The sequence below is a fragment of the Pteronotus mesoamericanus genome, unplaced genomic scaffold (genome assembly GCF_021234165.1).
Source record: "Pteronotus mesoamericanus isolate MK-2021 breed Mesoamerican mustached bat unplaced genomic scaffold, CSHL_Meso_final contig_220, whole genome shotgun sequence".
NCBI lineage: Eukaryota > Metazoa > Chordata > Mammalia > Chiroptera > Mormoopidae > Pteronotus > Pteronotus mesoamericanus.
In genome coordinates this window covers 488,391-558,369 of record NW_026555091.1, presented here as the reverse complement: position 1 = coordinate 558,369, position 69,979 = coordinate 488,391, and the positions used below count along the sequence as shown (strand labels likewise).

The following is a 69,979-nucleotide window of genomic DNA, read 5'->3' as shown; positions in this document are numbered from 1 at the left end:
TTCTCTCTTTTGATTTCTTCTTTGACCCATAGGTTATTTAGAACAATATGGTTGAATTTCCACAAATTTATGAGTTTCCTGATTTTTTCCTGCTATTGATTTCTAATTTTATTCCATTGTGACTAGAGAGCATATTTTGTATTTTACTATCTTTTTAAATTTATTGAGCTTCATGCTACGGCCTAGCACATGGCCTAGCCTAGAGGCTGATCCATGTGCACTGGAGAAGAATGTATATTCTGTTTTTGGGTGGGTGGACTGTTTTATAGATGCTATTAGATCTAGTCTGGTTTATAGTGTTGTCTAAGTCTTCTATTTCCTTACTGATCTTCTGTTCTAATTGTTCTAGTCATTATTGAAAGTGGGATATTGAAACCTCCAGCTAAGATTGCTGAATTACCTGTTTCTGCCTGTATTCCTGTCAGTTTTGCTTCATGTACCAAATTCAGCGTTCTATTATTAGGTACCTATGTGTTCATAATTGTTCTATATGTGTATTCCTGATTGATTGACCCTTTATTGTTACACAGTTGCTATGCCTGCTTTGTCTGATACCAGAACAGCCATGTTAGCTTTCCAGGGTGAAGCCGCATGGGCCAGGCACGGGAAGGCGAATAAGGCACACCCCTGCCGGGACAGCTTACCTGCCACCACAGGAAGTTCCAGCTCTGAAAGCTAGAGGCCCATTAGATCGAGGGATGGTGTGCTTCCAGGACATTGGAGAACGAAGCTAAAACTGCCAGAGGAGGAAAACCTGGGATCCTAGAGAGGTCCGTTTGCCCTTGTCCCCAGGGCCACCTCTCAGGTGGCCACAGGCATTCACTGCCAACAGTGGTAGGGACATGCATTCCCTAGGGCACAGCCTCCTTGGTCCTCTAGAGGGACCCCCGCGTGCATCCAGAGATGGCATGAAATCCTCCACTGCTTTCAAGGTTATTTGGAAGGCCTTGGGGTGTTCTGAGATTTCACAGATGGGCTTTGGAAGTGTTTAAAAACTGTTTGGGGGTCAAGCCATGGTTTAAGATGACCATCCATGACAAAAGCTCAATGGGAGTGACACTTTTAGAAGTCTGAATCTTTAGATGTAAAGAACTAGAGCTGTGGAGAGAAAGGTTGAACTGACCGCCTGTCCCCAGGGGTCTGTTTCTGGAGAATTGTAGGAAAGAAAACCAGTGACGTTACCTGAACTCATCTAGTTTTCAATTACTCATTCTCTTTGTCTTTGCCTCTTTACTAGAATGTAAGTGTCAGTGACAACAGGACTTTGTCATTTGCTGCTGTGCACCCAAGGCCTGCAAGGGAGTCTGGCCACAGAAGGCGCTGGCCAATCTGCATCTGTGGAATGAATGAATATCTCTAATGTGCTCAAATCTAACCAATCTTCAGGGCACGATTTTGCTGAATCTGCAACTACACATCATCTTTCCTGGGCCTCTTCAATAGCATGTGTTTTTGTCTGGATTCCCTAGAAACAGAGCCGAAGAAGAAGATTCTGGAGCAAGTAACTTACCGAGGGAGAGCCCTGGGGAGAAACTGGAGAGGGAGCGAGGGGAAGATGCCCTTCCAGCAGAATCGGCCTTCTGACCCGACCTGGACTCTGGCTTGTACCTTGCACCACAGAAATTGTCCCCTCCGGAGGCAAGGGCACTGGCCAGTCAGTCAGTTACTGACCCCAGGCCACGCCAGGTGGGAAATGTGGAGGGACAATTGTGGAGACAAGGGGGCAGGTGTATTCCATCAGCAACCCACACCCGCAGCAGCTGGCCTGTGAAGGAGCCCTGGGCGGCACCAGCAGCATCTGCTAGGACACAGCTCCCGGTTTGCCTTCTTTTAGCTGCTTCTTATCTTCCCTACAATCAACACCCTCCTTGAGATCCAGATCCTCATCTCTTTCACCTTTGTGTCTCCTGGGGAGGAGAGGGAGGTCAGAGCGGACAGGTGCATGAAATCCTGAGGAATGAATGAACGGGTGGGGGAGTACACTCCTGTTACAAAGAAGTGTGAAAATTCTCAGAGACACATTCACTGCTTGAATGCCACCGAACACGTTTCTTACATTTCCATGGACTTCAGAAAAAAATTTAGATCAGCGTGGATGAAAGATGAGGGGTGTATAAGTTTAGTGACTGAAAGTAACCTCACAGGGTAGTGGGGGATCGCCCCAACCGTTTCCTGGAGCTGATCATAAATGCCTAAGGGGCAGGTCTTGGGGGGCAGTCACGCCTCAGGCCTACAACTTTTAGGTAAAAGGCCTTTAAGCCAGCCCTGTCCATTGCTCTTGTGCATCTAGAACAACACACCTTGGAAACAGCAGAAGGAATTCTCTCTCTTCCAGACCCCTCCAGATGTAACCACCCTCTGGGAAGCACGTAATCTTGTCAACTGTCCTGGAATCCAATCCCCACTGTGGTTTCTCCCACTTTTGTGTCATCTTCCTTAGTCCCTCCTTAATTCCAAATGTAGAAAAAAAACACTGCAAAACTGCCGTTCTCGGGAGCACTTCACTTGCTCCAGGGTGTGTTGTCAGTTTAGCTCAAATAAAATCTTACAAAAAATGTCTACAGATTTGGATGCTTTTACCTCGAAATCGGGGTGGCGGCAAGGAAGCGAGGACGTGAGGGTGCTTTTCATCTACGGGAAATGCAAAGGGTTAAATCCACTGTGAGACTCTCTCTAGGCTACATTCTATCCACAAACGATTTAAGAGATAAGTTCTTCCTCATGGCGATAATTATAGTAAATATTTTAACTTGGTCTTGCGCATCCTTATCTCCTGCATGAGGCCACGGGTGGAAACCGAGAGCTCCCGTGCTTTCTGGAAAGAAGCTCTGTGCGGCCCTTGCTGGTAACCAAGTGACCAGCGGAGGGCAGTGCAGACCTGTGCACTGACTTTCCTTCCTAAGAAGTCAAGACTGGGAATTTGCCTACACATTTTGACTGGGGAGAGAATGTGCTCTCAACTCCTGAGGCTTTTTATAGTTTCTGCTACCTCACCAGCTTGCCATTCAGGTGAAAAGTCTGCTCGTGTCATGACCTGTTTGGAGTATTTTTCTGTGGTGCACAGGAATGAGGAGGCGGGGCCACGGGCCAGGCCACTGGCAGAGCCCAGGTGGCCTGTCTTCCTTGCAGGTGGCCTGCCCTGTGGCCCTGGTGCCACTGGGAGGCTTGGGCAGCCTGGGTCTCACACAGACCCACGGAGGGCTCCGACCTCCCCTCGGAATCCAGTGTGCGTGGTTCCGTTAGGGTGTGGAGCTCCAGCCAGCCTGGGACTCCAGCCGGCCAGGACTCCGGTCAAAGCCGAGGACGCAGATGTCCTGGGCCAGGCCTGCCTCTGACATTCTGCTGGCCTGAGTGAGTCACACAAGATGCAGTCCCCTTAAACTTGCCTAAAGATATAATTCATTCCATCCTCAGCCTCACCCCTTCTACCATACTGCTTTCACTCCAGTGAAGGGACTTCTTTGCAGGAAAAAAAAGAAAATCTTATCCTTAACTCATGGTTTTAGTCCCAGGCATCCAACCACATAGAACTTACTAGATGTGCCATGAACATTTCTCATATGAGTGCACAAAACACAGTGTGGCCTCAGGACAGAACTTTATAAGAAAACATCAGAGACTCATGGAAAGCTTCTCAGAAGAAAGGGAAGAAGTCTTTGCCAATGCTACTTTCTCTATTTCTAATGTCGTTCCTCTTCCCTTTTCTTATCCTTTTTGCTCACTAATACCCAGGCTCAAGAGCGAATTCCCTTGGAAAAGTTTACTTACCAGGCCCCCCACTAGCTGTAGCAGATGCCACTCGCAGTCAGGATACTATGTGTCACAGGAGGCCGAAAGCTTAATGCCACCTCACAAGACAGGTGGTGTTGAAACTGACCATGAGCGTTTTGGGGATGCAGCTGAAGGGGAGATTACATTAGAGATGCTCTCAGTTTGGGTTACAGATAAGTTCGTACTGCTGCTTTGTTGTATACTTAGATTATTACTCTCTGTCCAGGAATACTCCTCTGTGACTTAGCATGACACGGAAAGGCAGAGAGCCAGAGATCACATTGTAAAATGAAAATGTCAAACGGTGCCAGCGTCGTGGTGGAGAAGTGAAGTTTGACATGTATGGAGCCAGGCAAAAATTGTCCGAGAGTAATTAATACACATATGATGTTATTTTTCTGGATTTTATAATACGTACAATGGTTGTCATTCTGAACAGAAACCTCATTAGTATACCAATTCCGAATTTAAATGTTTGCATTTTTATTAAAGAGGACCCCTCCAAATTATATGAGTTTCGAGACCCCCAAAACCTAGATCTGCTTTAGTTTGCACCGGATGCAGGGGCCACACCAAGATCCCGGGCTCCAGCCCACGCAGAGTCTCGGAGCTGTCTGTGGTGCTGGCAACCGAGTTCACCTGCCTCTCTCCATGGTACTTACTGCATAAGCACGTCCAGGCCAATTGATTGGGGCCGGAGATGAAGACTTAGGATTATCAACTGAGGTCCTAGGAATGGATGCTTTGCCCCTTGCAGTGACTGTCTAATGAGAAGAGAGGTGAAGAGGAAACCATAGATGACTCCCAAGTGTCAGGGCGCCCAGAGAGTATCAGCTCAAGAAAAGCATTGACCACCAAGCCATGCTGTAGTATAGACCGAGGGCAGAGAGGAAGGAGTGGGCAAGGAGGGGGAAGGGAAAGAGAGAATGACTGGGGGGTGGGCCAAGAGGGAGCCCTGGGGACCAGAACGAAGCCCCTTCACACTGCGTCGGTGGAGGATGGAGTGCAGTCCACATCCCCATGGACGTGAGTCAGAATTGATGTAAATGATGGTTTTATACCAGTCTCCTGGCACCCATGAGGATGTGCGGCTGACTGTTGGGATCTCATTTTAGTTTGCTTGTTTCTGCTTTGGGATGGGCGCTCAGATTCTTTGGAAGCTGGGGTTGTTTGGACTGCGAGAGAAGGTCAGTGTCCCGCCCCTGCAAATGAGTTTCTTCCAGGTTCACCAGTGGAGGCTGGGCCCCTGACAGCTGTGGGGGCTGCTGTGGGGGTTGCGATCTAGCAAGAAGTGGAATCTAAGGAGTCAGTTCCTATGAGAAACATGAGAGATGCAAGGGCCACACCAGGGCCAGGGAGGGTCAGGGCTGATATGTGCATTTCACTGAAACACAGTGGCGGTGCTGAGAGGCGACCATGGGTGACAGGAGGCTGTCATCCTCTTTTGCACCACAAATCCATCACCAACCCCACCTCTTACGAATGATCTAAGTCAAAGCAGTATGTCAGCTCAGCCAGTGAACCTTCAAACTTAATTGCCCTTTGTCATGCATTGGAATGTTTCTGTACCCCCAAAGACACACCTAGATCCTACCGTATTTTGCTGTGTATAATGCATACCCATGTTTTGTGTGCATTATGTAACAGGAATATTACACCCACAGTATGTAATCATTAGACCCATGTATAATATGTATCCTTATTTTTCTTTCAAAAATGTGGGCAAAGCAAGTATGCATTATACAGGGCAAAATATGGTAACTCCAGGTACATGTCGATGTGATCTCATTTGGAAATAAGCTCTTTGTAGATCCAATTAATTAATATGAGGTCATAGTGGGTTAGGGTGGGTCCTAAATCCAATATGAGTGGTGTCCTCATAAGAAGAGTAGAAAACAGAGGGGCACAGGCAGACGTAGTGGGAGAACATCACATGGTGACTGAGGAGAAGACTGGAGCGGTGCACCTACAAGCCAAGGAATGCCAAGAATTGCCAGCAACACTAGAAGCCAAGAGAAGGGCACGAAACAGGTCCCCCCTCCCTACGACCCAAAGGCCTCTGGAGAGCATTGCCCCGCTGATGCCTTCCTTTTCCACCTTCGGCCTCCAGAGCTGGGAGAGAAGGGATTTCTGCAGCGCTAACCCATCCAGCTGATGGCAATGTGTCATGGCAGCTGTAGCGAAGTGGCCTGCCCTGCCTTGAACACATTCATTTATCTCATACCACAATGAATTTATTCTCGCTGGGACCTCTGCGTGGAATGCTCTTCCTTGAGGCATTTGCAGGCATCCCCAGAGGATGGGCCAGTGAGGCTTGGGGGTGTGGAACCTTCAGATGCTTAAATGCCTGCATCTGGGATGGAGCTTCCCTGGCTGCCCTGTCCCAACTAACCCACCCCACTCCCGGTACTCTATTCATCAACTGCTTTATGTCCTTCACAGCGCTCCCCTCTGCCTGAAACCACCTCAGTCCTTCCCTCCTTTCCTTAGAATGTGAGCTCTGAGGGCAGGGCCCTTATCTCTGACGCTTGCCTGTGGCAGCAACTCCCAGCACAGGGCGGGCCCTCAGGAAGCAGTTCATAAACAGGTGCTCAGCAAGTATCTGTTGAATAAATAAATGGAAAGCACATGCCTTCTTGCTGCCATTCTCCTCCTGATAAGATTGACACCCCTAAGCCTCTCCTTTATAGACATTTAGTTAACTATTTCAGAGACCAAGAAAAAAAATTATCTTCACATTAGCCTTTACAAAACTCGTCCTGAGAGTTAGAAGGTCCAGCTGCTGCAGGTGTCTGCTGCTGATGGCAGACACCTGCCCCCTTGTCCCTCCACACGTCGAATCACAACCTCTGCCTCCAGGACAGCGGGGTAGTGGGGTGTGGTGGGGGCCAAGGTTAGCCAGCTCCGTGTTCAGACCAGAAGAACGCTGCAACAGGCACCCACCAGGGGGCAGTCTAACAAAGTTGGAAGACGAGCATCTAAATTGAGTTCACTTGAGGGCAACTGACAGTAATTACAAGACCAAAAAAAATAAATAAATAAAATGTGAATTACATCATTACTCTGATAATCCTCCAAATTAAAAAGATATTAAATAATGTAGAAGCCATGAGGGAGCAGAGACACTGGGGAGATGCACTCATGAGAAAGCAGGGACAGAAGAAACCGGAAGGGATGCGAACACACCCCCGCACACAACCCCAGGGTGGCTCCCCAGGGGTGGGATAAGCGGTCCCCTCGGCTCTGACTGAGGACTCTCCAGGGTGATGCTATGGTTCAAGTTGGAGTCTGCGGCCCCTGGTTTGTTCCCGATGTGGTGGCATGGCACAGCCCAGGGGTCACGCAGCCTCTGGTTCTTCACAGGTGTGACAAGCCCAGGGACCACCAGCTAAACCCCTAAAGGTCTGGGGGTTTGAGGCTATGGCACAAGCACTGCTTGCCGGCCAGAATCCATTCTCCCCTTTCACTGCTATCAGCGCGGCTGCGACGTGTGGCCACCTGATTACCTGTTGGCCAATGAGCACATGTGAGGCTTCTTGAAAAAGAAAACAACTGGACTTGAAAGAGGTTTTTTTTCTTTTTGTTTGTTTGTTTGTTTTTTTGTTTTTGCCTTCTCTCACTTTCCCCTGAGCCCGTGCATGGAGCAGAACCAGCCGGCCTCACCGCGGGGAGCACCCCCACGAGACACGAGGGCGCGTTTGGTTGCAGGGCTGCTGTGCCATCTTCCCACGGGCTTAACTGCTGCAGAGCAGCCCACCCGGTCACCGGAGGGAGCTTGCTCTGTACTTGCTCAGGCCTACCATGCTGGACATCTATTACTCCAGTGCAGTGCAACACAATTGCTAAGTGGAGAGCATTTCCAGACATGGGAGCCCCGCCTCCCCAAGGCAGAATCCAGCGTAGTCAAACACCCAGCGGCCCTTGCAAGAGCGCACAGCCCCCAGCGGACTCACGTGAGACTTCGATTCAGAAGGGAGTAACTTGAAAGAGGCTTGTGTGGGGAGTCTGACTGGCTGGTGAGAATGGCGCAAAGCTACCTGCTTTCCGAAATGTCAGTCTGGGTCCCGGGCACACAAGAAACATCGCTGGGCCATCCGTAGTCAACAGCCTCGTCGTCAGCTCCGTGGCAGGACGTGGCTTCTGACACCTCTCCGGCCTTCTCTGGACTCACCAGAGTTCTCTGAGCTGCCCCGTATCTCTTCCCTACACTCCTTGTCTGATTTATCAGTGACAAATTCTCTTCTGTGTCTAGTGACTGAAAGTTTAGACTGACAGGAAGACAGGCATGGGAATTGTGACAATCAATAGAGCCTCAAGAAAATGGCGGTTACCTGGAACTGGTTATCTAGTCTGGCAGGGGCCGACGGCTCTGGATACCCAAGCGCTAGGGGATGGGGCCGTGGCAGCCGGCGATGCGCCTGTGGCAACCTGCAACAAAGGCTCGCTGTAGGCACACTCTGGGGATGTCTGGGGGCCGCTCTCATTAAACGATACAGAGCCCGTGAGACAACAAAGACTATGAGTGAGCTGCTTCCATTTCTAGGAACCACAAATATTCAAGTGACCTTGACCCCACTCACATTGCATGATCCTCAGAGATCCCTTAGAGGCCAGGACTTTCCTTTTCCAAGTTCACTCTCAGCTCATTCAGGCCTATTCCCAGACGTCTCCTTTGGAATCTAAAGGGCCACAGGGCCCCGGACATCAGATTTCTGCCCCTTCCACCTCCTCTCCTCCCTGCCCTCCACTTCTGCCAAGTGACAGCCACCAGGAAAAATGATAAGACATTTATTGGGTCATCTACAGCAGTTTGACATCCTTAAAGTCCCGGATAAGGTTGTGCACACAGCATTAACGGCGGCAGCGGGGGGAGGGGGTTTGTGCGGCTGGCCTTGACTGTGGGAGAGGAAACCCCAGCTGACCCGGCTCCCACGAGGGACCCCGGGGCCGCGGCTGGAATGCCAGGGCTGGTCCCACTCCAGCTCTCACAGAAGCAGGGCTACGGAAGACGGACACAAGACTGGACACACATGGCTAAGCACAGACACATCCCAGGACTCAAGTTCAAGGAAAGGAGGAATGGGCCCTTGGCCCACTCAAGGGATGTCCCAAATCTTTAAAGGGTTTCCATGGAGATGGCAGGGGGATGCTGGCATTACCCACACAGAAGCCTCCTCCTCCTCCTCCTAACCGCAAGAATGAGCTGAGTCAGTGGACGGAGACAGACCTGGAATTCTGCGTCCTTCAGAGGCCTGGCCTCCCCCTGACCCCCAGTGCTGGTGGTGTTTGTGCATGGGACAAAGCCTACCTCAGGAGGGCTCCAGGCAGCTGACAAACGGCACAGGGTACCCTGCCGGGGTCTCCTCCCCAGTGACCAGCCCACACCTGTGTGGTTGCCAAAGCCTGTTCACACACAGGTCATCTCACTTCAACCCCATCCCTGTCCCCTGGGACAGAACGCAAGCCATGTCCTCCCGTGAGCCAGATCAGGGAGCAGAGGCACAGAGAGGCTCCGCCCTGGCGCACAGGGCGAGCGCTGAAGCCCAGGGCAGCAGGCAGGTCTCCCCGTATCACGGTGACTCTGTCGCCCCTCCTGTTCTCTGGAGCGCTAACAACTTCTGTACCCAAAGCCCCTCTCCTGTGCGAGGCTGAGCGTGTTCTGAACAGAAGCTCTCGCGCGTGTGCAGGGCTGGGCACATGCCAGTGGGCCCACTTCCTCACTCACGTCTGTCAAGCGAACTGCGTCCCGGCATGGGAGCAGGCACCGGGCTGGGCCCACCAGTCCCCCCTTCACTGGCCCAGTGGGGCTGTTTGACCTGCAGATCTCCAAGGCTCTAGTACTTTGAGTCTCCCCAAAGACACATGGGGAACGAGTCAAGGCCAAACAGCAGGCCCGTCACAGAACTGGGAGAAACCCAGGTCCTCCGGTCCCTGCTCAGGGGCCCCCCGGGGGTTTCCACGGTCACGAGGCTCAAGTAGGAATTTGTGGTGACAAAGCACTCATTGCTTTCACTTTGGAGTGGCCTTGAGGGGCTCAAGGGTACTCCCAGAATAACAAAGAAAGCCTCTCCTGGCTTTCCTTCCGGGAAGGGAAAGAGTTAGAAGAAGCAGGGTCAACGCTGTTGGTGGGCGATGCTGGACGCAGGTGTAGGCCAAGCCTGGGGCCTGGCTCCAGAGCCCTGGTCTTCGCCCCCAGAGAGGCCAGCGTGGGGAGAGGAGGGGCTGGAGCAGGAATTGCTGCAGGCCCCCGGATGGGTCAAGGAGGGTCACAGAGAGTGTGGCCTGGCCCCAGGCACGGGGACAGCCATGAAGCCCGCAGTACAGGGGACCACCAGAGCCACGGAACCGCCCAAGCCTCACCCTCTGGCCCCTCCCGGGATCCCTGGCAGCCTCAGCCTCCCTGACTTGGAGTTCCATCTCCCCCAGGGCTGGGGACTTTCTTGACACTGCCATGCTGGGGCGCTCATGGCAGAGGATGAAAGACTTCCCTGCCCCAAAGAGAATTCAGCCTCCCCTGGGTGCACTCGGCCCTGGAGGGGTGCAGGAAAGGAGTGCAACCCCCTTTCTGGTCATGACCTTCCAGAGACGTGTGGTCAGGGCCTCTACTCCTCGCAGCTACCCACGCCCCGGCCCTCAGCCTCTGCTCACTCCATGTGATTTCTGATCCTTTCATGACCAGGCAAAGGCCACATCTTGCCCAGGGCCCGTTCCCAGCAGATGACTGGCGTTTAGATGGAGAACCCCGAGGGGCACCGGGCTGCGCAAGTCATCCGTCTCACTGCCCATTTTACAGATTTGAGAGCAAAGGATCAGAGTGGGAAGGGTTTCCCCCAGACTTCGTGCTGTCCTCCCGCTGCCGGTGACTCCGAAGGCCTAACCTCCTGCGACATTCGGAATACAGCGGTACACCTTCTCACAAGACTGGCAAGAGCTGGTTCTCAGAGAAAAACAAGCTGGCAAACCAACAGGAACCCGGAACCTCTGCGAGGACCCAGGCCTGGGGCTCAGGCGGCAGCACATGGAGTTCAGTGGTTTTTGTTTCTGCTGCTTGTGATGGTCTCTGTTTAAAGTCAAAGCCGCTTCTTCCACAGGGCAGCCGAGCTGCTGATGGAGGCGAGGATGAGGAAATGAGGCCCATGCTCGGGGACTGCTCCCGGGGCCTGGCAGTGACCACCTAGTCACGGCACCCTGCCCTGGCCAGGAGGGTCTGCACATCATGCGCGAGGCACCTGTCCAGTTTGTCCCTGGCCTGACCTTTCCCACCGGCCCACCGGCTCCTGCTGTGCTGTCCAAATGAAAGAGACAGATGTTCCATTTCTAAGAATAAACAGCACCCCCCCATATACACACACAAACATACACATCAAAACCTTGGGTGCTGCACCTAATAACGCACACCCTTTTCCCTGCCTTAGATTTGAACTGGAGACTTGCTGAAGCGCAGAGCCTGCAGAAGCATTCGAAGTCCTCTCGTCTCACAAATGGGGAAACCAAGGCCCAGACAGGGAGTGCTCTGTCTGCAGTCTAATGGTCGGAGCCTGACGGGCAGATCCTACATCTCTGAATCCAGCCTGTGGCCCCTGCCAAGCAGCCCAGGCCCCATAGCAGGGCCTAAAGCACAAGGTGACCGACCAGTGGACACCCACTCGAGTAAACGCACTGGTGTCACGAGGTCTGGAGCCCAGTGGAAGGGCAGCAGCCCTGGCCAGCCTCGGTCGCAGGCAGCCCCACAGCAGGCAGCCCGCTTCCTCCTCTGGCCTTGCCACAGGCGCCGGGTCCACGGCTCTGCAGACCACGCGGCGAAGCCCTCTTGCAGCTGCCCCGGGGACCTCTCTGGAAACGGGCAGCCCCGCCAGCCCCCCTGCCCGCTCTCTCTTCCTAAAACCAGGCAAGGCAACATTTGCTCCCTCAACATGATCACGGAACAAGCGCACAGACACACTTGAACAGGAACACCAAAGGCTGACAGGGCACGAAGCGGGCCCTGCCCGTGGGGCATGGCACTCCAGCACTTTTCTCCGCCTCCTGGAACCGTGGCGATTCCAAGAGTGCACAGAGCGCGGCCTTTGCAGAGGTCCCAGGCAGGCTTCAGCAGCTGGGTTCAAGCCCAAGGAGCTGGCGGCTGGGGCTCCTCATCGTCCATGGATGGGGGGTGGGGGTAGGGATGGGGTGGGGAGGAGCCCTGGGCCCTGGACTTGGCCCATGGAGGTGTAAGGTGCTTCAGGATTCACTGACATTGCTGGAAGGTGTCTTGTTCATCCCAGTCATGGCTTTGACTTAAGGGGAAGTGGAGGTGGGGAGGCTCAGGGATTCTGTGGGGTCGGTGTGGCTGGGGAGCAGCTTCTCTGAGATCCACCTCTCACCTACAGCGGATGCCTAGGAGGCGGGGCAGGAGGGGCAAGAGTGGCTACCAGATGAACCCTGTCCCCTGCCATGAGCTGAGGGGACAACAGTGGAGATGGTGAAGGTCTTCCATAGCGCCTGCTAAACTGCATGTCCTTCCCGATCATATCCACATTTCCAGCCCTCAGCAATGTCCTTGGGCCGAATGAAAAGCACCAGAACTTTCCCTGACCTTTAACCCCACACCCAAACTGCAGCCTCAGCCTGGAAGGGCCCTGAGGCTGCCCCACTGCCCCGATGCCCAGGAGCCGGGCACCCGGGCACCTCGGTGCTGGCTGAGCGGGAGAGGCCTTCGCGGCTGGCCTGCCCTGGAGGACCACCCACACTGCCTCTGGCTGGCCTCGGGAGCTGGGCCAGGCCCGGGAAAGGCCCCGGAGTGGCAGACAGACTCAAGGAGTCCACATGGAGAGTCAGACACTTCGAGAGGCTGTCGGGCAGGCACCACCCATATCCCCAGAGCAAGGTCTGCAGCCTCCCAACAGGGTCAGGTGAACTCTGAGGCTGGTAGAGACGGGGCAGGTGGAGCCGGGACCTGCTGGAGGTGAGAAGGGGCACTGGACAAAGGAATCAGGATGGGACAACTTTTCCAGATTTAAGGAGTATTTACATGGTTGGGGTCAGGGCCCAGGCGTCCGTGGTGGGTGGGGCCAGCGCCCAAACGGGAATGGGGGAGTACCCATCTGCGTCTGCATCCTTCTCCCCCCTCGGGGAGCCCAGCTTCCAGCCCAGGGCCTGCCCGAAGGGAGAAAAGAGGCACAACATGCGTGGTCGGCGCCCACCTGCAGCCCCAGCCTGTGTGTGGAGGCGAGAAGGGCGGAGGGGGCTCAGGTGGCCAGGTTGTCGGCCGGGAGGCCGGACATGCGGATCTGGGAGCTGCTCTTGCTCAGGATAGAGAGCTGGGTGCCCCCGTTCACCCCGCTGCTGGCCAGGGACGGATGCCGGTGCTTGAAGTCCACGGCGAAGTAGCGGTTCACCTTCCAGCTCCGCCACTTCCGCTTGATCTCCGCCTGCACCTGCAGGGAGCAATACGGGCGGTCACCTCCAGGGGCGGGGGCATGCTGTCCGACCCCACCCACCTGTCTCCCGCCCTGGGCTCGTCAGAGTGGCACTGCCACCTCCAGTGGTGCCCCGGGTCCCCACTGGGAAGGAAACACCTCTGAGGAGCTGACCGCAGCGCCTTGCCCACAACGCCGTCTGAGCCAGGCCCGCGGATGGCTTCCCGGGGCCCATGGGCCTCGGAGCCTGGTCTCTCGTGTCCACAGTCGGGGACTGGCCCATAGGGGGCTCCAGGGAAGGTTTTAAGAGCTGGCCCCGGGGGCAGACAAGGAGCGCGGCCCTTGCTGACCATCAGGGGGCACTGCACATGAGACTCTCCTGGAGAGCTTTGAAAAGGCTGAGGCTCAGACCAGCTCCGCCAGAGGCACGTCAGGAGCCCTGGGGCAGGCCCGTATGTGTTTTAAGGCTTCCCAGGGATTCCAGCACGTAGTCGAGATTGAGAGCCACTAAATAATGCGCCCCTCTGGCGGACACCGCACCCCCCCCCGCCCAGCTCTTAACCGCTGTGTGCAGGGCACACCCCGTCTCAGCCTCCGCTTACCCCTCAGTCCTGCACCTGCGTGCGGTGCACGGCCTGAACAACCGGAAATGGGTGCAGCACGCGCCTCTCTGGTTCCAGCTCCCACATGCCCAGCAGGCCCTGGTCAAGCCCCCTATTCCCACTGCCTGATTCCACCTGCCTCTCCTTATCCAGCCTTATGGGACCCTTCTGTAAGGTATTTTAGCGATCCCTGAGCCCAACCTTCTTATTTCTTAGACGTGACAGTGCCAAGGTCCCAAAGCCACGACCCCAGCTCCAGTGCCACAACTCCTTCCTGTCTGTGGCCCAAAGCCCTCCCACCCACCCAGCCCCCTCAGCACCTTGGTTCTGAGCTCTGCTCAAATGCAGCTCCCTAACAGGTTAGATCGAGAGCACACCAGTGGAAATGGAGCATTACTAGGAGGTTCCAGGCCTCTCTTCCCGGGTCCCCCCCAAGCCCCACCTTGGTCCCCTCTCTATAGGGGACAGGTTTTGCAGGCAGGCTGCCTGCTAAGAGCAGCACTGAACTTTGGGCGGTGCCCCGCTCAGCGGCTCTGCTGTCACAGCCTGCTGAGCCACAGGCCCCGTTTCCCAGGCCTTCCTCTGCCTCTCTTTTATGTCTTCGTTACTAAGGCTCCTCCACAGGGGGAGCCCTCCCAGGTGGGTCTGTGCTCCACAGCTGATGCCTTTGTCAGGGCAGGGGAGGGCACAGTGAGGAAGGCTCTGCTCCAGAGGCTGGACATTGGCGAAGAGCAGACACAGTGAGAGCGGTTCTGGCACAGGGCGGAAGCTGTCAGGAGACCCTGGCACTGTGTGACCCCCTGCCTGCCGGGCCTGGGAGTCTGGCAGAGCTCTGGCCTGGATTATAAACCCCGTGTGGCCAGCAGGCCGCACCCCTATCTGCTCCCCAGGACCCCCGCTCCACTGCATAGAAGCCACAGGGCCAGGGGCTTACCTCCCCGTTCAGAAAGCAGTAGAGAACGGCCACCACAAAGCCCTGGGGAGAGAGAGCAAAAACACCTGAGCGTGCGGGCAGGGCGCCTTGCACACAGCGTGTGGGGGAGGTGGCAGAAGTGAAGAGTGAGGAAGCATAAAAACACAATCGCTTGGGTCGGGGGGCACTGGCTGCCCAGGAACCTGGGGCGAGATGGGACATGTGCTGTGCCACCAAGATGGCCACAGCCATGGAGCCAAGGGGCTCATGAGGGTCCCCTCCCGCTGACATGCCTGGCTTGGGAGCGCACATTTTCTTGGCCAAACCCTTCCCATTCCCAGAGGCCAGCACTATCCCTCTTCCTACAAGAGGCCTCCCTGAATGCCCTAGAATGTTCTCTGGGCTCCCCAACCTGCCCACGGGCCTCCTGAGGGCACACCCCTCCAGGACCACCCACACCCATGTTGTCCCCACCCTCCCCAAGGCCAGGCACTCTTGTGCACACAGTACACCCCACACCAGGTGAGTAAGTGCGTGACACAGGGTAGGCATTCAGCTACCCTACTACGATCTTCACGCATGTTCTTTGCACTCAGATTTCTTGTGCTGAGCAGGAACCCAGGCTCTGAGTCCCAGGCTGGGGCTTTGCCTTTATGACTCGCAGCCTGGCCAGGCTAAGAATTAAAACTGGGGGAGGGAAGAGACTCAAGTGATACAGAGAGGAACTTCCTGATCATCAAGGTCAAGCACATGCTTAAATGGCTGGGCCGGGGACAGCTGCTGTCTCCTGGGGGCACCCCGGGGGTCCAGCCCTGCCTGCACGGCCCACTCATGCTCCCATTTGCTTGTTTTCTCACTATGGATTGTTACACCAACTCTCCTTCGCTCCCTTGTTTACAGCCCATCTACACTCAGTCAGAGTCCTGCGTCCACCTTTCTCCCTCTGTGGGTCATTTATTTATATGTCCGCATGCCCGCCCACCAGTTGCGATCACTCAGGACTCTGTGGCCAGCTCCTGGGCAGGGGGCCCTGGTGTGGGCAAAACAGACCTCCAGCACTCATGGGGGACACAATCTACATCCAGGTCCAGGACACGGGCACAGAGGCCCCTAGAGGGCATTCTGCCCTCACCCAGAGCTGCTGGTGAGGGATGGGGGCCACCATCTAGATCCCCAAGAGAGGCCTGGCTCAGGACACCCCGACACAGTGACAGGAAGGCAGCAGTGTGTCTGCTCATGGAAGCCTGGCATGTAGGTGGCAGAAAGGGCTCTTCCAGCTCCCCTCTGGTTGAGTACTCTCGGAAACACGGAGGCCCAGCTTAGGTTAAAGAAGTTTCTAGAACCACCAGCAGATTAGGGCCATGGCCTTGGATCTCTCTGGGTCCTGCCCCCACCACGTACCTGGAAGGAGCCCAGCCCCAGCTCAAACACCAGTCTCTCCCTCTTGCTGACATTCTCCGGGGAGAAGGCGAACACTGTGTAGTGGATCCCAAACAGCGGGATGAGCAGCAGCGTGGACCGGGCCAGCCGTCTGTCAGGAGAGAGCAAGATATCTGCTCCGGGGGCCACCTGCGCTTGGGCCGGAGCCATGGAAGCCAAAGAACCCCAGTCCCAGCCCTTTCCTCTCCCCCAGAGCTGGAGCCCCATCCTCAGGGTTCTCCCCATGTACAGGGAGGTGCAGGGGAGATGGTGGCTGATACAGTCAGGCTCCAGAGCTCCCCAGGAGGTTCCTGGGGGACATCCCCCCGTCTACAGGGCCCCTGCCCCTCTAGGCCATGTCAACATCCTGTAGACCCGCTAGGCATGCACATTAAGTGTGTGATTGACAGACACCCCCCCGCCTGCCGTGGAAAAGTAAGGTCGTGGCAAACTGCAAGCAGGGGAGTCAGAAGGCTCGAGAGACAACGTGATAGGTCCTGAGCAAGGCCAACACTCTCCTGCTCCCAAGGCGCTCCGCGGGCCTGGGACGGGTCGCCCTGAGGAGCCACACAGATACAGCCACGTTTCTGAGTCCGAGGCCGGCCAGGGACACTCCTGGAGAGCGACAGGGCGATGCTGACAGCAGGTAGGTGGGGTGGGGGCACGGTGAGTGGACCGCAGGGGAAGAGACTCGGGCGGGGTCCCAGGAGGGACTTAGTGGCTGTGGGCATGAACGATTCCCATCCCAGCAGGCGGAACCTGCCACCCAGGAAATGGAGACAAAGAGAAAGAAAGCCATCTGCACAGGGCTGGGGTGCGCAGGAAAGAAAGGGCCGAAGGGGCCTCCTGCCCTCGAAGCCAGCTCTCCTGCGGGTCCCCAGCCTGCCCCCGGCTCCTTGGCCCAGAGGGAGGGGCTCTGTTCCGATGGGAGGGGCCCAGGAGTCACAGAAGACATCAGGCGTATGTAGCACATGCACTTGTGGGTCCTGCTCTGTGAAGAGGGGGCTCCCCAGGCATGGGGCCCCATCTCTACCCACCCCAGTGTATTGACTGCCTCTGAACCTCCTCCAAGAGGAGGCCTGCCTGGGCGGTGCAGTCTGCCCCCTACACCTCCAGAGTCGCAGGAGGGGTGGGGGGAGGTTCAGCCTCCCCATCTTCCTGCAGCCCTCAGTCCACTGGGTGGACAGCTGGCCACTTGATCTGGGGTGGTTATACCCTGTGCCCCTCCCTCATCCCCATCCCAGCTTTTCTGTTGGAGCCCAATCTCAGAAGCAAATCCATGGAGCCAGAGTGAGGCCCTCAGCCTCCCAGAAGGAAGGAAGAAGGGAGGGGGGAGGGGAAGAGAGAGAAGGAGGGTAGGAGACAAGAAGAAGAGGGAGGAGTCACCTGGGAAGACCTTCCTGTGGGCCAGGGCGCCTCCCTGGGAGGAGGAAGCCCACCCACTCTCCTGCTGCTCACAGGCAGCCTGCCCTACGAGACCCAGCCCAGGGCTGGTGCTGACAGGATCTGAGTGGGGGCTGGGGGGGCCTGTCCTTTCTGTTGTCTGCTCCCCCTCAGACCGCGGCTCCTTGGAGGCTGGCCTGGCACCTCGCTTATCTCCTCCATCTTCCGGGGCCAGCGCGAGCCAGGCAGAGCGCTCCCACTCAGGAAGCGCCTCTCCAGGGAGGGCTAAAAGGGCCGCCCGGGCCCAGAGCGAAAGCCTCCGCGTCCTTACAGCTGAAAGCGACCTGGGCACTCGGGTCCTGCTCATCTCCAGCCACCCAGAGCCTGACACCAGAAGACAATGGGGGTGTTGGCTAAAGAATGAACATTTGAAAAGAAGAGGCAAGGGGCTGGGAACTGCAGGCACGTGTTCACCCAGGGGCCCCTCTGGGACCCTACTTAAAGGGGCTACTTTACAAGAGCAGTGAAACAGACGGGGCTTGGCGGGGAAGGTGGCCGTGCGACAGGCCTGTGGTCCCTACCCTCCTCCCTCCCGCTTCTCCTCCCACACCTGGGCCCATTTCCAGGGGCTTGTCCCTGCTGTTTGGAAAGTGTCCTGGGCCCCAAAAGGCCAAACCTCACCAGCTTTTGTGGTGGCAGTGGATGGGACGGGATTGGTGTGTGAGAAACAGCGACCTCCCAGGCATGGGCTCCGGCCCTTCCCAGCCCTCCGCAGGGGCGCCCACAGGTACTGGGACGTCCCAGCACACAGTCCTGGGACAACACCTTCCTTCCCCGGCAGCCCTGAGGCAGCCTGGAACGGTCTGGGACTTCTATTAGGGACCTAGGGCATCCTAGTGACCCCTCTGGCAGCTGGGAAAGTAGAGGTAGGTGACAAAGTGACCAGGGCCCAGAGTCCTGAGGCCTACATAGTTCAGAGCTGACCAGAGGCCTGGAAATGGAGACGTGGTGTGAGCCTCAGGACGCCTCTTTGAGGACAGTCACAGAATCCTTGCATGATCTCACAGGGCCACAGGGCCTTGGCGTCTGTAGTCCTTGCCCTGAGGAGGCATGCATGGCAGAAAGTCCTAGAAAATACCGAGGAAAGCTTCCAACAGTCCTATCTGCCCAATAACAGAGGGCTCCCCTCTTAAAGGGATGTCCGAATGGGGCGGCTGCTCCCCATGACAGCCTGGGGCCAGGCGACGGGGCTCCCTGGGCTCAAGCCTCACCCGCCAGTTATATGACCTGCAGGGAGCCACTTCACCTCTCTACGCTTCAGTGTTCACATCTGTCAAATGGGGACAACGTAAGTACCCACCTCCGAAGGCCACGGCGGGAGCTCAGCAACCGCGCAAGGGAAGTGTGAGAAGTCTGCTGCAGTAAGGGTCCCTGTCCTGTGGGGGGGGCTGGGCCGTATGAACGTAAACTCTAAGACTAGCAGAAGAACCTGGCAGTTCCAAAGACTGGAGCCCAGAGAAGTGGGACATTTGGGAAAGACCACACATCGAGGTAGCAGTGGCTGAGGCTTCTGGGCCCTTCTTGGTACCAGCCAAGCCCCGGCAGCCCCCTCAATGGCTGCAGCTCCATCCCAGCAACTGCCCTTCCCACCCCCCACCATAGGACTGCAGAGAACTCACAAGACACAGAGACGTCAACATGCAACAGCCAGAAAGGGGTGTGGGCCTGGAGGCACAGGCTGCCCTCTGCTCTGCTCCAGGCCAGCAGCGGGGACGCGGGCTCCAGGAGGTGGCAGCGGCATGCGTCCCCTCCCCCGCCCACCAAGACAGAGGCCGCAGCCACGCACACTTACAGAGTAATGGCGGACAGTTCTGACATCTTGCAAGAGTGCTGCTGAGCCCGCTCTGGCTTGCAGTAGCATTTCTGCACGCAGCTGCTGGGTGTGACAAGATCAGCACTTCTGTCAGCGGGGGCATCGGGCAGTGAAGACACTGAGGTGGGACTGAGAGCCACACAGTTCCCGGGGAGGGTGGAGAAGCCGAGGGTGTGAAGACAGGACCGGGCAGTGACATGGAGCATGAGCAAGCCGAGGGCCAAGACAGGGTCAGCTCCGGACGCAGAAACGCACGCCCACATGTGTACACATCTGTGTGCAGACAGGCACGCACGCACACACGAGCACTCACCCTGGGGCCACTGATGGGGGCCGGGGTGTCGGTGGGGACGCCTGTGTTCGGAGGGCGGGGACTGGGCTGGGTCTCTGGGAGCCAGAAGCTGTCTCCAGACTCAGCACTAGGCTCAGAGCATGGTCCTGCTGGCGGTCACCCAGAGAGCTGGGCGCCTGGGAGTGCACGCCATGGGCCTCACGGGGCCCAGCCGTGGCGGATCCAACCTGGAATTGGCTGCCTGTGGACTTGATTACAAAGCCCGACTCCACGTGCACTGGTCTCCCCTTTATGCCTCTCGTTTTCCTTCTGCTCAGTGCCTGACCCCAGCCACCGCGATGTGGATACACAGGGGGCACAGAAGTCCCCTGGATGGAACCGACTTTAGACCTGAATGATCCAGTAAGACAGCCACTGCCCATATGCAGCTATTTGAGTTAAAATTAAATCAAGTTAAAAAGCCTGCTTCCTCACCGGCCCTGGCCGCACTGCAAGGACTCAGCAGCTACAGGTGGCTAGTGGGTCCCACGCTGGACAGCACCGATCGGGGGCATTTCTGTCGCTGCTGAGAGTTCTGGTGCACAGCACAGGGAGGCTAGACTTCCTGAGAGAATTCAATGGGCAGGGGCTGAAGGCCGAGGGGACATCTTTTGGGCCCTGTCCCACTGCCCACAGAAACAAGTGGGCCCGGGGTGCTGGGCTAGCTGGACATTCTACTGGGGGAGGCACAGAGCTTGCACCCGCTCTGAGAGGCCTCAGGCAGAATTTCCATCACTTCTAGCCTTTTTCTGTCCTGCGTATGCCTGGGACAACAGAAACCACGGGCTCTTCTTTTCCTTCCCTGACCAATACAGAAGCATCATCTTGTCAACTGCAATAGGCTTGACCGCTTCACAAACCCTCCATGGGCACCATGTGGTGCTGAGCTCCTGGAACCTGCCGGTGACCTGATCATTCCGAGGGTTATCTGATACAAATGAGGACAGAAGCATGTGGAAGATTCATAGATTTGTTATTTGTGATTCCAGCTCTTCAAGAGCAAGTCTGAGGGTCCTTGGCCTACGGGGACATGTGCCTTTTTGCCAAGGCAAACACTTGAATCACACATGTCAAAGATGGAGTTAGCTGAGGTCCGCCCACTCTTTGCACCTCAGCGAGGGTTATGGAGGTCATTTAAGAAACAGCATCTTTCAGTCCACATTGTACTGCAAGGTGGGCAATCCTGGCCCATTTTATAGATAAGGGGTGTGGGACATGACGTTCTGCTCCCCAGGGTGGGGTCCCCAAACCAGCAGCATCAGCACCACCTGAGAGTTTCCTAGAAATGCAGACTCTTGGGGGCCACCTCAGAGCTGCTGGCTCAGAATCTGCACCTTAACAAGACCCCCTGGTGATCCACACGCAAGTCAAAGCTCGAGAACCACCAATGTGGGGAAGCTATGTGTTTGAGAAGTTTCCTCTGTCCTCAGTGAGTGTCAAAGGTCTGTTTTGTATACATACAAAGAGACAGATGGCCACATATAAGTATGTTTTCTTTCAATTACATACACATATAAGTATGTAATTAAAAGAGCTTGACTGGGTATTCAGGAATGGAAGCCACCCTGGTCTTCACGTTTATCCTTGACCTTGCCCAGGTTGAAGGGTTGGCCGTTCTCTCCTCTGGTCAGTGGCCTGATCCCTCCACCTTGTCCTACGTGAAGCACAGAAACCAGGATCCAGGAGCCCGAGGGCCCGAACCTCAGGTGTCACCGCCTACATGCTAGGCTTAAACCCTCACCCAGAATTCTAAAGCCTCGGCTAGTCCCCTTTGAGATCGCTCCTCCTGGAGCTCCCAAAATGTCTCTGCCCTTCCAGGCCCCTGGATACAGAAAAAATAGATTCCTCTGATTTCTTCAAAGTGTGCTCAAGGCCACTGAGGGGCAAGTGAGGGGGGACATCAGCCCCTGGTAAAGATGTGCGCCTCCAATGGGGGCTGGGGGGCGGGAAGTGGGGGGACCTAACGCCTGGGCGGCCTTCGGGATAAGGTAAGGGGGAAACGTAGGGGCAAAGTTAAGTGGTCTTCTTCCCAAACACTGCCCTTCCCCCAGATCTTCAGTGACTCTGTACCAAAACAAAAACAAAAACAAACAAAAAAACCACAACAACCCACTGAAAAGAAAGGCAAGGGAGGAGCGGTAAAGCCAGGGGCGGCGTGAGAAAGAAAGAGGCGTCAGATTCTCTGGAGAGTCGCCACCACCAGTGAAAGAGGGGAAAGGGATTTAATCAAGAGGAAGAGACAAACCCAGGCTGGCTAAGAGCTCCGTTCTGATTTGGATCCAAGGGAGGATAAGAAATGCAGACAAGGGAGCTGGGTGGGGGCTGCTTGGGGAGCAGTGTCAGCTGGACGCAAAGGGGAGACCCGGCAGCAGGAAGCCAGAGAGCCCTGGCTCCCGGGCCTGGCCCTGCCGAGGCCTTCCTGTCTGTCTGCAGGAAGCTCAAAGCCATTTCCAGGCCCCGGCACTCCCACCTATCACCTGGTTTCTTGGGCCCCTGCTTTGGTCTCAGGCCAAACTCCACGAAGGCTTTAGTGCGTCTGGTGAGCAAGGCTGCCTGGCTGTAGCCCTAGGCAACACCTGACAGAGTGCCAGACAGAGACCTCTGCAGGGAGACGCTTGTGGGCAGCACCCTGTCTGCTCACCCTGATCCTGGTGACCAGTCTAGCACCGGACGTGACAGGCCCACAGAATTTTGTGATCTGAGCTGAACATTCTCTGTAGGGTCCCTCCTGATGCTAAGATGCTGTGAACCCCCGGAACCCAGCCTAGGCCCCAGGGTGATGCTCCGTACCACAGTGGTACCCCAGCCAGAAGCCCAGTGCAGCAGATCTGGGAGTGTCCCCCCTCCCCCAACCCCCTCCTGCAAGGAGGAGCCGGCTCCGTGTGGCTGTATGTCTGCCTTGCCATGGAAAAGCCTGTCTTCAGAGGTGAATGTGGTCCTTCTGACAGCGGGTACCTTACAGACCCCCTGAGCCAGCAACGACACCATGGTGTCTGTTCTCTCCTCCTTCTGTGGAGACCCCCTCTGCGGGGTCCCTGCGGGGGATCCAGATGGGGCTTCCCTCCCCCACATCAGCTTCCAATGCCCACCGTGCAGCGGGGAGACCACTGGGAATGAAGCCGGCCCAGACACGGCCAGGCCCCGGAGCCTCCCCTCCCCATTCTGAGCCAGCTGGCTTCTAGCAGAGGTAAACCTTGGTCCCCAGGAGAAGGCAGCTAACCCTGGCCCCAGCGCTGGGCTGAGCCCTAGCCCCTGCCCAAGACCGTGTGGAGTCTGAACACATGCCCACACTCCCTGCCCAAGCCCTGACCCCAGATACTCTTTCTACCAGGAGCGTCAGGGGAGAGAGTGTCGGGGGCTCAGTGCCACCGCCCAGCCCCCAACAGGCCCTTCTGCCATCTTGGTCTATGGAGGACAACCCCTTATCACCTGAGCAGCTGGAACCAACCTACAGGAAAGGGAGTGAATGCTGGTCTGAGGGCACAGGCAGGGGGTCCTCTCGGGCTTTCTTGGGGACTCCCAGGCTTAAATTTGTTCTGGAAACAGAGGAAAAAACCGAAAAGCTGTTGGTAGATCTGAAGGGCTTCTCAGCCCAACACATAACTCTGGTGGCCCAAGGGAACCCGGGCACAGCCCTAAAATCCTCTCCCACCGTGTCCTGCCCTTTCCGATCCCCCCATAGTCACCCCTCCCCAACAGCAGACACATTTCAGCTCAACACCCTCCACAGGGGCAGTTTCATACAAGGCTGGAACCCACTGCGGCCTCTTCTTTTAGGAAACCTTGCTTATATACTTGCTTATCACCATCTTCTCTCCTGGAAATTCCCTGAGTTCAGGGATGTCGGGGTGGTCAAGCTTGGAGTCAAGAGCCTGCCTGGAGGGCAGCTATGCCTTCACTCCTTCCTACTGGGTTCACTTCACTGCACGGATGGCTAGTTCCCTCGGCTGTGCAGCAGGGCTTATATTGGACATACACACATCTCACACACCCATCTCGCCGGGTTCTCTGGGGGCTTGTGAGCATTGAGTGGGCACGGACTGAGTCACAGGTGTGTTTCAACGCTCCTGAGTTCTTAGCGTCATCGTCCCTTTGATTGTCCCTCACTGTCTCTTTGACTGCCCGTCACTTTCCCAACAGGATCGCCTTGAACCTGGAAACACGCAAACGCGTTGCTGGACTTAATCGGAACTTAATCGGACCTGGTCCTGCGTCCCTCTGCCCCCGGTGTGCAGAGTTTTTAATCTTTGGGGCTTGAGATAAGTACCTGTTTCACTGTCTCTATAAAAAAGATTTGCTGAGATTACAAGAGGATTTTTTTACAGGACAGAAGCAAACCAACTAGCTTGTTCTTTAAATGTTTGTGCTTAAATGTACAGGCCTACCTTGTTTCATTGCGCTTCACTGAGTGTTTTGTTTTTTGGTGTGTTTTTTTGTTTTTTTGTTTTTTTACAAGTTGAAGGTTTGTAGCAACCCTACATCGAGCAAGTCCATTGGTACCATTTTTCCAAGAGCACTTGTTCACTTCATGTCTGACACATTTTGGTAATTCTTGCAATATTTCAAAGATTTTCATTATTGCTATGGTCATCTGCAATCAGTGATCTTTGACCTTACTATTGCAGTTGTTTTGGGGCACCAGGAACCATGCCCAAAAAAGACAATGAACCCAACAAATGCTGTGTTCTGGCTGCTCCAGCAACTGCCCATTCTCCATCTCTCTCCCTCCCTCCCCTCGGGCCTCCCTACTCCCCGAGACACAACAATATCAAAATTTGGCCGATTACTAACCCTACCATGGCCTCTAAGTGTTCGAGTGAAATGAAAAGTCACACATCTCTCACTTTAAATCAAAAGCTAGAAATGAGAAAGTTTGGTGAGGAAGACATGTTGAAAGCTGAGAAAGACTGAAAGCTAGCAAAGGAAAAATTCTTGAAGGAAAATTAGAAGTGCCACTCCAGTGAATGCATGAATGATAGGAAAGTGAAACAGCCTTATCGCTGATATAGGCAAAGTTCTATTGGTCTGGGGAGAAGATCAAACCAGCCGCAACATTCCCCTAAGTCAAAACCTAATACACAGCAAGGCCCTAGTTCTCTTCAATTCTGTGATGGCTGAAAGAGACAAGGAAGCTGCAGAAGAAAAATTTGAAGCTAGCAGTGTCTGGTTCATGAGGTTTAAGTAAAGAAGCCGTCACCATAACATCAAAGTGCCAGGTGAAGCGGAAGTGTTGATGTAGAAGCTGCAGCAAGTTACCCAGAAGATCTGGCTGAGATGATTCATGAAGGTGGCTACACTCAACAACAGTGTTTCACCGTAGAAGAAACAGGCTCATCGATGTCATCTAGGACTTTCACAGATGGAAAGAAGTCAATGCCTGGCTTCAAAGCTGCAAAGGACAGGCTGACTCACTTGTGTGGAGCTAATGCAGCTGGTGACTTTTAAGCTGAAGCCATACTCATTTACCACCCTGAAAATTCTACAATTTTCAGAATGATACTCCTAAGAATTGTGCTAAATTTACTCTACCTATGTTCTATAAATAGAAAAACAAAGCCTGGATGACAACACATCTGTTTTCAACATGGGTGGCTGAGCATTTTAAGCCCACTATTGAGACCTACTTCTCAGAAAAAAAGATTCTTTTTGAAATATTACTGATCATTGACAATGCACCTGGTCCTCCAAGAGAGATTTACAATGAGATGAATGTTATTTTCATGTTTGTTGATACAGCATCCATTCTCTGATGGATCTGGGCAAAATAAATAGAAAACTTTCTGGAAAAGATTCACCATTCTAGGTGCCATGAAGAACATTGGTGTTTCATGGGAAGGAGTCAAAGTATCAATGTTAACAGGAGTTTGGAAGAAGTTGATTCCATCCTCCTAGGTGACTTTGAAGAACTCAAGATTTCAGTAGGGAAAGTTAACTGCAAATGTGATAGAAATAGCAGGAGAACCAGAACTAGAAGTGGAGCCTGAAGAAGGTACTGAATTTCTATAACCTCATGATAACCCTTGAACGAATGAGAAGTTGCTCCTCATGATGAGCAAAGAAAGTGGTTTCCTGAAGTGACTCTATTTCTGGTGAAGAAGCTGTGAAGGTTGTTGAAATGACAACAAAGGATTTAGAATAGTACATAAACTTAGTAGATAAAGCATCAGTGGGGTTTGAGAAGATTGACTCCAATTTTGAAAGAAGTTCTGTTGTGGGTAAAATGCTACCAAATAGTATCATATGCTACAGAGAAATCATTCATAAAGAAAATGGTCCTATTCTGAGAAACGGCCACCGCCACCCTAACCTTCAGCAACCACCTCCCCAATCAGTCAGCCACCATCAAAATGGCAGCAAGACCCTCCACCAGCAAAACAGTTAGGACTTGCTGACAGAGCAATAAAGTATTTTTTTAATTAAGATATCTATATTGTGTTTTTAGACATAATGCTATTGCACATTTGATAGGTTACAGCAGAGTATAAACATAGGTTCTATATGCACTGGGAAACCAAAGAATCTATGTGACTCACTTTATTGCAATCTTCTCTTCACTGGAGTGGGCTGGACCCACACCCATGGGGTCTCGGGAATATGATCGTACAAATTATGTATGGATTACAGTGGTTCTTGTCTATGAGTTTGGAAGGTGCCATAGGACTCTATAGTTCCAAGTCAGTGGTAACCTAGAAACCCTGGCTCCAGACTTCTTTCCTTATCAACCGTGGTGGTTCTTGCTGCCTGGGGCAGGCTGTCTGAGCTGGTAAAGTGTGTTCAGGCAGCAGCAGAGTGCCCCTATTCAGGCTGTGACTGAGTGTGGGGAAGCTGGGAGAAGCCCCAGAGAAGAGGCCTCAGGACCCCAGAAGAAGAAAAGATCCTTCCGCCGAATGGGAGAGGGTGACCGAGGCTGCTAGAGCCCAAAGGAGAGAGGAGGCTGACTTAGCTACATGATGGCTTCACATATCCGAGATAACCGCTGGCAGGGGGCAATCCACCCTCGAGCAGGAGGACCTGGGGCCAGACGCAGGACACCACTGCTTATGTGGACAGGGTGGTAAGGACAGCAAGCAGCAGGGCCCTGGGATGCGGGTCCCTGAGATGAAAGCAGGAGCCACCTCCCTAGGGTGCTTAGTTAGTGGCAGAAGACAGGCTCCGCTGGTCCCCCAGGGCAGAGCCTCAGCAACTTAATGACTTAGTATGCATGAATAACTTTTGACTATGTAACAGACACATATAAGCAGGGGTGGGTAGAAACTTGCAAAAAATGAAAAAATAGGAAATGGATAACAGAAAAAGTAGGTGTCTGGGTGACTCTTTCCCAATGGAATGGAATCATCCTCCATGCAGAATAAACAAACCGAACCAAGCCAGGCCTTGAACTGACCCCCAGCCCCAGGGGAAGGACTTCAACAAGGGGCATGCCCGGGCTGAACACATAGACCCTGGGAAGCCCCAAGGAGTCTTAGGGAAGGATCTAGCATGGGTCTCTGAGCCGTTCCTGCCTCTCTCTCTCTCCCGGAGAATGGTTGGGTCGGGGAGCCTTCTGCTGGGGTCCCTCTGCTGCCCTATTTATCCACTAGGCAGGTATCAAAGATCTGAACCCCACATTGGGGTCTCTGATGAAGGAAGGACAAAGCCCCCTGCTAACACAAAGGGAAGGCCTCAGCTCTTTGCAACCCGCTCTCTTCTTTAGAAACCAAGGAAGCAACGCACGTGGCTTATACCCTGGCCACAGACAGACCCCATAGACTGCTCCCAGATTCTCTGTGCCCATCTGACCCCCCCAGCCAAGCACAGGGGACTGGCCTTCTGCCCCAGCATCACAAGTGTCCCTGTACCCCTCACACCTAGCTTGGCCATGCTTCTGATCACCAGGCAAGACGGGTCAGATGAAATGCACTCAGGCGGATTCAGAATGGGTCGGGGCTGGAAGGGCGGTGGGACAGAGAAAGCAGGGATAAGCTGTTGGGGACGTAACTACAGAGACACTTGCAGGAAACAAACCGGATGGCCGTGGAAGTGAAGAAAACCCTGCACTCAAAGGTAAGAGGTTGCCTGCGAACCTCATCAGTCCAAAACAGGTCAAATGTTCCTTTGCTCAAGGAAGAGGGAGTTACAAGAAGAGGACCAGGCCCAGAAGCAGACTTGCCCTGAGGGGAGGAGAAGAAAAAGAATTCCCCCTTCCAACACCCAGGCCAGCAAGAACGTCCATGTGTCTGGACACATGTGGGCTGGGGCGGGAACCTCAGGCAACCAGGGGCGTCCATGAGCTTCCCAAAGCACTGAGATCCCCAAAGGAAACCCATCTTCTAAACAACCAAGCCCTACCTACCCTAGGGGGGAATCTGGCAATTTCCATCTTGATCTTCCTAGGGTGTCTCTCTCTGTTTCCTTCCATGTAATCGCCATGTGGACTAGGCACTCCTGGGATGGCTGAGTATAGGTGGGCCACTTGATTTTAAAGGCACTTTCATCAGAAAGAAATCTTGCAAATGTTTGTGCTAGGTTACCCTGTCCACAGAGCCCAGGCCTCTCCGCCTGTGGCCTGAGAGCAGGGCACTCGCAGCTGTCGGAAGAGACTATGGTATTCACACAATGGTACTTACAAGTAGATGCTGGATTCATTGCCTCCCATGTCTGGAGACTGAAGTTTCTGCACAAGGATGAAGATGATGCCAACAAAGAGCCCAAAGTTCACCTGAGGAGCCAAAGAAAAGCAGATGGAAATGAGTCTAGGCAAGAGGTTTTCCACACCCCTGCCCCTGCCTAGGCCGCTAATCCCCCAACAGGACCCTCCTGCACCTGGCTGAGATCCCATCTGGACTCTTAATCCAAGATGGCGCCATGAGAACACGTGTCCATAGGGTTGCAAGGACAGAAGAGATAGAAGAAAAAGAATTCCATAGGAGTACGGAGATGTGGGAAAGATTATCATGAGGGAGCATGAAAAGTGAGCGATTTCAGGAAGAGATGGAACAAATAGGGTCGGGGTGATGGAAGGAGTCCAACGCCAGACAGATAGAGGAGAGGCTGGTGCAGAGGTGAGAGCCGCCCTCTGGAGGAACTCCAAGTTCAGAGTCACTGGGTATGGGGAACTGGAACGGACAACCACACACATTATTAATTACAGGCTTGCCTGGGAATAGCAAGAGCACCATTTACTTTCAGATAAAAGTCAGGGGCCAAAGCTCTCTAAACAAAGTGTCAAGCAGTGTGCACAGTGACAGAGGAGGAGGGAGGCGAACACATACATAGAAACAAGGCGCCATGAGAGGACTACGGAGTGACGTCTTCCCGATGCAGCCGAAGCAGCACCCCGAAAAAATACACGGAGAGCCTCACACGTGCTTATTAAAAAATAATAAATGCCGAAGATAAAATAATTAAGCACTCAAATGAAAAGCTAGGGAAAGAGTACCACAGACTTAACTTATACAAGAAGGAAATTAAGAAAGATAAAAATTCATTATAAAGAAATTTTTTAAAAAGGTAGACTTGATCAACAAAAATAAATGTCAATTTGAGGCCCTATTTTGTTTGTTTGTTTGTTGTTTGTTTGTTTTCACAGATCTATAGGAATTATAAAGCACACTGCTGTGTGACAGCAGGGTTCTGTCAGTCGCCTGCTCCACGGCCGGTCCTGCGTCTGATCGGTACCCAGCATTCAGCTCCGTGGTGACAGCTAACTGCGTGTGTGAGTCCATCCAAAGGGAAAAGATGTCATTAAACACAACCAACAAAGGAAGATACAATGACAGATGCAGAGACTATTTCAAATCATAAGAAGAACCCAAACAAAATGGGAAAATATAAGTTAACAAAAGCACATCTAGAAGACGTAGGAAATCGGAATGGAACGATGACCTCACAAGAAATTTAAAAAGGAATCATATTTGTATACAGAAATAGGCCCCGGGTCCAGGTCACTTTATAGAGCAGTTCCAGTTCCTTAGAGAAAGGAGGTGCAATTCACAAACTGCTCTACTGTTTAAAAGCAAATAAAAAGAAAAGCTCCCAAATTACCTCTGAGGCTAACAAAACCCAGCTACAAAACACACACACTCCCACACAGGTACACACTTAACCCAAGAACTTATGAAGAGCCGTGCAAAAACTATAAACAAAATACGAACACAGAGAATTTAGCGGTGTACTAAGTGAACAGATCACAGGCATAAAGGTTTTATGCCAGGAAAGCAAAAAAAATAAAATAAAAAACTACTAATATTTGCTACAGTAACTGATCAAAGCTATAAGCTACCGTTGTCCCTCAAAAGATTAGCAAATAGTTCAGTGATCATCACACCAACAAAGACATGAGAAATGAGCACTCTCGTCCTTTGCTAGTGCGAGGCGATTTGATACCCATGAAAATGTTACATGTACACAGCCTTTGTCCCAGAAATTCCCTTCCTGGAGATATATTCTAAAGACGCATCCGCACATGATCAAAGATACGCACAAATATGTCCACTGTAGCATCGTTCATGATGAAGAAAAACTAAAATACTAAAAACGTCCATCACTAAAGGAAAAGTTACTTCAATAAATGTCTCCAAAACTCATTTGATAAAATTCAACACCTATCTCCAACTTTAAAGAAACACACACTGAAATACACAATGCTATAAATATTAGAAAGAGTAAAAACTATTTTCACTTGAAGATTATGTAGTTTCCAACCTAGAAAAATCCATAAGAAACTGAAAGAGGATGAGAACTAAAAAGAGTGTTTTAAAAGGTAAACGAGAAAAAAAATAATAGCTAACAGCTTCCCTAAATATCAGTAGTAACCTACTAAAAAATATAATGAAAGAATGATTCCTAAACACAATAAAAGCACAGGCTGGCTGTTCTTATCTTAGAGATCAATTTAACAAGACAATTTAAAAACTGTACAAAATGCCTCTATGAGAAAGGCTGAATAAATGGAGATTCATGCCACGTTCTCGGGGAGAGAGACAAGTTACTTTAAGAAAATCAGTTATGGTCGTCCCTCGTTATCAATGAGGGACACTTTTCAAAAACCCCAGAGGACGCTTGTAACAGGGATAGCACCAAACCCTCAAAACACTGTGTTTTTTCTGTACACGCATACCCGTGATAAAGTTGAATTTATAAATCAGGCACAGATAGAGATGAATAATACCTAATAATAAAATAGAACAATTGCAACAATATACTGTAATGCAAGTTATGTGAATGTGACCTCTTTCTCTCTTTCTCAAAATATAATCAATTTGATAACCGAGATGGCTGCTCAGTGACTAATAGGTGTTGATCCTATGCAGTGAGGATCCTCACACAAAGGGATGGCTCAGGCCCGGGCAAGACGGGGTGAGACAGTACGGAATTTCATCACACCCATCATAATAGCATCCAAATTAAAACTTATGACTTGCATATTTCTGGAATTTTTCACTTGGTATTTCTTTTCCAGACCACAGTTGACCATAGGTAACTGAAAACTTAGAAAGCAAAACCATGGATAGCAGGGGAGTGGGGAGCGGGGGCGGGGGGGGCAAGTGATTGCATCTTCCGAATTAGTTTATCAATTCAGTGTAAGTCCTACAAAAATCTCCACCAGACTCTTGTTTTGCAGCTTGCCAAAGGGTTTGAAATCCACCTAAAAAAAGAAAATGTGCAACAAGATTTTGAAGAATAAAAGAATAAAGAAGGGAAAATTAGCATACCAGATATGAAAACAGGCTGCCATGTCGTAACATAGAATAGAAAATCTGGAACTAAATAGAATACAGCGAGTGTTTATGATACAATGCCATTTCAACATAATGGAGAAAAGACGATCTATTCCATAAAAAGAATCGAGAGGGTAGAACATCTACCCATTGGGGAAAATAATAAAATTAGATAAAATTAGGTATCATTTTGGAGTAAGGAAGTGTATAATTTCAGTTGGATTAAATCATGTAACAACCCAATCAACAAAAATGTGACAAAACAATTAAGAAGCATCTCTTTCTATCCGAGGTCTGGAAAGTCCTCCTGAAACAGGAAACAAGGCTTAGGCATTGTGAAGAGGAAGCCTGGCAGTTTGACTGTAGGAGCTGCGCCACCTTGAAACACACAACATGCATACCAAACGAAGCGTTACTATCCTTCCAACAGTGAGACAACGGGGCTAGAAAAATAAGCAAAAAATAAATAAATAAAAAGGTAATAACAAGAATAAAAACAAATTGTCCATAAATGCCCTGGGGCGCTGGCAACGTAGAGAAATGCACACTGAAGCATTGAGCAACCAAGAGCCCCCATGAGGCTGTGCGAGAATTTACATGCCTGATGATACAAGTGCAGTGGGCAACAGACCCAGCAATCCCACTTCGGAGGATTTATTCTAAATAGATATACACGTGTGCTCAAAATTACACACAGAACTGTCCCTAGTCATATCTTCCGTGATGAGGAAAAATCGGATAATGTAAATGGCCAACACTATCAGGAGAGCTAAATAACATGGACACCCATGTTGCAGAATATAATGCAGCCGTGAAAAAGGAGGAGGGTGGTTTAGGCGATGACCTCTTTATTTCCTCTCCCGACTGTCGTGCCTTCTGGCCCAAACCGCCACCTCTCCCCTGCTCCTTGTCCGAGGGACACTCACCATGATGGAGCCGATCACAGGGCCTTTGATCACCCACCACAGAGCTGTGCTGTCATTCATATCCCAGCAGCTGAAAGACAGACGGAGAGAAGAGGGATGATGCTCAGGGGACAGGAGGCCAGCCAGGCAATGTCTCTGGTCCCTGGGTGGTGCTCCTGTTCCTGCGGATCCCCGAGCAGGGGCAGCGGGAAGGAGAGCTCTCAGGTGCCGCGGCCCTCCCCTCTGCTCCCCTGTCAAAGTGGGGATGGAAGCCTAAGAGTCGGGTCACCCAAGGGCTCCTGGGCAAGGGCCACATTCCCCCTTCAGACCTGGGACTCTTGGTGGGGCCGGGGGCCAACCTTCCCCTGAACCTTCTCCCTCCTCTCCCTAAAAGGACCACGGACACTCGGCGCTGGGCCCGGGAGAACAGCGGGACTCTGAAACTGCTCGCTCTCACGGCCTTCCGGCTGAGATGCGGCGGGGCGGCTCCACCCGCGGATGGGGGGTGGGGGCTCAGTGCCGTGGGTGCCCAGGGCTCGGGGTGCAGTCTGGGCCCTGAGTAGGATGGCCTGTCTGCCGCAGTGAACGTGGAGCCAGGGCGCCCATGGAGAAACCTGGGTGGAGGAACATCCCTGGGGCCCCGCCCCATCCTCGGGCATGTGCTCACCCTGTGTCATCAAAGTACAGCCTCAGCACTGCCCACACCGACACACACACAGTGGGGGTCCCTGCAGGAGCAAGAAACGGAGCCCATGACAACAGGAACACCCCCAGGCCCTGTGTCCCCCAGGCATGGGGCTCCCGGTAGCTATCGCCCCCACTCAGATGCGGGGTTCTGGTCCACAGGCATGTCTCCCTCTCACAGCTGGAGTGCTAGGGCCCTTCCCTGTCCCTTCCCCCCAGGCCTCCTATGGGTTCCTAGACCGTGGCCTGGGTTGCCTCACAGAAGGACTCCCGGGCGTACCCTCTCAGAAGGTGGGCTTTCTGCAGGCAGGAGGGCGTGGGAGAGTCCGTGCAGCAGGTGTGCACCCCCGGCAGGGGCAGGGAAGTCAGTCTCAGCCTTGACACAGCACCAAGGACATACCTCCTGTGTGGCCTCAGCCAGTGACCTACCCCAGCCAATAATGGTGTACCAGTAGAAGTATCTCCTCTCGGGGAAGAAGGTCTCCACCAGCAGGGTGAAGAGGTACAGGCCCTCGATGAACAGCCAGAAGTAGTTGGACACGACGCAGTAGTGAAAGAAAACCATTACGGCCTTGCATTCCACCTGCCAAGAGAACCAGAGGGGGTGGGGGTGGGGCGTTTGCCAGGATTGCCCACCCCACCGAACCCTGAAATCCCGCCCAGCAGGACCATGGAGAATCCCAAGGGCCTTCAGCTCTGGCACGCTCAGGCTCCCACGTCCCACGGGCCCGGACCACTCGAGGTCCCTGGACTCAGAGTTAAAAATTGTAGCAGCCTCCGGTTCCACATTGGAGCTGCCCACGGAGGCTCATCCTCCTACCCCTTCCTCACCCCCACAGCTACGTGAGTGGCGAGGGCCTTGCAGGAGCCCCCTTGGTAAAATGAGGGCTTTAGACCTGACAGGGGCGGGGGATACTCCTGCCCGCCCCCCAGAAATCTCAGAGAGACCTCCTCTACGAGTGTCCCCCCCCAGGTCAAAGCCCTGTGCCCTGGACAGCTCTTTCCATCCCACCTCATCAAACCCATCTTCTCGGCTTTCTTCCAAAAGCCAGAGGCCTGGGGCGGTGGTCTGGAAAGAAGGCCAGCACATCAGCCCCTGACCCCGTCACGGGCGCGTCAAGTGACCAGGGGTCAGGCAAGCCCTCTCTCTGAGCCAAGTGGGACTCGGTCTTTCCACCTGACCTTTGGCTGCTCTGCCAAGTGCACCCACGTGGAAAGGGACAGGAAGTGGCGTCATACAGGGGAATCACTGTATCACTCCTGGGTTTCTGTGTTCACTGGGGACCCATGTCTCACCCTGCAGGCGGGGCGTCCCAGCAAGGGTGCGTGCCCACAGGGCACGGCTCACTCACCGAGGAGATAAAGCAGTGGTTGTTGTCGTGTTCCTCATAGAGGATCCAGTCCTTGATGAAGACGGAGATGGCCCGCAGCATGAACGACACGAACAGGTTCATGTGGATGAAGTTGCGGGTGCAGTGCAGCTTCCTGCCCCAGCGGAGGAAGGGGCCTTGAAGCAGCGAGCCCACAGCACGGCAAACCGCGCTCGGGGTCCACCCGGGGACATCTGCATGACTTTGTGCCAATGGGCCCTCCCACCTAGACCACCCCCTTCCTCCTGCCTCCCTAAGTGTCAGGCCCCTGTCCCCTAGCCCCAGGACGCCTTGAGGCCAGACGTCTCCCTCCAGTGTCCTCTGTATCTAGACCAGGAAGAGAAGAGCAAGACACGGAGGCCTCCTGCCCTGGACAGGCCAGGCGCCCTCCCTGGGTTCAAGGTTCCCATCTGTTATCCTAGAGCGGGGGGCTGGGGGGAAGGGAGCGCCTCCCAAGGCAGCTCCGGGGCAGACATCCGGGGGCCTCAGCCAGGGCTCGGAGCTGGGGCGGTCTGTGTGGAACTCTGCTGGAGGTCTCACCGGAAGCGACACAAGATGACCATGGCAGTGGTGAGGGACACGAGGGACGTGCTGTAGCCGGCCGTGTACAGGGCCTTCACCGACAGGTAGTAAGAATCCTGGAGTGGGGGACAGGACAGGCGGGGCTCCACGTGGGGCCTGCCCACCTCTGCGCCCACCGCCTCCTCCCTGCTGTACGGTGTCTGCCCTCCTCAGGGGCCCAGTAGGTGCCTGCTGACGGCCGGAGCACTAACTAACCCTGTCACCTGCCTCAGCCTGGCAAAGGGTCCAGGCGGAGTCCTGCCGGGCCCAGCAGGCACCTGCCAGTTGCCAGGCCAGGAGGGCTGGGGTCCTGGAGGAGCAGCCAGCGGGGCAGGGGACGCGTGGTGGGGGCTGAAGGAGCTCAGGCAGCACACCAGCTGCTTCTCAGCCCAGAACGAGTGAACGCAAGTCCTGCCCTCCGCGCACCTGGCTTGGGGACACAGGGGACTCTCATAAATGCTGCCTAGGGACCTGAGATTCCTGTAGTCCCATCAGGAGTCAAGGCTCTGGTGGGGACAGCCTTCCACCTGCCTCTTAGCCCCACCTCCACTGCCCGCAGGCGGGGGCAGACACTCACCTGGTCCCCCGTCTCATTATATCCCTCACCAAAGCCACAAGCATCAAAATAATGAGGGAAGGTCTCCGACCAGCCATCCTCAGTGCAGTTCCGGCCTATCACCCTCAAGCCTGCAGCAGAAGGGGGACCCAGAGGCACAAAAATGATTTAAGAGGTCCCTGAAATTCTCCTTCCAAAGTTACTTCGTTGGTGGGGATTCCTGGAGGCCTGTACACCCCTCTGGGAAACGTGGCCACTCAAGGTTCACCAACCCCTCCACTGTCGCAGGGAAACCAGTGATCGCTGAGGACCTCAAGCTCAGCCTTTACGAAGGACGTGGGGTGGGGACAGGTGCAAGCTGATCTCTGAACAGGAGGCCAGGGGACCGGGCCGGGCTGAATCCAGCCTCCCTCCCTTTTGGAACTGGCCAAGGCTCGCCCAGGACAGGCCTGAGCCCTTCTCCTGGGCCCTGGGTCAGCACTTACCCAACGTCAGTGAGCACACCCTCTGGGCCCCCTTCCCCGCTCCACCCCCCCCGCCAGGGATTCTGCTCCAGAAACACCTCAGACTACCGACCGTGGGGCAGGAGTCCCATTCACACCCTGGGCGACACCTTCACTGGGAGCTCCGGGCTGGCCAGCAGCTGCGGCTTGCTTAATTAGCAAGAACCAGACCTTCATGAACCTAGCACAAGGTCTTACTAGGATACACACTCAGGTTTTGTGTTTTTGTTTTTTTTTTAAAGAACTTCCGCCTTCCCAGGCTTGGAGGTCTGTCTGTTTCCTGACACTAATGTACTTTAGTTTTCTTTTGATCCCCTTTAAGGGCCATGTTGGGGGACCTTGGAGGGGGCAGGAGTCGCTGGCTGGCAGCACAGTGTGGCCAGGCCAACGAGTACCTGGCCTGGGGCTGTTCCAGCTTTGAACAACTCTCCTGATGTCTGTAAGGGTGACCCACGGAGGTCCAGGCCTGCGGAGAAGGCAAGCAGCCTCCTGGGCCTCCGGCCCGGCCCCTGAAGGTAGCCCCAGGCCGACCTCTACCCGCAGACCGGCTCCCTGGGGGCTCACTCGGTGGACTAGGATACAGGGGATGGGTCTTCCTGTTGCAGGATTTTGTGAACAACTAAAGTCACCTGCAGAGAAGGGGCTCCCACACACATGCTGCTGGAGGAGCACCCCTTCTGCAGCTGAGGCCACCTCTGGGGCGCTCTGCAAGGGGCCAAGGGCAAGGCCAAGTCAGGAGACCCCACCCCCCACTTTGCCCACCTCATGTCCCTGCCGGCTGAGTTGGAAGTTCTACAGTCAGTCTTTTTAGGCAACAGAGGCAGAAATGCACATTCTGGGCTTCAGGGAGCAGCAGAGGGGACGGTGGCCCTGCCATAAACACAGCTCTGCCCAGAGCTGGGGGAGCTGGGGGTGGGGGCTGGGATTCGGAGCCCTAGGACGCAGGACCAGGAGGACGCCTGGCAGGCCCAGGGACAGCGGGAGTCACTTCTGTCTCACACTCCCGTGCCAGCTGGTCCTGCTTCCAGCAAATCTGTCTCAGGCTGCTACCGGCAAGCTCCGTCCAAGCCCCTGTGAACACTTCCTTCAGAGAGCCCACGCATCCCAGGGGACCACGGCCTTGGCCCTGCCGTCCCCTCTTCTCCTCATGTCCTCTTCGCTTTGCCCACATCAGGGCGGTGGGAAGAGGCAAGGGGAGCTGCTTCAGAGAACAATTTTTTGGAAGTCCCCTAGGAAGTCCCCTGCATTCCCTTTCTTTTATTCTCTTTCTCTTTTTCTTTTTATAATACAACGTGAGCTGAGAGAAGTAGAAGCCTCTTTGCTCAGAACTCGGCCGTGAATTGGCCACACCGTTGCTCTTGTCCCCTCCAGACTGTCGGGCCCCGCAGTGACTGTGCCTGGTGACTTCACCAGGCTCCTTCTCCCCGGCACCCTCCCAGGAGCACAGGCTGGCGGGGCAGGGTCCCCAAAGCGGGCGCCTCCCCAGACCAGCCCATCAGCATCTGCCGGGAGACTGGCTGGAAATGCATGTTCTCAGGCCCCCCCCCAGGCCTGCTCAGAGACTCTGGGTGGGGAGCCCAGGAATCTGAGTTTTAACAAGCCCGCTGGGGGATCGAGTGACCACAATTCAAGTACGAGAACCACCATTCCACACTTGGGAGTTCAAAGCTATCAGGGGCTGCCTAACCCACGGCGGGGCTTGGAGATATCTGTGCACCCCTGACATCGTCTGCACACTTTGAGTGCCAGTTTCCACAGAGAAGATCCACAGCTGCATCAGAGACAGAAACGGACCTGCTAAAGCCACACAGCCACAGAGAGGCATAGCCCAGGCTCACATGTCAGCAGGTGACACCCTCCTACTCCAGCCAGCCCACGGCTGACCCCCACTTACCTGAGAGATTCAAGGAGTTAATGTCTGCAAAACCAAACTCTCCTGCAAAACAGAGACAAGGGCATGAGTCAGAACGGCCAGCCACCAGCTTGGCAGGGCTGAACACAGCTAGCTCTCCATGCTGGAAGGCCGAGGCTGCCCCTAATCAGGAGGGCAAGGGGTGGGGTCTCAGCCAAGAGGGGGCCTAGCAACGGCAGCCACACACCTTTCTGACACACTGCACATTCTAACGTTAACCTCACTTGCTCTGTATTTCTGTGATGCTAATGATGCCGATGACTCAGTTCTCTCCCCGGACCACAGGAAGTGGAAGTGGGACATGATCCGGATGATGAGAAGGCCTCCCCCAGAGTGGGAGAGGAATGTAAAAGGATGACTGGGCCTTTTCAAGGACAAGGCGAAGAACAGCCACCCAAGTCCTGGGCTTTCGGTTTCCTCTTTGGTGCTCACCCCTCCAAACTGCTCCCATCAAAAGGAACCCAGGACTCCAAAGACTTTATCCTCAGACCTTTCTCTCTTTCTCTCCTGACTCTTTATTCCCATCTCCACTCAGGCTGACTCCTCTATGAGCAATGAACCTCCATTTCCCCTCTACTTCCTCTAATCTTGCTTCCAAGGTCTAGCTGACACGCCACCTCCTCCAGGAAGCCTCCATGGACTTTTACATTACTCTGCCTGCATGCTGCATCCTTAGGTCTCATTTGTTGGGGATGTTGGTGTCTGTGTGGGCTCACGCACGCATTCAGGCCCTGTGGTGGGCTTGTTTTCTAACCCCTCCATGGCTGAGCCTTGTCCTCCCAAACAAACCCATGAGCACCCTGAGGTCACAGGCTGCGCCTTCCATCTTCCTGTGCGCCTCCATCTAGGATAGCCTTGTGGGAAGGAGGGAGAGGGAGGAGGGGATACCCTGGTCCCTGATAAGCCTTTTGTTCTGCCCCCACCCATCCCAACAGTCAGAGCTGGGCTTCTGCTGGATGGAGAGATGGACAGATGATCAGCAGTCTGCTGTCTCCAGGGTTCCTCTTACCTATGGTTTCGGTCTCCCAGACTGAAAGAGAGAGAGAGCACGCAGAGGTGAGCAAGGGCTGAAGTGGGGTCTGCCCTCAGGGGGCCCTGCTGCCCCTCCCCCTCTCCTGCCCCATCCCCAAACTCTGTAGGGAGTTTCTGCTGGGGGTCCTGAGCCACGGGGACTATAAGCTGGGGATCAGGCAAGCACTGAAGACTCCTACCCCTCCCTCTAGGACAGGACACAGTTACAGAGACGTGAGCCCAGGTGTCTGCGAGGAGGAGAGCGCTTCGCACCTCCCCAGCCTGCAAAGCAGCAGCTACCACAGTGAGCGCCAGGTCCAGCCCTGGGAACGTGGAGGTGCAGCGAGCAACGCCATTCCGGGCTCTCTAAGTATTTAAGGCGTGTCTCACGAGTTCAGCTTTGCAAACAGATGCTGGAAGGCCCTGTGTAGTGAGCGGCCAGGCATCAGGCACAAAGGGCACATTCACTGCCCGAGTGCCAGAGGGAGGGCTAGAGCCGGAAGGGAAGTTTATCTTAAGAAAGTCTTATTTTACTGCTGATTCATTGTGCCTTTTTGTTGCTGTTTGTTGTTGAAGAGAAGCAGTCTTGCCATGGTACCTGACCCAGAGTAGATGTTCAATCAACTTTAAGTTGATGAATGAATGAATGAAAGGCGTCTGTGAATGGAAGAGGTGACTAACTTGGCTTCTACCGAAATGAGTTGGAGACCGGGCTGCATCGCAGGGCAGCCACATGCCTCACGTCCCCCCACTCACACTGCACTTCCCTCCTGTGTCCCCTCTTTCAGAGCTCACTTCCTCTCCTGTTCTAGACAGGACGTGGTCGAGCCCAGCCCCCTCGTTGTCAGGATGGGGGAGTCTGGCTGCTGGCAGGGGGTTTGGAGGTGGGAGGTGTTGCGCACAGTGGGGAGGTGAAGTCCGGGGGCTCTGGAGCCATACCCTGCCTTCTCTGGTCTTGGGACGGATGCCTGAGACACGGGCCTGGCACCCCAACACACCGTCGCTATCTCCCGCTGCTATGCCCCTTGCAAGCGCCCACCACTCCAGGCAGAGTCAGGCTGGGGGAATGCCAGGTATAAAACAGAATTTGCCTCTGTCTCTCACCGACAGGACAGGGGACGGCGGCCGGCAGGACTCCGCAGCAGAGTGGAGTTTGAAAACTCGCCTCTTCTAGAAGGACATCAGCCGAAGCCTCAGGTGAAGGAGGAAGCTGAGGTCCAGGCCCCGGAGGACCGGTGGATGGCCACACATGACTCAGACTCCTCCTGCCACCAAGGCCCCCGCCCAGGGCTCAGCAGTCAAGGGGTGGCTCTCAGTCCACTGCCTGCCTGCAGCCCAGCTCCCTAACTCGGTGCCCTTGGCTTGCTGCCCCACTTCTCCTGACGCCCACAGGGGGGCAGCGGAGGGCCAGGGACTGGCTCTGGGCTGTTTCCTGGGTCCCAAAGGTCTGGCCAGACACCGACCGTCTTGGGGAGTCCCCAAAGCCTCAGCTGAAGGTGGGAATAGGCCTGGAGGGTGCACCAGGCTCACACCCACAGGGGAGACGCAGGTGTGGGGGCCTCGTGCCCGTGGGCGGAGCACTGCCTTCTCCCCACACTGTCCACCCTGAGTCACAAAGCCCACCCGCTGCCCACCTGAGGATCCCCACAGCCCAAACTGAGCTCTCCACAGCCTGTGCCCCCCAGCCTTTCCTCGTGGGGAGGGTGCCATCATACAACGGTCACCCAGGCCAGCATCTGTAAGTCACACAGCCCCGTGTGCAACGCGCAGCCTGGAAACTCCCGGGGAACAGGACCCCCGCTCCCCCTCTCCTAAGCCTCCAGAGCTTCCGGAGGACAGCGAGGACCAAGAACACACTCTGCTTAATACACACAAGCATCCTGGGCACCGGGAGGCGTGGGAATGGGCGAGCGCCTCGTGTCTTGCTGCCCAAGGGCGTCTCACATGTGTCCACATCTGTGTGTCTCCCTGGGCCTCTGAGCATCTCCATGCGAGTGACATCAATAACGTCAGCGAACAGTTACCACTGAACACCCAAATGTGCCCATCCCCATGTTAAATGACTATCTGTGTCGCACAAGTCCCCAGCGGCCACACCACATTCCTGTTTGACAGACTAGGGAACAGAGGAGAGAGGAGTGAATGTCTTGCTCAGGGTCAGCTGGGGTAGTGATGGGTAAGGCCCCAGCCTTGCCCCACCCACGACGATGTAGCCCCATGGGAACCTGGGCACCACGTCTGAGAGAAGCCTCCGTGTTCCTGGGAGCAGGAGGTCTGTGGTCCCTGCCCCCACATGTGAACTCCAGAGCAGGGGTCACCTCCCTGCCTGCCCGATGTCCCTGGTGGTTGTGTCCCAGGAAGGCCTGGGGCCCACGCGTGGGGAGTGGACTGGACTGAGTGTGGCCTGAAGTGGCCCCGAGGAACCCACCTTGGTCTGGATCGATGATCTGGAAGAATTTGGGGCAGGTGATGAAGACCATCTCGCCCACCTGGGCGGGCTTCCAACACGTGATGTTGTCCCATATCCCCGGGCAGCCTGTGGGAAGAGAGCCATGTAAGCCAGGCCCTGGCCAAGAGCACCTCTCAGTGGCCTTGTCACCTCAGTTCCCTAACGTGGTCCCTGAGGCCCGGCACCATGGCCGTGGGGGAGGCAATGGAATGGGACGGAACATCTGTAAGGGAGCCCACCTGACAGATGTTCCCTTAACGTGGAACATCGAGCCCTGGAACAACCAACTGCTACTGCCAGCTGCTGTCCCCGAGGTCCTGGGGCACTTTTGATGGAGGTGAGCAGCCACAAGGACTGAGCAGCAGAGAGGGGTGCAGGGCGCAGACCAGACGGCACAAGGAAGAGGGGGCCCACCAGTTTTCAGGTGGGCAGAGGAGGTGCACACAGTGAGGCGATCGTGAGGGAAGCAAAGGAGGAGGCGGGGGAAGTGACAGGTGGCAGAGCTCCGAGTGTCAGGACAGGGTGTACACGCTGCTGAGGGGTCTATGAACACGGGCTGCGGAGGGGGCCGCTCTGCTGCAGCGTGACAGCCAGCGGGTGACAGACAGCGCCCCACCTCCCGGGGCTGCTGTGAGGAGTAATGAGCTCATACCTGTAACGTGCCCAGCAAGTGCCAAGCTCACTCGATGCACACCCCCTGCTGCTATTATCATTAATTTCATGATGTCAACTAGGTGTCCCTGGAAATCGTTACCCTGAGAGAGGCCCAGGCGGGGAGGTGGACCGAGCCCTGCGAGATGAGCAGAAAGGCCAGTGGAGGTCTGCCTACGGGCCACGGAGGGAGCCTGGGCAGGCACCAGGCAGGGAGGGGCCGGGGCAGGCCTCCTGAGCTCCCGGCCTCTCCGTGGGGTCTGTGGCCAACCGGCTTGTGGGCGCCGTGTGGACCAGGAGTGGCCTGCCTCTCAGGGTTGGGACCTGGCTATTTTGCAATTCACACCCAGTCACAGTAGCCTACAGCGTCCTCTTCCTGGAGCGACCGAGTTTGGGAGCCCGAAATGCCATCGAGAGCTCTGAGAATAACAAACCAAGAAGGCAAGGACACTGGGGGTCACATGAGACCACAGGAGCCGTGTCCCGGGTCTCCTGACAACAGGCCAGTTATTGATGGTTCCTGCCCACCCACCCCACCAGGACTCTAGCCAGCACATGCCTGGTTGTGACATCAGGTCCTTGAAAGGGACCTGGCAGCACATCGGCGGCTGCCATGGCCCATGCTGACCGTGGAACAGCCGTGGAGTGCAGGCACGTCTGGCCCACGTCCCAGGAGCCCCCCTGACAGATGTTCCCTTATCGTGGAACACCGAGCCCTGGAACAGCCCACCGCTACTGCCAGCTGCTGTCCCCGAGGTCCCGGGGCACTTTCGATGGAGGTGAGCAGCCACAAGGACTGAGCAGCAGGGAGGGGTGCAGGGCGCAGGGCGCAGGCCAGACGATACAAGGAAGAGGGGGCTCCCAGGGTGGAGGCGGGGCGGGGGAGTCATTCTCTCAACAGGATTCTCTGAGCCCCCGCCACGCCCATTGGCCCAGGGCTACAGGGGTGGAGAGAACACATTTGAGAGTTTGCCTTTGAGGGCAAGGGAGAGAAGGCAGGGGCACGGTGTCCTCCCAGCTCCCGCACGGCAGCCACGAGCCTGGAGTTTTGTCTGCTTCTGCCAAGGGCTCACTGCATGACTCTGGCAAGTCCCTACCCCCGGAACCCTGACTCAGTTTCCCTGTGTGCACACTGAAAGCTGAGTGTCTCCGAGGGGACCCCAAGCCTGAGCGACTGGAGCTCACATCAGGAACAGAGATTCACTTGGGACCTGCCGCTGCCCAGAAAGATGGCAGGGGGCTGGGGCGGCCTTCCCAGCCCCACTGCCAGGACAAACATCCCCCAGGGAGCACCTGCCATGATTTCAAACAGGCAGTTAGATAGCGGCCTGGAGTCCAGAGGCGAAGTCAGAACCAGGGAAAGGACAGGGAGAGGTCGGTGCAGGGATGCTAGGTAGGGCCGCGGAACTGGACGAAGTGTGTCGTGAGAAGGCACAGATGTGAGGAGGGAGAGCGGGGTCTGGCCCCGGCAGGAGGAGGAACGCCAGTGCCAGAAGAGGAGTTGGCCAAGAAGACGGAGGAGGCGTGGCCAGAAACACAAGGAAAACCGGGAGAGGTTAGTGACACAGTAGCCAAGAATGCGGGCTTCAAGGGGGACGCGGGCAAGTGCGTCAGACACTGTAGGGAGGCTGTGGAAGTTCCCCTCTCCTTCTCGCCCCTGCAGAGGAAGGTCAGGAATCAGAAAGGCTCCCAGTGCCTGGAAGAATTCCCTGCTCGGACACCCCAAGCCTCCCTGTTCACCTCTTGGGTTGTAGCCCAGTTCCACACTGAGCCTGCCTGGGCCCTCCTGGCTCTGCCTGTCCCCTTCCCCTGCACCCCACAAAGCCTCTGTGCAAGTTGGTCAGCAGAGTCCGGTGGGGGGTGCGGAATGGCTGCTTGGTGGGCGACTCCCACTAAGACATCTACACAAAGCCGCAGGAGAGGCCGAGCCTTGTAACAAAAAAGCGGGAGAAAAGACCACTTGGGCAGGCAGAACAGAGAGGACACAGAGCCATTAGCCTCGACTGGAACAAAATAAGGCGCTAATCTCAGGTTGTCATGGTGACAATTCTGTCCAGTTCCACATTGTGTTCAAAACCTGTGAGGCCAGAGGCACCAAAGGGACTCAGACAAGGGCGCAGTCATCCCTTTGAGAAGCCGCCCAAGGATGCTTGGGCATTGTCAGAACAAGCCCCTCAGTTTACCCTACCGTTCAAGGGCAAAAAATCATTTTGGTTTACTGGAAGTTAATTTACAGTCAGTGTTTCTGCCTAGTGAAGTGTGGGCGAGCCGTGAGCGCCCTGTGGGGGGCGGGCGGAGGACTCAGGGTGCAGCCCTCCCCTCGAGGTCGGCGGTTCTCGAAGTGTGGCCCGCAGACCGGGGGCACCACTGGGACTTGCCAGGAATGCAGATGCCCAGGCCTAATGCGTCAGAAACTCTGGGGCCAGGCCCAGCCCACAAGCCTCCCAGGTGATTCTGGCGCAGGCTGCAGTCCGATTTGGGGAGTGAGGGTCCTCCGCCCCCCGCCCCCGCCGGGTGCCTGCTTAGCCTCAGAGCGGCTGGGGGGTGCAGGTGAGAAGCTGCTCTTGCTCCAAGGACGAGAAGCCTGGGCCCAGCCCTGCAGGGGCTCCCTCCGCCAGCCCCTCCTCTTCGGGCGAGGGTGCAGGTGGATACTGGGACCAGGCACTGGGCGCCCTGGACTGGCCTCCAAGGCCAGTTCAGACTAGCAATGAGCAGGCTTTCTCTTCCTCCCTGTGAGCCTCCCTCCTCTGCCCTGCCAAGGCGGCTACAGGCCTCCGTCGCCCATCTTCTCCAGAGTCTGGGGACCCCCAGGGCCTACCACACCTGAGCAGCCCTGCTTCACTGCAGGGACAGCCTGCGTCCAGCCTGACGGAAGCCCGCAGGCCCGGAGGAGGTGCCGGCTGGGCTCATGGAGGGCGCGCAGGCCGGGGGACGAAGCGGCCCGCCCGGCAGGCAGGGCCTGTGACCTGCGTCGGTCTGGGATGCTCAGGAGAGGAGACCCAGGTTCCCACGCATGGGAGCTTTTTTCCTTCCCTCTGGCACAGCAGCAGAGCCGAGGCCGGGGACCTGGGGCCTGTCCCAGAGCTGGCCGGGCCCTCTGGTCCCAGCCTCTCCGTGCGTCACATGACAGAGCTGGACCAGTGTTGACTCGAGTCCCATTTAGCATTCAGGGGTTTGAAAATGAGGGACAAAACCACGAAATACAACACCTTAATAACGGTCCCAACAAACATCTTTAAAACGTGCCAAGGATGCGGCGGACAGACGCGCCGGTCAGAGAGCTTGCTCCTGCTGTCCCCCAACTCGCCGAGGGTTTCCCCTCCTGCACCAGCCTGCTCAGCTCCCATGCCATCCCCAGCACGACACTGTCCCTTGGCTGCCACTCTGAAGGCCACTATCCACATTCCTACCCAATGTTCTCTAAGAGGTGGAGGTCCTGGGACCAGTGAGGGACAGGGATTGAAGGGGCACAGGCGCCTTCCTGGGAACCTCCCAACCCCACCCTGTGCCACACACCTCAGCCCTGTCAGATCAGTGTCCTCATTCCAGTGAACTCACTTTATTGTGTTTAAAAGAAATGTGTGTGTGTGTGTGTGTGTGTGTGTGTGTGTGTGTGTGTATGTGTATGCCTCACAGTCACTGGAACAAACTGACAGATTTTCTTTTTTTATTTTCAAGGGTGTTTCAGGGACATTGGCTGGCCCGGGGCCAGTGTCCTGTGCACAGTGTGTGTGCTTGGGGACAGAAGGGACAGGAGAGGCACAGAGAAGGAGGACAGAAGGAGGGCTGGCCTCTCTTGCTCCATCTAAGCACAGATTAATAACATAACGCACAACTGCTGATTCTCGGTTACACTCGAACTTGACTCTTGGCTCCCGGCCTGGCTTACCGGTGCCCCGGGGGCTGTCCTCCGGCCCAAGGTGACCCGAGCACCCTGGTGGAGGCTCTTCTCTGGCCAAACCAGTGCTTCTTGAACTTGGATACATTTCAGTAGCCAGGAGGCTTTTAATGCAGGCCCTCAGCAAGCCCCCGCCCCAGTGCTGGTCATGGTTGTCTGGAGGGGGGGCACCTTCAGCGCTCTCAGGTCTAACACACCGCACAGCCCCACAGACGGCCTGCTGCTGCTACCCCCACGGCATGAGCACGTTTCCTCCGAAGCCAAGAGCGCCCCCAAGGGCCCGGTCGAGGCTTCTCTTGGGGCCTCGCACACCATCCCCTGGCAGCGGACAGCATGGTCCACCCCGTCCCAGAACACGGACCCTGGAAAGGTGCCCAGGGGCCACCTGCTCTGAAGGCCCCTTGAGAAGGGGCTCCTCCAGCCTCAGCTCGCAGGGAAAAGCCCCCGCAGACCACAGGCCTGAAGTGAGCTGAGCTGGACACTCCTAGGCCTTCCCTCGCCCCGCCCTTCTCCTTCGGCTGCGCTTGAGCTAGGGCCCGGGCTGCCCAGCCAGGCAGGACCCCGGAGCTGGGGCCTCACGCTCCCCCGGCCCCGAGAAGCACAGACGCTCTCCAGCTTTTCCACGGCCAAGGACAGTGCAGGCCTCGGGGGCCCTGGGACGGCCGCCCCCCAGCCTGATTTCCACGTCCTCTGCCGCAGGCCCTTTCACTGCCGCAGGGGGAGCAGGGGGTGGCGGTGTCTCCTCACCCCTCTCCTGAGCCCAGAGCAGTGGTGGCCAAGGGCCAGAACTCGGGAACCGCCGAATGCACCCCCTGGCCCCGTCCTTCCTGGCTGTGTGACTTCCTGGGTGATGGGCTGGCAACCCAACCCTCTGCGAGTCTGCGCAGCCTCATCTGCAAACGGCAGGGATGACGACCCAGCCCACAGGGTGCTGACGTTTACCTGAGCTGCGCCTACACCGTGCCACTGTGTGCGCAAGGATTTGGGACCCGGTCCCGCTAGTTAAGTGCCAGCTGTCACAAGCCCAGCCCTCCACACTCACGGCTCCTTTTCTACCTTCGGTTACATCGTCGTCCTCCACTGGATGTTTCTCTCCCGCCTTCCCCTTCCTCTCCGCCTGCCCTCTGACGCCCAGGCCTGGTCCCCAACCCTCCTCAGCTCTTCCAGGGAGCCCTTCCAGACTGTTCCAAACTGCACTTGGGGCTCAGAGTGCACCATCCTCTGAGGCACAGCATCCCCAGGGGTGAGAGCACAGGTGACCTGAATACAAGTTCCACCTCTGCCTCTTACGGGACTGTCTTTAAACAAAGCACAAAACCTCCCTGTGCCTCAGTTTCCTCACATGTAAAAGGGGTCATAATAAAACCTACCCACTAGGTGGCTGCAGTAGGAGAAAAAGCACTAGTACAGGGCCTGGTAGAGGGTTAACCTATGTAAGTCTGTGTTATTAACATGACCCATTCCACCTTCTCATTTTAACAGCAGAGGTTCTGGGGCACATAGTAAGAAAGAGCCACAGAGGTGGTGGTCCAGCTGGGCCCACAGTCTTCTTTTCCACCTGACGGCTGTATTTTTTGATGATGCTGAATTAGGTCTCAGCTCTGTTCATCCTGTGACTCAAAGGGAGAGGCGGGGAAACCTCTCCTCAGGTAGACTGTGGGCGGGTGTGGCCTCCTGTCCTCCCTGGGCCTCAGGGCTAGAGGAGGGATAGCCCCTTGCCTCCAGGAGACTCCTTCGTGCCCTGCCTTCTTCCATGCCCGGCTTGAATGCCGCTTCCTCCCTGAAGCCCTCTTGGATCCACCACCTACACTCACTCCGTCCAGCAGGGAGGTCTTTCTCCCTCCACTGAATTCCCAGCACCAGCCGCACCTGTCCCCACTGACACTCATCCCTGAACTGCAGCGAGGGCTACCAGAGCGCAAACCTCTCTGTAGTCCCCTTCCCCTGGCCTTGCCCTCACCCGACCCAGGCCAGACACCCAAAGATTCCAGCTTGTCACGAACTCGGCTCCTATCTTCCCTTTGGGATAAAAAATCAGATCCACCTGTTGTGACCAAGTGGCAATATGGGTGGGGCACCCAGGCACCTGAAGACTCCAGCTCATCAGGGGAGTTAAATGCGTTAGAGGGTGAGGGGGAAAGTAAGTGAGGGAATTTCTCCCACAGGCTTGGTGTCCCTCCCCCAAGTTCAGGTTTGGGGGTGACCTACGGTAGGCCCTGACTCAGGCCCCTGAGGCGGGGCTCGACAAGGGCCAGATGGGGTCCTAGGGGACACTGCAGGGATGCCAGCCCAGTGCAAGCCACCCACTGCTGTCCCCTCCTGCCTCCAAGTCTAGTGGAGATGGAGCTGGAACCTCCAGACACCTGCTCTCTGGCCCACCCGCCTCTGCTCCAACAAAGGATCCCAGAACCCAGGAGTTACACCCCCAGCCCCCCAGCCCCCAGCCCCCCAGCCAGGGATGTTCTTCTGGTTCGTTCGTTCGTCCGTCCCTCAGCTCTCACCTGCCGTCAATGGCCTGCTCTCCCCCAGGGCCTCGCTCAGAGTTCTCAGCCCAGCTTCACATCAGAACCGCCTCGGGAGCCTTTACCACCCACAGTGACTATGGCCAGCTGAGGTTCCGCTTTAATCGGTTTGGACTGTACCCATTTTTCTGGCACTTCTGATGTGCAGCAAGGGGTTGAGAACCAAGCATTGCGTTTCAATACCACCTTCTCCTCGAAGCCTCCCAGAATTCCTTTCTCCCCTGTTCTGAGTACACCTGGGGTTGGATTCCCCTCCCGGGGTCACCTCTGTCTCACGTGAGCAAGCGTCTGCCAGGACAGCCGTCTGGGCCACCCTCCTTGTCCTCTTCCAGCCCGAGGCTCCACAAACACCTGTGCAATAACCCCACCTCTGCCTCTCCCCTTTCCTTCCGGAAGCTTCTCACTGCCCAACCCCCAATGCACCTGACACCTGCAATGCAGGAACGATGGCCCTGGGCTGGGAGGCAGGGCACCTGGATTCCAGGTCCACCCCAGGGTCCCACTTTCCCATCCCCTAGACCAGTGCCTCGGACCAGATTTGGGCCCCCTGCCTCGGTTTCCCTGGCTGGGGTGGCCAAGAATCCACGTTCAGCCTCCGTTAGGGCTGAGCCAGAGCTCGGCAGGAGGGCAAGGCCGGCAGGGCCGGTGGTGGCTCCGTTACCAGTTAATGTTCACTGACTGGCCGGGGAGCGGGGCCTGGAGGGACCGTTACACATAACTGGGCTGCAGATTAATCGAGTATTTAAACAGATGGTGCTCAGAAGAGCTCCCTGTGAACGGGGAGGATCTGGAGGGAAGGGTGGATCCTCTAGTCTGGGCAGAGCGCCCCACCCACAGTGACTGAGGTGTAAATGAGGCTGGCGAGGCCCCGGGGCTGCCCCCACCCCCTCCGCTCCCCACGCAGCCCCTCTCCCTGGTGCCGCAGGGAGTTGGAAAGACGAGGTGTCCTTTCTCTTGGGGCCTCAGCGTTCCATCGGCACAGTGAGGGAGTTAGGAGGAGGGGGTTACACAGGACCCCTGGTTCCCAGCCAGGGGCCAGGCCCCTGCCTGGGGCCATTCGGAAATGTCATGAGGCAGTCGAGGCGTTCACGGCTGCGAGGCGTTCACGGCTGGCATCGAATCAGGGGAGTCACAGGCATCCAATGGGGAGAAGCGCGGCTGCTAAATGGCCTGCGGTTCCGCTCCCACAGAGGAGGCAGGACCCCGTCCCGGGCCCCCAGTGGCCCCCAGAGAAGTGCTGCTAGACAGGCTGAGGACTGGGTGCCTGCTGCTGCCTCGTTCTTGGGCTTCCGACGGAGTGAGCAGAGGGGGTGGGGAGGGGCCCGCACCTCCGGCCTTGGAAGCCAGGTGCTGCCAGCCCGGGCACCGCACCGGCAACAGCTGTGTCCCTGCTGCCACCAGGCCCGGGCCGCTTGCTAACGAGCTCTCTGACAGCCACAGCCCAGCCTGGGTGCCAGCTCCGTCCCAGCTGCCCTGGGGACAAAGGTGGCCACATCTGGCCACCCAGAGCAGCCCCTCCCTGAGTGAGGCATGCAGGTCAGGCCCGTCCCCAAGGACAGCAACCCGGGGCGGATCCAGGACTCCACATCCCTCCCACCCCCCGGCAAGGGCTTTCTGAAGGTCCCAAGACCCGGGCCCTCCATCTTTCTTTATGAGAGGGCCAGAGGCTGAAACATCGGTTCTAAAGGCTGGCCCAATGTGCGAGGACACGGTCCTCCCCGCCACCCTGCTCACCTGGGGAGGAGTCGTTCAAGCCCATCAGTTCCTTCGCCCTCTGGATCTTCTCCAGACACATGGCTTTCTCCTCCTTCAATATGCAGTTGAAGTGCATGGCGGTGGTCTGCAGGGGACAGGGGACACGTGGGATGGGTGGTGGGAGGGAGCAGGGAGGCTTGTCCAGAAGCACGGCTCCCTAAGCCCTGTGGGCAGTGCAGGGGGCGGGGGCAGAGGCAGAGCAGGGAGAGGACAGTGACAGAGACTCAGGACCGGCAGGGGCCCTCACAGCCAAGCTGTCACAAACACCCTGAGGGCTCTTTTATACCAACTCAATGTGGCCGTGGGGGGACCCCACCCCATCCCTGGGCCTCAGTTTCCATATCTTATAAAAATCATAGCAAACACACATATAGTACTTTACTACACACATGCAGTATACAATCCTATACTCTTTTTACCTTGTCTCATTTTATAGGTGTGCAACTTAAGCCCAGAGATGTTAAGTACATTGCCCAAAGTTACACAGCTTAGTAGACTGTGCGACCAGCATTTGAACCCAGGCAGGCTGGTTCCAGAGACCTCGAGGCAACTACTGCGCTTTAGGGGTGAGGAGGGACTGGCGGGAGGAGGGACTCACGTCAAAGGCACGGGCGGAGGAGCGGTGGCAGCGCTCGGTGGGCCTATGAACCACTCTCGTTCACTCTTGCCCCATTTCACAAAAGAGGAATCTGAGGCTCAGAGGAGTTAAGAAACTCCTGCCCAAGGTCCCAGGCTGGTAAGTGGCAGATACTGGGTTCAGGTGCAGGACCAAGGGACTTCGAAGTCCACGTGATGCTCTCGTGACAGCCGCGTCCCGGTGCTGTCACTAACGCTCAGTTCGGGGGCAGGAATGGTTCCGTAAGGGCACGTCAGGGAGCACAGGGGCATCTGAGCTGCTGGGGCAGTGTTCAGCCCAGCCCTTCCTCTCTGGGCCTCAGTGTCCCAGCGGCACAGTGAGGGAGTTAGGAGGAGGGAGGTCACACAGGAACCCTGGTTCCCAGCCAGGGGCCATGCCCCTGCCTGGGGCCAGTCGGAAATGTTGCAGGGCATTCACGGTTGGCATTGGCATCAGAGGAATCATAGGCATCCAATGGGGAGAACGGAGGCTTCCAGGGAGAGGGACGGGCCTGTCTGAGGTCACGCACTAAGGCCGGGCAGAGGCAGGGTTCCGACCCAGGGCTCTCGGGAGAGGTACGCCCACTGCTGGTCTGAATTCCCAGGGCCGGGGCCATTCTGGGAACCCTCCCCACCGCCCTTGCTCTGGGAGGGACACACGCAAAGAGCAGGCTGCTGAGCTCTAGCCTGGCAGAGACCTGCGGGCAGGGGCCGGGATCCGCAGCGCCTGCTGCAGCCCTGGCCAGGCCCTCGCCACACAGCTGATGGGGACGTGTCCTGCACAGCTCTACAGATTGCCCCGCTTGGCACCATTGTAGTAGATTTCCAAACTGTGTAACAATTTCTGCTCAAGTCAGCTGAGGATCTTGAGGATGGGGCACCCTTTCTAATTCTCACAAAGGTGCTAGATGGTCCAGCGGGGGTGCCGGCAGAGCTGCCAGCTGAAGTTCCCCTGGGGTGGGGGCTCCAGGGAGCCTGGGGCTCCAGCTGGCGGTGGAGGGGACAGTCCTGGGTCCTTACCATCGGCAGCAGAAGAAGGGTGGCCAGGGAGGCCTGCATGACGTTGGCCTTGACGCTTCTCAGCCCGGAAGGGGACTCAGGCCAGCCCCGCTCGCCTCCCGCTCAGAGCGGCCGCTGGTCAGCCCAAGGTGGCTAGGGCTAGAGAGAAAGGAAAGGCCTCAGTCTTGCAGGTCCAGCGGCAGAGGCGGGCAGGGACTGCCTGCCCTCGCCCAGGACCTCCTCCCCTACCAAGGCCCTGAGCCTCCCCGGGGAACCCCTCCCGCCTTCGTCCACGCTGTTCTCTGCTCTGTCGCACAAACATCTGCTGAACACCTGCCCAGTGCCAGGCCCAGGGGAGCACGTTGGCAGTGCCCCCGCTGGACCCCTGGGGTGCCCCAGAAGGCTTTCTCCTCTGTGGCAGACGGCTGCGTCCCCAAATGTCGCCCCACAACCAGTTTTTGCTGTCACTGTGTGTGCCCCCACTTGGAGGGGACATTTCCTTCTCCCCTTGCTCTCAGGTGAGGGCATGTGATGCAGTTCCCACCCATGGAATGGGGGTGGCGATGACAGGGGCCGCCTGTCCATGAGGCATCTCATGCTGGCCACGTCTGCTCTTGCGTCCTTCTCAAATGCCAGACCCGACCCAGCTTGGACCAGGCAGCAGAAAGATAGCACCTGAGGGGTGGGGAGGACTCTGAAAAGACCCAGGATGCCTGGCGGACTCGGGGAGCCAGGCCGCCCCCCAGCTCCAGACCGCTGCGTGAGAAAGAACCACACTTCTAACTTGCTCGTTCGTAGAAGGCCGCTTTGTTCCGGCTGCCGAGCCATCCCCTCACACACGTTGCCCCTTTCGCCCCGCCTCAGCCCACTGGGCCTCGGGGATAAAGCCTTTACCTCCGCGCATGCAGAGCAAAGTGGCTGCTGAAGGGCAAGCTGCCACCTCAGAGCTCCGAGGCCCTGCAGGACCGAGGCCACTCGTGGGAACGACAGGGCATGGGGCAGGGGCGAGTGAGGAGGTTGTGGGAGCCCCAGCACCTTCCCGGGGGATGAGTCTGGTCTGCTTCTAAAACTAATCGTGAAAGTGCATTCACATCAATCCAGTAATTCCGCATCTGGGTTTTACAGCCCTGAACACACAACACTCACAGAGCAGAGAACAAAGATGCGGGCAGACGCCAAATCGCGCCACAATCCAGATATTCAGGCATGTTCCTCAGACTATGGACATATATGACACACACACTTACACACACTCCCTGTGCAAAGTCTCTCTGCTGTACAGAGGCAATGAGACCTGGATTTAGAGGCAGGCGTAGGGACACACGCAGGCACATGCACCTGGGCACATGCACACACACGTGCTCACGGGGGGAGGCCACACTGGCAGATGCTCATCACACTCTGGGAGCTCAGCTCCGCAGCCGCCACTGCATTGGACGGAAAACACCCCGGCGCTGAGGCCCCAGCCCGACCAGCCCTCTGCTTTGTCACCGGGCTGCTCAGGCAAGGATGTGAGAGCCAGGAGCCAGGCGTGGCCCCAACCCAGGCACACGGGGTGGACCGGACGGGGGGCGCTTGACACCAGCCTCCTTCGGAACTGGACCCGGGGTTCTGGATTCCCACTACTGCCTTCTCTCACTTTTAGTGAGATGTAATTTATATACAACATTACATTGGTTTCCGTTGTAAAACATAACGATTCAATATCTATATATTGCAAAATGATTGCAGTCTGGTTCACATCCATCACCACAGTTACAAAAATTTTTCCCTTGGGATGAGAACTTCTGAGGTCTGTTCTCTTACCCACTGTTGTCCTCTCCTGTTCACCCACCCCCCCCCCACAGCCCCCCCACCCTGCCCAACTGGACATAGACACAGCAGCGAAAGAGACCCCGGAAGCTCCCAAGCCCTGACCCTCCCACTCCCTGACCACAGCAGGGGACCTCAGCGGTCCCCTCCGCAGCCCCTCCTGGCACCTTTGCTGGACAGTGCTTGGAGTTTACAACACTAGGCCCCTGCCCCACACCTGGCACTCCCTTGGGCCCCCTGATGGCAGCCCCCGGGTCTGCCCCCACTGCCCTCAGCAGCTGCTGCTAATTCTCCTCCTGGCTGCCTCCTCCCCTGACGCCCCCAGGCCGCCAGTGGCCTCTCGCAGGGCGGGGCCAGGCTCCTGCACCCTGGGGTTGAACCCTACCCACCGCACAAGTGTCTCAGGATGACCCATCACCGATCGTCCCAGGCTCCCTCTCTTGGTTCCAGGCTCTACTGGAGCAATTTTGCTACCGATCGAAAAGACAATACGCTCTGTCTCCTGACATTTATTGTGGTGGATTTGGGGACCATTTTGCTAGAGTTTTTAGCCTTAGGGACTCAAGCAAGCCACTTTCCTCTTCTGTTTCATTATGATTATCTGTAAAATGGGGATAATAGTAATACCTGTCTCATAGGTGTTACTGTGAGGCATCGAGAAATTTATGTAAGTAAAACTACGGAGTGCACAGGCCAGCCCGGTTCCCGGTAAGGGCTATATGTTTGTTAACTATTTTCATTATTATCTTGCTGCCTGTGTTCAGGTTTTTGACCACCCTGCTGTCACCTCTGTCCCATAGCCTGAGGTCACATCCAAAATGAGAACAGCAGGCCAGCCACACTTTTACTAATGACTAACATTTACTAAACACTCAGCGTGTGTCAGGCACACTTCCAAGCAATAAATATGCATTAACTCATTTCACCTGCCCAAACCTATGAAGTAGTTACTAGCACCATCCTCGTTCTACAGCTGAGGTGGCTGCGGCACAGAGAGGCTAAGCAACTTCCCTAAGGTCACGCAGCACATATGTGGTAGAGCTGGGAAGTGAACCCAAGCCACCTGGTGCCAAAGCTCATGCACTCCATCCCTACGTGCCTGCCAGCCTCTGTTATTGCTGAAAGGAAGCTCGGCGCAGAACCCACCAGTACCCCGTTAGGGACCCCTCTCATACACCTGGGGACTGCTCAGGCCTTCTGCTACACCCCCCTTCCCCGCCCACACTTCTTTATGTGAAGCACCCTCCTTAGAAAGACGTCATTATAAACACTGCATTTCAGACCTGAATGGACTTTAAAGGCCACCTCCCTGTGGCACTGAGTTACCTGCGGGGAAACTGGGACTAGAGAGGGGGCGACGCTCCCCAAGGTCACGCCGTGGAGAGCCGTCGGACCCCTGCCTGGCAGGCCCGGGTGTGTGTCAGACGCCTGGACCGGAGCAAAGTCCGCTCCCCGGCTCCAGATTCAGGAAGGCCGCCCTGCCCCTCAGGCCCCAGCGGCCCAGCGACAAGCCAGGAGGGGGAGCTGGCAGGAGCAGCCAAGTCCTCCCGTGAGCCACTTAGCCAGGCACACAGGAAGACGGCATCACTCATCCGCACACTGAAGCCAGCGGTGACTCACCGGGCTCTGGACTTTCTGCCTGCAGTGGGAGGAGGCTCAGAGACCCCCTAGCCATCCCCCTGCACCCTGCAGGACCCTTTTGACAGCACCTCAGCTGAGGATGTCCTGGCTCCGCGGATGGGGCGCTCACCCCTCTCCAGGAGCTGGTCCCGCCCCACGTCCCAGGAAAGCTCTGATATCGTCCCACCGAGACTTTCCAGGCCACTCTTTGCCTCGTGGAAGTCCCCACAGTGGGAAGGCAGCATCTCCCCTTCCCTTTCCACTGGGACACACAGCCCTGGGTCTCTCTCCTCCCTCATGGGGCTGGAGCCATCTGGGCCACCTCCTCCTGGACTGCTCTGGCTGCTCAGCACCCCTCCCTGTGACTGGGCAGAGCCAAGCGAGGACACCCGGAGGGGATGACCCAGGAGAAATGCATCACTGGCCTCCCTTGCTCTCTGCACACTCCCTTTATTAATAAAACCGGTCCAGGCCAGGCCACTGTTCCTCCTCTCCCTCCCAGCACAGGCAGCCAGGCGTGACACTGCAACATGAACCACCCCCCCCCCCCCCAACCAAAGGCACGGACCTGCACTTGCCTCTGGGGAGGAAGGGGGCACCTCCACAACCTCTACCCTCCTCCAAAGGGTCAGAGCTGAGGAGGGACAGAGCCCAACACCCGGGCCAGGGGCGTCCTAGCAATTGCAGAATCTTCATTAACGCTGATGCTTCTTTTTGGTGTTCACACCTTCCCCTTTCAGAGCATAGCCACTGGGTCCCACGTCTAGGAGGCGACAGAAGCCAGGTGCTTGCAAGGAACCGCAGCCGTGACCTCACCCAAGCCCTGTATCTGACAGGGGAGCCAGGCTCAGGCAGGGAAGGGCCCGGCGCACCGCCTGTGTGGGGTTTTTGCTTTTCACAGGTAAGAGTTCAGTTCCCGAGAAACCCGGCGACCTTCTGGAGGTCATGCTGTGAAGCCCGTCCACCCTGTCTCCCATCCTGAGGAGCCGTGGGTGGTCTCTGCCAAAGAGACTTCCCCTAGGGACCAGGCATGAGTAAGAGGAGAAGAGGAGGATGAGGAAGCAGAAGATAAATGAAAAAGAGTGGGAAAGAGTAAGGCGGGACAGGACGTGATGGAAGGCGGCAGCGGGAGGTGTGTGGGGTGGGGTGAAGGGGTGGGAGCAGGAAGCCCAGAGCAGGCACCTGTTTGCTGCTATTCACTGAGCACCGCCTGGCTGGGGTGGGAGGGCCAGCTCAACGGCCAGTGCTGGGTGTGGGGGGCAGGGTGCAAAAGCCCCTGATGAGTGCCTGGTGGATGGGTTTGGAAAGGTGACTTAGGGGTGTGGAGGGGCACAGTGAGGTGTCAGGAGGTGGGGGGACAAGAGGGCACAAGACTGCAGGTGCCAGGGCCGCTTGTTCCCCAGGTCAGGACTGGAGCAGGGAGAGTTTCAAGCAGGGAGGAAAGAGACAAGCATCCCATTAGGGACTATTCCTCAGACGGCTGGGAACTCAGTGGGAGCAGAACATGCAGGCAGAACGCAGGCTGGGGCTGTTTTCTGGATTCAGAAGGTAGGGCAGCTGGAACGGAAAGACAAAGACATGTGGAACCCAGAGACATGTGAAAAGAGGGGAGGGAAGTCTCTCTGGCCTCCCCCTGAGAAAAAAGCAGGAAGGGACAGAAGGGATAGAAAGAAACCCAAGGCAGGACCTGGCTTACCACGCAGCCTTAAATTAGAAGCTGGGAAATGTGGAGGTATCTACAAAGGAGCTTTCTATCTTTTTCTCAGCCAACCCTCTGCTGTGCCCATTTGTCAGGCAGGAAAGGTGAAAACAGTTAAGTCAATTTAGTCAATGAATGCATGGAGCTGAAAAGAGAGTATCCAGGTAGTTCTCAAAGCCAACCTGACTCCCACCACCACCTCCAGGAAGTCCACCTTGGCTGTACCCACCTCCCCTGACCTCACCTTCCTCTGTGCACCATCAGTCCTAAACAAGGAGCCCCTCACTCCTGCTGGGGATGTTTAAGGTCTCATCCAGCTCGTTGTGAGTTTCAAGTCTCGCCTGGAAACAAGGGGCATGGCCAGGTTTCCCTGTGGTCTCCCTCCTGGTGGAGGTGGGCACAGAGGGAGAACGGAAAAGGAGGCTCCGATGAATTCAAGTGACATGATGTTGTTTTGTTTTCAGTCATAACTGTGGCCTCCAGGTGTCCTTCGAGCAGGAGATTTATCACATGGTCAGAGCAAAGGCCTGCCTGGGGTGGGGTGGGGTGGGGTGGGGTTCCCGGGCCAGGCGGGGAGCCTGCCAGGCTCTGACCCATCAGTCGAAGCTGCGCGCTGAGCCCCGGGCGGAGTGGGGGACGGCATCTCAGCTCTCGGCCCTCCCCCCTTCTTAAAGCACCTCACATCTTACAGCTCAGGTCTTGACAAACCCCTCCGGCAGATGGGATCCAGCCGGTCACCTATTTTTGGACAGCTAGCAAGCCAAGAATGGTTTTTACATTTTTAAATGGGCAGGGGGAAAAAAATTGAAAGACTATTTCATGACACATGAAAATTGTATGAAATCCAAATCTCAGTGTCCATAAATAAAGCTCATCAGAACACAGTTATGCCTGTTTGTTTCCCTATCATCTGTCGTTGCTTTTACGCTACAGAAGCAGAACTGAGTAGCTGCAGCAGCTCACAGCCAGCAACGCCCAATACTGACGACCTGGCCCTTTGCAGAAAGTTTGCCAGCCCTTGTCCTGGTCTCGTGCAACAACACATGTGCTCCCTGCATTCCATTCAACGTGCACCTGGACTTTCAGTAAGGAGGACCCTTGAGACCTTCCCCGGACAAACGTGTGAGTTCCACATACACCTAGATCTGTGTGAGGGTGTGTGTCCCAATGTCCGTTTGTCTTTCTGCTGTCACGCGTTTGACCCCAGCTCTCTAGCAGGTATCCCAGGAAGCCTATATGCCTCCCCGGCTGTGTGTCACTCCCTCTTTGTGTGTCACTGTGGGGGCGGCTGTCACCGTGTGCCTCTGACGACATCCAGGGCTCAATACAAACACACTGAAGCTGAGGAGCTGTCTGCGTGTTGCCCGGCAGCTGGACCACTAGGGCCTGCCGTTCAGACCCTGGACTCAGATTCCTCTGTTCAGAGGTGGCAGAGGCTTCCCAGGCCCCCCGAGAGTACAAACCCCTCCAGGTGGCCCTGTCTGGGGCGTCCAACTTCGGTTCCCGTACACCCCTGACAAGACACTCACTGTCACTCAGGTGTCGGCTTCCTGCTGGGTGGCCCCCAGGGCCGCAAGGCCTTCCTGGCACCGAGCTGAGCCGAGCCTTGGCCCTGAGCTTGGCACACCTTGGCTCTGCCCTCTGGCAGACGACTCAAGGTGTCTGTCCTCTTCTTAAGCAGTGCCAGCCCTCGGTCAATGAGATCTTCCTCCCCGGGAGGCCGGAGGCCGGAGGCCCCAGGAAGACAGGAGTCGTTCCTAGCCTCAGCGGAGTTGCTTGTGCTGATTGTAAATACCCATTTTGCGTGTTTGTTTATTCAACACAAACTGAGAGAGTATCCCAAAGTAGGTGCACGGCAGAGCTGTGGCTGCAGGAGGAAAAAAAATGGGTTCTGAAGCTTCCTCCAATCAACCCCCTGCCGGCCCGAACCTTACACAAAACAGGGCCTTAATGGAACCTTGAGCCTGAGTAGTCCTTAGAATGCAGAAAAAGGTCCTTCGAGAGACTCCCCGCAGACACCTCCCCTCACTGTAAGCCATAAACAGGGGCAAACGGACTCCCAGCTCTTGTCCCAGAAGCAGAACCGCAGATGAACTGCCTGCGGCAGGGGAGGGAGGTGGGCCGCCTCCCTGGTCACCCCACGCACACTTGTTGATGGATTGGTCGGAGGATCTGGCCAGGGCCTGCCCAGCGTGTTCTGTCTCCAACTTATACGTCCAAATTTCGGCTTGTATCCAGACTGGTGCCTTGGCTTGCGCTCCCCAAGGTCAGTGGGGAGCAGGGGCCGGGTTCATTTTGTAACTGTGGGCTCTACCAGCCTAACCCCACCTGCGCCCGGCACCTTTGCAAACTCAGACCAGGGCCTCCTGGGAAAATCTGGGTGCTGCTGATACCCACCCCCCAAGGCCCAAACAGCGTTTCATCCCCTTCTGAAGCCCACAGACCCCCAACGCCTCTGGCCTGGCCTTCAGGAGGCTCACCTGCCTCGGCCCACCGGCAGCCCCAGGGCGAGCAGCCCTCCACAGACTGTGCAGCCACATCCACCCCAAGTCATCCCCCCACCCCACCCCCACCACCACACACACAGGGCTGTTCACAAGAAAAGCTAAATGCTTGTCTGGTTTTTAGGGGGTGGGGTCGAGAGGGGGTGGCTTTGGGTGGACACTGTGAGGCTGGGGGAGGTGGAGAAAGGGAACTGACGCACACACATGGTCTGCAGGGGCCTGCAGTCCCCCCAGCCTCTTCTAGGGGGTCTGAGCTCCTTGCAGGGCTGAGCCTCCTCTCCTCAACTCCATGGGAAATACAATCAGTTTCTGGCTGGACTCCCTTCCGAACGCGTAGCTCCAGCCGTTGGCGTCCCGGCCCCTTCTGATGTCCAACATCCTCCCCCTACCCAGGGATGTGGTCCCCCTCCCCCAGCCCCCCGCCTCCGGCAGCTGCCACAGAACTCTGTGCCTTTAAGGCAGATGCTGGGGTCTCCGGTGGGCCCTCTTGGGCCTCTGAGGCAAGTGCCTTTCTCCCACAGGCCCCTGGAGGGCGTTTCCTCGAAGGACCACCCAGACCATCTCGACCCCAACCCTTCCAGGCTGCGGGGAACGGAGAGACGATGCTCCTTGAACAATCCCTTGTCACCAAAAGGGGGCATTCTGTGCTGGCCCCTACCCCACCTCCTACTGAGCACATCGCTTTCTCACCCCTCGAACCTCCTGAGGCCTGCGGTATCCAGCACCCAGGGACCATCCAGCGTCACCTTCCCAATTCGCGTAGGCGCGTCCATGTGGCTTGGGAGCAGAGAGGCAGGTCCTTAAGGGTCGCTACGGGTCTCCCTGGCCGCAGTGCGCTCCCAGATCCTGGTCCTCTCTTCTGACACCCGAAGGGGCTCGAGGTAGCTAGCCGACCCTACCCTCTAAGCACGGCCCCCAGACATTTGCGGGGAGAGGGTGTCAGATTGTCACGCAGGAAGGGAGCAGCGACTGGAGGGGGCTTCATTTCGGATTCGGGAGGTTGGCCCTGCGCTGCCCTGGCCCCCTCTCCGTCGGTGGAGGACGCGGCTTGCGGAGATTATCGAGCTGGAGGAGGTGGTCCACGGTCCCCGAGGGACGAAGATTCTGGAGTCTGGGGCTGTAAGCGTGGAGCGACAGGGGCAGTGGGGCGACCCTTACCTGCTCTCAGAGGGGCCTCGCCACCGGGCTCCGTGCAGCGGATCGGCCCGGGGCAGACTCTGCAGGGAGGGCGTGCGGCGGCGAGTCCGCGCCCCGGTCGCCTGGGAATGGGGACCGTATGCGCCGAGAAGCGCGCGCCGATCCCAGGTTTCCGCGTCTGTGTGTCAGCCGGCGGCCCGTGGCCGTGGGTCCCTGCCCAGCGGCGTGTGCGTGTGCGCACGCGGGGACCGCGCTCGCCTAAAGCCGCCGCTGTCAGTCACCGCCCGCGGCCCGCGCGCGGCGCCCCACGGCCGCCCAGCAGAGTCTGCCCTGCAGGAGAGGCGCCGCCTCCGCCGCGAAGCCAGGCTCCGGGAGGGAGGGAGGCGACCGACCACCGCCACCACCCCCCAAACACGGCGCACTTCGCAGGCTGGGGACTGGGGTGCCGGCCAATGAGCGCCTGGGGGAGGGGTTAGGCCAGGGGCCGTAGTAGGAGGGGGAGCGGGACCCCGCCCGCCGCTTTCGCCGCGCTGGGAGGCGGACACCAGCCAGAGCTGCGGCGCGGACCCGGGAGGCGAGCATGCGGGGGCGACCACTCGCCCTTGTCGCTGGGCTTCCGGGGCTCAGAGTCGGGCCTTCCCCGGGGCTCACCACCCTCCTTTTGCACCCTCCGCAAGACACTCAGAGCGAGAAAGCCCTGATGTGTCTCCCTCCCACATCCTCAGGATTCTGCGTTTGTCAGAACCTGTCTTCCTCCTCCGCGAAGCCTTCCTTAGCCGGCAAGTCCTAGACTCTCCTTGGGTCTGTGCCCCCACAGCCCTGGCCTGAAAAGATCAGATCGCTTTGGAGCGCCTGCCCAGATGTCTTCAAATGTGACCTCCTGGAGAATGCCCTCATGTTCAGAAAAGGGGTGGGGGCCTACGGGGGAGCCTACAGCCTCTTCAAAAACGGTACCGCTCCAGAGTTGGACTGCCTGGCCTCCAGTCCCCGGCGCCAGGGCGAGCTGGGTAAGCTTGGGCCGGCGACTTGATCTCTCTGCGCCTAGGCTTCCCCGTGCATCTTGACATAACCCATAGTAGGTTTTCACGGATTTTACTTATTCACTGAAGAATAAATTACTATTGCCTCTGTTATGGTGATTATACTGAATCTCCTAGTTTAGATACGTAAACTGAGGCCTAATAGGCAGAACTAAACAGGTCAAAGTCATGGAGCCAGTGCGTGGTGGAGCCAGCTCTCATGGAGAACCCACTCGCAGGCAAAGTATTGACCCTCTGCCCACCCCGACCTGCCCTCCCCGCGCTCAGTTTCACGTCGCGGCCCCACAGTTCGGCATCCCAAAAGCTCCCTCCACACCCGCACTCCCCTTTCTGCAACCAGGCTCTGTCCTTCCCCATTCACATCACTCCCTGTGGGCCCAGGTCCACAGAGCTAGTCGATGGTTTGCTTTTCCTGTGTCGGGAACACTGGCCCCGCTGATACACCACACTGTCGGTCACCGTGACTCTCATTCCTTTCAGTCCGAGGAAAGCTTCCTGGAGGAGGAGTCTGTATCAGAAAAGAGTGAAACCTTTCTGGCGAGGTGTCACGCTAGAGTCAGACAGACTGACAGCCTGGACTTCCCTCTGGACCTGGCTTGTTGCCCTTACCCCTGGGAGTCTGCTCCCTTTATTTGGACAACCCTGGCGTTGTGAAGATCAAATGAGATGCTGAATGTGAACGTGTTCTGTAAACTGCGAGGTGCCGTTGGAGGGGAGGAAGGGCTGCCAGGGGCCCCAGAGTCAGGAGGGAACCGTGGAGGGAGGCTCGCTGGGGGTGGGGTGTGCAAGGCAGGGTAGAGGTGAAAGCTCTCTGCTGCGGGCCAGCTCACCCCGGACATGCGACGGTTAGGCCCCCAGAGGCGGCCCCCTTGGCTCTGAGGTTGACATTCAGTTCCAGGTTTATTTCCTTTTCCACACTCTGAGTTTTCCAGGTCCCACGATGGGATCCGGATCCCCTGCACTCTGCTCTGTGTCCCCAGATGTATGTCACGGTGTGGGCAGTGAGCAGGCTGGCATGGGCACACCTCCCTCTTCCCACAGCTTCCCCTCTTCCGAGGCAGTAGCCGGTCCGGGAAGGAGCCCAGCCAAGCTCGCTCGCAGCCCTTCCCTCCGCCCCTTCTCCCTTGGCTTCTAGGCCTCTGCCGGAGGGTGAGATCCTAGCCGGCCACACCTAGGAGGCTGTTGGGGCTCCCGGCCCCACTGTGCAATTTGCGTCCCACACAAAGGGACTTGGCCAAGAGGTGAGTGGGGTCAGAAATCCAGCTGCTGCTCTGCCCACTGCCCACCAAGCCAGGCACACAGAGGTCACCCCAAAGGGGTGGTTTTGCTAATCAGTCCTGGAGGGGCGCCCCTCTAGTCTCCCCAAGGCACTATGTGGGCTAGCAGTCCTCATAGATGGATCTCATCCGAGCCCCACCTAGTAGCATTGGCCTGGGGGAGACATGGAAATGAACATCAGATCTGGGATCCAGGGCTTTGGCTAGTCCCCCTCTCTGCCCTTGAAGTGCCTAAGCCAAGAGGGGCCACAGGACAAGCCCAAGGACACACAGGTAACTTTCCTATCAGAGGGGACTGAAGGCCGTGTCCCGGTGCCCACCTTAGCACCATTCCACCTGGTGGGCTACGCCAATACACTGGCAGCCCCGGCTGCGCGTTCTTGTCCTGGACTGTTTTCTGCCCGTCCAGGCTAGGGCTGAGGTCCTTCCGAACCACCTTGGCTCTCCTTGAGCAGGAGACAGTCCGTTCCCCAGAATGGGCCTCCCTGAGGTCAGGGCCAGAACCTCCCTCTTTTTCCAAAGCAGCCGCCCATTCTCACCCTGCCTGGCTGGCTTCAGGAAGACCGGAGGCTGAGGGACCAGCCTTGGGAACGGTCTTCTCCCAGAAGACCCCTTGCATTGCCTTCTCTCCCCAAGGGAGGAAGGCTGGGGGGTCTCCTCAACAGCTTTTCCCTTCCCTGAGGTGCTCACTGCCTCAGCTCCCTTCCACGGCCAGCCAGCCAGCCAGCCAGCCAGGCGGGCAGTGGCTAAAAACCATGGGTTTTAATTCAATTTTCTGAGCCGCGGCTGAGGGAGATAGGTGCCAGGCTGCTCTACCCAGCATCCATCTCTCCTGAAGAGCAGTTCCCTGTGAGGCCTGCCCCCACCCACCCCACCCCACCCATCCCTTCCCTTGCCCAAGCAGGCATGACAGCACCACCCCGGACACCGACATGTCTTGATAGTAAATAGCTGACTTTTGTTGAACACTCACTCCTCTTGGGCCGGTGCTTCCCACCCCCGCTGGTGCTGTAGGATCTCTGGGGAGCTTTAAAAATATACCCACCCAAGCCCATTAGACAATTAGTCTGTGGTGAGGCCTAAGCAAAAGTATTTTTTTTTTAAGCTCCCCAGAGGACTGTAATGTGCAGCCAAAGTTCAGAACCATGGCCGGAGGCTCTCTGCTAGATGCTTTGCGCGTGAGCATCCCACGCAGCACGCTCATGAGCCCAGAACCTGGTAGAGGAGCGCAAAGGTGCTGTCCCTCAGTCCCCTGGGCAGCCATGGGCAGTCTTCTCCCTTTTTCCCAGGACATGAAAAGGGCGGGGAGTAACAGCCTTGCGCGCGTTAGCCTATCTAATCCACACCTGGGGAGTGTTGTGGGCCTTGAATGTCGATTGTGGAATATGTTTGTTTCCACAAACTTGGGAGGAGCAAAATGCTGACCCTGGGTCACTTTTCACTCAACCCAGTGGGACCCATAGGCCTAAACTGTGTCAGCTCTCAGGCAAGTTTTATTCAGAAGACCATCTCTGGTCACTGGCTGCGCTGGACAAGTCACTGGGGAGGCTCCGGGGAGCCCCAGGGGCCTTGTGGGGGGGGGTGCACTGGAAGGCCTGGAAACACCGCGGGGCAGCATGGGGGGGGGGGGTTTGGAACACTGAGCCCCCTGAAGGGATATGAGCCCATTGCCCCATAAAGGTCCCCGCTCCTCTAGATCCACAAGCTGCAGGGACATTCCAGGCGGCGGAGCCTGGGCTCCCCGGGACAACACCCATTCTAGAAGCAGACACTGCAGGTCGGATGCTCTGACCTCCTGCCCGCTTGTCCAGGACGCCGCATCCTCATCACATGACCCACTGCCATCTCACGCCTTCTCAGGTACCCCATGGACGCTGGACCCCGAGTCCTGGGGATTCTCCGAGTGACCAAGGCAGTGGCGTTGGGCTGCCTGGATCCCTGGTTTCCAAGCTGTGCTCCAGGAGCTCCAGAAATCCTCGCAGCTGCCTCCACAGAAGCCAGGAGTACAGGGGGAAGGGGGAGCCCTCTCCCGAGCGGCCTGGGAGCTCCTTGGAGCTGAGGAGTTCCGAGTCCTGCCTCGCCTACCCCAAGGTGTGCCGGTAGGTAAGGAAGAGCAAGGGCAAGAGTAGGGGAGGGGGGATTGGGGGCCAGGGATGTGAAACTAAATTCTATGGGCTGACTTGGCTGGGTAGCACCCCATTTCACAGAGGAAGCAACTGAGGCTCAGAGGGCAGAAATGAGTGGCTCTAAGGGAGCAGGCTGACCATGGCAGCTGGGGCCGCAAACCAGCTCTCTGGACTTGGGGTCCTGTGCTCTCTGCCCTGACCTGTGATAACTCTTAGAAGGCAGGACACCCTTCCCGGGGGCTGGAAAGAGGGGGTGTACTGGGAGTAGGGTGGCAAAAAAAGTGATCCCTGAAGCTCGGAGTAAAAGTGAGAGAGACGTGAGCAGAGCCAAACGCCCTCAGTCCCCAGACCCATGCACATATCAAATGCAGCCTCATGTCCAGCGTATGCCGAATGTGCATGCGTCCTGCTGCACATGAGTATATTCTGCACACAAACACACATGCATTTCCATCCGAATCACCTGAACAGCACTGCATCCACCAAGGGGCCAAGCATGCACATGACCACGCGCACACACAAGGGCGCCATGCACAGCGCCACAGCATGAAAGTACTTTCCTATCAAAACCGAGGTGTTCTCTCTCCTGCAGAGTTGCATGCAGGCAGTGGGCCTCTCTGCGGAAGCCAAGCTTCATCACCATCAAGCCGTTCTCTCAGATAGTGACACTTCCCATTCACCTTGCAGAGTCCCCTCCCCAGGGACTCAGCTGTTTACCCGTGGGAGCTGGACACCCCGTAGGGGACCCTGGCTGAAGGAGAACGCACTATTTCCATTCTCATCGTCGACTCTTCTCTAGCCAGGGGCTTTCTTGTCTTTTCCACGCCCACCCCCCCATCTTTGACACGTTCTAGGCTTTGGTGCTCAGTGCTCTGCAGGAAGGACCCGTCCTGGGCATCTCCAAACGGGCCACGTTATGTGTGTTCAGGAGCCACATTTCACAAGCCCTGACCTCTGGTTGTTAGGGGCTTGACCACCACCCTCGATCTGGCCCAGCCCCTTAGAGGTGGGTGCCGGCACCCGCCTGCCTGCCCTCGGCCCCCCAGCAGGTCTCACTGTCAAGGCCAGACCCCACTTCCTGGTGCTCCGCTCTCCTGACTTGGCTGCCTTGAAAATACCAGTGCACCGGCCCAAGTCCTGGCTTTAACACGGGTGTGGCCTCACAGAGAGTTCACGTGGGAGGAGGCAGCAAGCACGAGGCCGTTCCAGGCAGAGCAGCTCGGTCCAATGGGGGCCGGGGACAGCCTGAGCCCTGACTTGGAACCATGCCAACGATGCTGGTAATTATATTAAAAGTGGGGCAAATAGAACGTTCTTTGACGACCAACTTTGGGAGCAGGTTGGCAGCGGAGGAGACGATCCTCTGCCACGCGAGTGGGAGGAATTCACCTGAGCAGGGGCCGGGAGGGTGGTCGGAGATGCTGAGATGGGGCTGACCCGGGGCCTTGCACATGTTTGTTCAGGGTTTGTACATCAGGTTTCCATTGCCGTGTAATTTAGCAGCTTAAAGCAAGACACAGTGATTATGCCATAATCTCCCTGGAGCAGGAGCACGGGTAGGGTGTCACAAGGCTGAAATCCAAGAGTCAGCAGGGCCTGGAGGCTCACTGAGGCTTGGAGTCTCCTCCCAATGTGTCGCAGAGTCTGTCCCCCGCGGTCGCTGGGTGGAGGCCCCCAGCTCTCCACAGCATGACGATTTGCTTCTCCAAGGCCGACAAGAGGCTGCTGCCCCTCCTGGGCTTCTAGACCCTCTTTTACAGAGTTTATCTCACTAACTCAAGTCTGACAAATTCAAAGTCAAGCCATTATGGACATTAATAACGTCCACAAAACCCCTTCTGCTCAGCCATATCACTAGTGGACCCCAGAAAGGAGAATCCAGTCGTACTTACAGGTCCTGCCATACCCAAGGGGAGGGGTTTGTATGGGCGTGTGCCCCCAGGGGGCGGGAATCTTGGGCCTTATAGTTCTGTCCACCACAGTCCCTATCACCTAGTGGCCGGAAAGGGAGGGGTGGGAGGGGGGCAACCAAGTGACCAAAGCTCCCGAGGTCATCGCCTGTGTCAGTCCCGTTCTGTCCCCAATGCTTGGCACAGGGCTCAGGAAATGTCAATTAGTTGAATGAGTGAGTTACTACACGTGGGGGAACCAAGGCCTAGAGACAGGAAAGCAATGTTTCAAGTCATCCAAGGCAACAGATGACGAAGTTGGAACAATGATAACACTACCGTACATTGAGCACTGTGACTCTACGCCAGGCACCTTGGTGGGTTATTTTCCCAGCTCCTTGAATCTTTATGAAGCTGTATGATTACGGATTAGGGTCACCTCCGGTTTAGAGATGAAGAGACCAAGTGTCGGCGGTGAATTTACTTGTCCAAAACAGCTGCAGGCACACTTGCGAAGGCAGGACTCGGCTCACCCGACTGGACCCGTGTCCCCAAGCTCCCTTTCCCAAGCTGTGTCACCGTGCCTGCAGGCGGGACAGACCAGGAGCAGCATTGGGAGACCGAGCGTGCGGGGTGGTCAGGGGTGCTTGGCCAGCGCTCCCGCTCTCTTCCCGGGGAGATTAAGTCATCACTCTGTTTCACACTGGACCTGACAAGGGGGGAGGTGTCTCTCATTACTCATAATTAGCCAGCTGATTAGTCCTGTCACTAAGGGATTGTCTCTCTTAGCTCTTTCCTTTGTGTTCTGGGGACACTTCTCGGCAAAGGCAGGAAGCTGTCTTGCATGTCCAGGGAGGAGAGGACACAGAGGAATGTGACCGGGCTGGTGAAGGGGTCATCTCTCCAAGCCCGCCCCCTCCCTCCAGGCCCCCGGGGGAGTCTTTTCCAGCCCCAGAGCACAGAGAACGCTGGTCTTCCCAGTTGGAAGCAGGGACCTGGCTCACTGCCCCTTGCCCAGGGAGCATATGTGTCACCCGCTCACCTTCTGCAAGTCACTGGTCAAGTGTCCACGCCCTCCCCATGGGAGAGCTCCCTCAGAACATCACCCCCCACTCCCCCTCACCCCGCACCATAGCACACGGTGGTGAAGCACAGATTTTGGAGCCAGGCTGCTGGGTCCACACCCTGGCTCTGCCACTGGGCCGAATTATTCACCTTCCTGGGCCTCGGTTCCCTCATCCAGGAAGGGGGGGCTGAATGGCAGCATCTGCTTTTTAACCTTATTACAAAATGCAAATCGTCAAACACAGGTACAGTCGTAAGAGAGTGTTGAACACAGATAAGTGCAATGAAGTATGAATTGTTCCTTCGATCTTTTTCTTTAACGCTCCCATCACTATCTGACATGTTGCTTATTAGCTGTCTGTTTGACATGTGCCTCCCCTATGAGAAGAGAAGCTGCTTGGGGACAGGGTCTTTGTTCATCACAGCTCCGTCTCCAGCACCCAGAGGGGCTGGACCATGTCTGCTGAACCGGTCAGTGAATCCCACCTTCCTCTTCCCAGGCGGCAGTTCCATTTTCCTCGGCACCTTTCAGGAGGTCTAATTTAAAGAAAGTTAAAATGCAGCTTCGGTGCCCTCATCAGCGTCTACCCTCTGTCACCCTGACGCGTGAGCGGGGACCATTTCTGGAACCACAGACTTGTCTGGAACACAATAACCAAATTCCAGGCCCCAATGAGATGATCTGAGGCCTGCGTCGGGGCATCCTGGGATTCTCAAATTCAGGGATTCCTAGAAGGAACTCTAGGACTTGGAGAATTCCAGCGTGGAGCTTGGGAATCTCAGAATGTAGTCTGAGAACTGAGCGAGGGATTTTGGGGAGGAAAAGGCCAGAATTTCCAAAGAGACTCCTGGAAGCGGGTCGTTGGGAGAATCTGGCGAGACGAGCTGCCCCGCTTCTCTGGCTTCTCTGCAGCAATGAAAACGCAAGCGGAGCTGGTGCTCACCGGGGAGCGGCAGGGAGAAGGGCCAGGATGTGGTGGGAAAGGGCTCCCAGGCAGGGTTGCTAGGCTCGTGACTGGCCAAGACAATGAGGCTGGCCGGGTAGGTAGAGCTGAGGGCTGCATCCTAATCAGGATGCAAGGGGAGGCAGGAGGGAGGGGCTTGGCAAGGCAGCGCGAGGCAGGGCGGGCATGCCAGCCCTAATCCCATTACAGCCAGCCCCGCAGCTGCCAGGGCCGGTTGGCACCAGGCCCCCCCTCCCACGGCAGGCTCTGGCTGCGGAGGGCTTTGAATTCAGAAGGCCGTCCATCTTGTCTGAAAGTCCATAGCCCAGAGCAGGCATGGGGCTGTTTCTTAGAGCCCTGGGGGCCTAAGGGCTAAAGGAGGGTGGTGGCGAGGAGGCTAGAGGATGGTGGAATCTCTCAAGGAAACGGAGGGATGCAGGGTAAAATGGTGGTGCTTGGTGAGAAATTTTGGATATAAAACGAGCTTCAGGTAGTGGACCCCTGATACTACTTCTGCCCTGAGAACTCACTCGACCCCAGCCAGCCCTTCGACCCAGGCTGAACACTGAACCCGGACCTTGACTCAAATTAGCCTCTTTCTAATCACAGTCTCATAGGAAGCCCCTGCCCCAGCCGCAGGCGGACCTCTAACCTCTAACCTCTAACCAACCTCTAACCCTAACCCTGATCCCAGCTACAAATTTCTCCAAACAATGCTTAATGAGCCCACAGGACTCTGGAAATGGGATTCACATCAAAAACCCCAAAAGGCCACTAGCATTCCTTAAAATGGTAAACTAGGGCCCTGTGAGACATGGATGGCTTCTGGAAATCCGCAGCTGAACGCCTTCTCACCGCCCAGAGCACGCTGACTCCCTGACCCCGGCGCGGAGGGATCTTCTGTCCAGGAGGAGCTCCGTTCCCACCCCTACCCCCACAACCCCCGCCCCCCAACCCCGAGCCCTTTCTAGTGTGAGAAAGAGAATCTGGAAGGAGGGCAGTGGGCCAGGGCTTAACGTGACCCAGCGCCAGGACACGGCTGGAGGTGGAGATGCCGAGCGAGATGAGCTGGGTGAGTGACCGCAG

The 69,979-nt window shown here is 56.4% G+C and overlaps 1 protein-coding gene across 2 annotated transcripts; it reads right to left on the bottom strand.

The window, feature by feature from the left end:
* Nucleotides 1-11,983: 11,983 nt before the first annotated feature.
* On the bottom strand, nt 11,984-60,714 carry ADCYAP1R1 (ADCYAP receptor type I). 2 transcript variants are annotated; one of them, XM_054571259.1, is made up of 17 exons: nt 60,574-60,714; nt 51,802-51,939; nt 50,146-50,251; nt 41,320-41,427; nt 38,890-38,910; nt 37,863-37,904; nt 35,487-35,596; nt 34,889-34,986; nt 34,331-34,463; nt 33,408-33,561; nt 32,962-33,022; nt 32,316-32,385; nt 28,297-28,388; nt 19,339-19,422; nt 16,086-16,215; nt 14,706-14,747; nt 11,984-13,187 (listed from the first exon to the last, which is right to left on the bottom strand). In XM_054571259.1, the coding sequence occupies exons 2-17, from the start codon at nt 51,838-51,840 to the stop codon at nt 12,999-13,001; spliced, it is 1,479 nt and encodes a 492-aa protein (XP_054427234.1). In that variant the 5' UTR covers nt 51,841-51,939; nt 60,574-60,714; the 3' UTR covers nt 11,984-12,998. The 2 variants fall into 2 exon arrangements, with proteins under 2 accessions (XP_054427234.1, XP_054427235.1); XM_054571260.1 differs by lacking the exon at nt 19,339-19,422.
* Between the last annotated feature and the right edge of the window lie 9,265 nt (nt 60,715-69,979).

Coding starts and splice junctions, on each gene's coding strand:
- ADCYAP1R1 (XM_054571259.1), bottom strand. CDS start 51,840: ATGCAGGCCTCCCTGGCCACCCTTCTTCTGCTGCCGATG. Junction 34,464..34,888: donor GTCATCTTGTGTCGCTTCCG/GTGAGACCTCCA, acceptor CCGCTGGGGCAG/GAAGCTGCACTGCACCCGCA. Junction 33,562..34,330: donor ACCACTGCTTTATCTCCTCG/GTGAGTGAGCCG, acceptor TTCTCTTGGCAG/GTGGAATGCAAGGCCGTAAT.